A 72,089-nucleotide genomic window follows, 5' to 3' on the forward strand; every position below is an offset into this window, starting at 1 on the left:
TGAGATTGTAGTCATAGCTGTGGCCTGAATTGGCGCTAGCATGATGACTGTAGTGGAGCTGTTGCTGTGGCCTGAGATGGCGCTAGCATGTTAGCTATCTGATGTAACCGATCCATGCTTCGAAGGCGACTGTACCCACCTGTAAAAGAACACTCAATGGCGATTGCATGAGTACCAGTTTTGCTCAGTGTATCACAAGAGTTTACGTAAATGAAAATGTAAAAGATCAGCAATTCTGATTTGGTAACCATTGTTCATCAAGCATTGGCAGGTAGCACCCTGTAATTATAAAAACTAAAATGATTTATAAACAACTAACTGCCGACATGAAACCAGAAACATGGCCTGTAAACATGCGACAAAAATTGCTACCAGAGGGCCATGACTTAATGAGTGATTATGGTCAGATCTCTGAATGCATGAACAGATCTAGAATTGTGTATGACCCGAATACTTTAAACATAAAGTACTACTCAAGACTTCGAACTTCAGGGTGGAAAATTATGCAACTACACACTAGTAAGAAACGAATTTCGTTTTCATTCGAAATATTTTTCAGAGACAATTTTCGCATATGGTCTACAAGCATAACGCAAAAGAGGCGAAATTTAATCCGAGAACTTGATAAAAAAACAAAAACTATACGAAGCTAGGAAACTAAATCAGAGACACAAAACCACGGCGAGACAACCAAATTGCAATACGAACACATATAACGCGATAGCCAACCGACTACAACAAATAAGTTGAGAATATGACAATACAATCGGATTCGAGAAAACATGATGGGCAGCGACGAGAAAAGACAGTGACAAAGGACGGCGACGGCGAGGCTGAAATAGGATTTTGAGGCCGAGAAGCAAAGGACAGCGTGCTAGGGCTTTGAAAGCCTCGACGGCAGATTGTTTCTCGAGAAATTTGCGTTTCGTGTTTCGGTAGGTTTTATGGACGGGATTTATTGAGAGGCGTACTAAAAGAGGCAAACGATTTTAAGCCTCTCTTTTTACGTCATTTGATAGAGCAGTTTAATCTGAAAAGGCATAATAATCTCATGTAATTGTGTCATTATTTAATATATTATTAATCCTTTTTAAGGCATAATAATCTCATGTAATTTTTTATGAAATTATATTTTCTTTATTTATAGTCTACAAGTATCCTACCGGTAGGTCACGCCCAGTACCCTATCTCTATGATACATATTGTATCAGTCCTATCATCACCAAGACGTGACAATGTTGTTTGGTTGAAACCAACATTTATACCCAAAAATAGTATCAATGCTTCACAAAAATGTATATTTAGAGCACGCGTTGTTGTTGGGGGTTTAAATAGCATACCCGAATATATATATATATATATATATATATATATATATATATATACTTTTAGTAGTAAAAATGTTGGTTGATAAATTATCAATTTATTTGAATTTAATTTATTTATTATTTAATTTATCTTAGAAATTTAGTCGTGGAACAACTAAGTATCGTCTAATTACAATATCTTACCGGCATGATACATAAGTATCCTATCGCTTGGATACATACCGTATCCTAGCGGTCGGATACACAAGTATCATATCGCTAGGATTAAATAGCAACGCCGAATATATATATATATATATATATATATATATATATATATATATTAGTAGTACAAATGCTGGTTAATAAATTATCAATTTATTTGAATTTAATTAATTAATTATTTAATTTATCTTAGAAATTCAGTCGTGGAACAACTAAGTATTGTCTAATTACAATATCCTACCGGTCGGATACATAAGTATCATATCGCTAGGATTGATAACGTATCCTACCGGTACGCTACGTTATGTATCCTATCGTTACGATACAACGCTTATCCTACCGGTAGGATAAATTAAGTATCTTATCTCCAATACATATGGTCTCCTACCAGTAGGTTATGAATTTTTAAATATCCTACCGGTAGGTTACGCCCAGTACCCTATGTCTACGATACATATTGTATCCTACCGGTAGGATAGTCCTATCATCACCACGACTTGTCAATGTTCTTTGGTTGAAACCAACATTTATACTCAAAATTAGTATGAATGCTTCACAAGAATGTATATTTTAGAGCACGCGCTGTTGTTGGGGGTTTAAATAGCGACGCCGGATATATATATATATATATATAGTAAAAATGCTGGTTAATAAATTATCAATTTATCTGAATTTAATTAATTTATTATTTAATTTATCTTAGAAATTCAGTGGTGGAACAACTAAGTATCATCTAATTACAATATCTTACCGGTATGATACAAAAGTATCCTATCGCTTGGATACATACCTTATTCTACCGGTCGGATACACAAGTATCATATCGCTAGCATTGATAAAGTATCCTACCGTTAGGCTACATTAAGTATCCTATCGTTGCGATACATACAGTATCCTACCGGTAGGATACATTAAGTATCCTATCTCTATGACACATTGTCTCCTACCGGTAGATTACAAATTTAGAGGTATCCTACCGGTAGGTTACGACCAGTACCCTATCTCTATTATACATATTGTATCCTACCGGTAGGATAGTCCTATCATCACCAAGATGTTGTTTGGTTGAAACCGACATTTATACTCAAAAGTAGTATAAGTGCTTCACAAAAATGTATATTTAGAGCATGCGTTGTTTTTGGGGGTTTAAATAGCAACGCCGAATATATATATATTAGTAGTAAAAATGCTGGTTAATAAATTATCTATTTATTTGAATTTAATTTATTTATTGTTTAATTTAGCTTAGAAGTGAATATCCTTCAAAGGCCGTTCACAGGCGGTAACTTTGGCTTATGAATGATGTTTGAATTTAGTTAAGTTATTAATTAATCCTATCGTTACGATGCATATTGTAGCCTACCGGTGGGATACATGAAGTATCCTATCTCTTTGTAGGTTATGAATTTAGAGGTATCCTACCGGTAGGTTACGCACGGTTCCGTATCTGCATGATACATATTGTATCCTACCGGTAGGATAGGTATGTATGTATATATATATTTAGTAGTAAAAATGCTGGTTAATAAATTATCAATTTATTTGAATTTAATTTAGCTTAGAAGTGAATATCCTTCAAAGGCCGTTCACAGGCGGTAACTTTGGCTTATGAATGATGTTCGCATTTCTTATATGTGAGTTTGTAGTTGCCTAGTTTTTGATAAAGACTGTGTTTTACAAGGTTGACACCGATTTTTAAAAATTAGACATACTTTTCAACGTATCCTACCGGTAGGTTACGCCCAGTTAGGGTGTTCTATTTTTATGTATTGTATGATAACTAAAGTGTTACGGTCATTTGAAGGATATTCATGTTGGAATCACGTACAAATGGTGTGCATCGGTCGGTCGGTTCGGTTATTAACATGTTTTTAACCTAACCAAATTTTTTCGGTTAATTTTAACCATCTAACCAAACCAGTATTTTTTGGAGAGTTAACCATCGGTTCGGTCAACCTAAAATTTCGGTTTGGATTTCGGTCGGTTCGGTTAATTTCAAATATTTTGGGCCAAAGGCAAAACCCAAAGAGAAAGCACAAAAGCCTTATATTTTGGGTCAAAGCCCAGAATTATAGTGCATAAATATATTTTATTAAATAATATGATCTTTTAATCATTTATTATATAATCAATAATAAATAATAGCATCTTTTAATCATTTATTTTATATTTATATTATGTGGAATGTGTTACTAATTTAGCATATAATATGATTTATAATTTTATATAGTTTAATTAGGCATTTTGGGGCATAGTTTTATAGGTTTAGTGTTTTATCGATTAGGATTTAAGTTTATAACATGACTATAGTTATATAGTTAATATGGTTTAGGGTTTACATTCATAAGGCTTTCTAGGGTTTAGGGTTCTATTTCAAAAAAACAAAAGGTTTAAGGTTTTATAGTGTTAGAGTTTAGAGTTAATATTATTAGAGTATAGTTTTATAGGTTTAGTGTTTTATCGGTTAGGATTTAAGTTTATAACATGACTATAGTTATATAGTTAATGGGGTTTAGGGTTTACATTCATAAAGTTTTATAGGGTTTAGGGTTCTATTTCAAAAAAACAAAAGGTTTAAAATTTTATAGTGTTAGAGTTTAGGGTTTATATTATTAGAATATAGTTTTATAGGTTTAATGTTTTATCGGTTAGGATTTAAGTTTATAACATGACTATAGTTATATAGTTAATATGGTTTAGGGTTTACATTCATAAGGTTTTATAGGGTTTAGGGTTCCCATTTCAAAAAAAAACAAAAGGTTTAAGCCTTTAAGGTTTTTTATTGTTGGGACCTTTAACTTGAGGATTTAGGGTTTAATGGTTTATAGTATTTGTTTTGTCATATTATTTCATTATCATATTTAATCTTGATAAATATAAATATATAATATATCGAAGGTGTTACATTACATGGTAAATTACTAAGTTTTTACTTGATAACATGAATTAATACTTGATAATTGATGTATATTATATTTATTTTGAATTTTTTATATAAGTATTAATAGGTTTTTTTTAATTTTTTAGAAGAATATAAGTATTAATAGGTGGAAAATTAATAACATAATTATATATTTATAAGAATAATCATATTATATATCTATACACATATTATTATATATATATATATATTATATATTTATATAATATGCTACATATTCGGTTCGGTTCGGTTAATTTGGTTAATTTTTTTAGTTAACCGAACCATTAACCGAAAACCGAATCTCTCACAAATCTCTAACCGAACCGCGCAATCGGTTAATATTAACCGACAAATTCGGTTAACGGTCGGTCGGTTCGGTTCGGAAATTCGGTTACAACCGAACTTGGCACAGCCCTACAATTATGGCTTTTAAGAAAATATAATTGCCTAGTTTTCGATAAAGATTGTGTTTTACAAGGTTGACACCAGCTTTGAAAAATTAGACATATTTTTCCCTAGGCACCTGTAAAACATAACATATTTGTCACCCTATCCTACCGGTAGGTTACGCCCAGTGAGGGTGTATTATATTTTTATGTATTGTATGATAACTGAAGTGCCACTGTCATTTGAAGGATATTCACGTTCGAATCACATACAATTATGGCTTTTAAGAAAATATAATTGCCTAGTTTTTGATAAAGATTGTGTTTTACAAGGTTGACACCTGTTTTGAAAAATTAGACATATTTTTCAACCTATCCAATCGGTAGGTTATGCTTTTAAATGTATCGAAGAGACCAACCATCTTGTCTGCAGAAAGTCTCAAAAGTCTCAATACTGCAATACAGCCGAGCTCCAACCCACTCTGCCCCAACCAACCCAGGAAGCATTAAAATTTCTTCTTTGAATTGTTTTTCTCGAGACTCCCCAATATATATCTTTTAAGAGATCTCTTCAACGTCGGAAGTACAAGGTATGAAAACTTAGACATATTTTTCAACCTATCTTGTCGGTAGGTTATGATTTTAACTTTATCCTACCGGTAGGAGACATTAAGTATCCTATCTGTTATCATAAATAGTCTCCTACCGCTAGGTTATGAATTTAGAGGTATCCTACCGGTAGGGTACGCCCAGTGATGGTGTATCCTATTTTTATAATACTGTATGATAATAACTAAAGTGTCACGGTCATTTGAAGGATATTCACGTTCGAATCACATACAATTATGGCTTTTAAAAAGGCTCAGGAAAAATCACCCCGACTTACTATGGGTGATGGCCCTGTTGCTAGGTTATCATGCCTTTAGAGAGAAGGATAAAATCGAAAAAAACGTCGTGAAATTCTGATCTTTATTATCTTGTAGTAGAATATCTATGAAAACCCACTTACCTAAATTAGTAGATTCTAAATTTGGAAATTATTTTGCATAGTCTGAGATAAGAAGGTAGTGCTAGTGTTATTTCAAGGCCCTATTAAGAATACTTCTGGAATGTGGAATTTGTTGTTGGTTGAACTTAAATATAGTTTATTTGCGGTGCTGGACATGAAAAGGCTTTATGGTTTTGTAAAGGATTTGGATCTTTTAATATGTAGGATCTTATGTTTTTCTTTTTTCTAAAGTTCTGGATTTTTTTTTTTTTTTTGTGTGTTTGATGTAAATTTGTATTGTTGTCTTGTCCTCTGATGAACTGCATCTGAATAGTGTCTCAATTGGGTCGAAGTCTATGTTCAGTTAAAAACATAATATGATGTACAAAATTTTGATGAGTTTGACTGCATAGCATGGAGATCTTCCATTTCCAACACACATTAAAACAAACAAAATATGACCATTAGAGAGAGATCAAAAGATAAAGATGACATAATACAAAAAATGCTTTCTATTTAAACATTGAATCGATTTTCCAATTATCATATCATATCATATAATATACATAGTATGATTACTGAATAAGAGAATGATTTTGATGCAGCCACATCAGCTTTTGGGAAAACTCTATGATTGCCATGTGGATTAATGGAAAAAATTAATTTTTATTTATTCAAGTTATACACAAACACACAAATAACATGTATTAATTATTGATTTAATTAGAACAAATTAAATCATGCACAACCATTACAAAATGATTCCAATTTAACGTTTTCTTTCCTATTTCAATTTATCAATTGATTTGTGTCATTAAAGTATCATGCATAACCTTTAGAGAATGATTCCAATTTAACAATTTCTTTCCTATTTCAATTTATCAATTGATTTGTGTCATTAAAGTTGATTTTGTTTTCCTTTCACACGTAATTGCTAAATGGCAACCATATAATTTAATCCATTAGTTGGGCAATTATTCCATACACAATCTCACTCATTTCATTAATGTTGATTTTATTTTCCTTTAATACTTAATTGCTAAATGGTTACCATATAATTAAATCCATTAATTGGGTCATTATTCCATTCACATTCTGACTCATGTCTTCCATGTTTTCATAAAATACGTTTATCAAAACATAAAATACGTTTTATTTGATGTCTTCCATGTTTTCGGCTATTTGATTCATGTCTTCTATGTTTGATAGACCAACCCCATTTGTAACTGTTAATTCTCAAAAGTAGTGCAGCTAGGAAGAAATGCAAGAGAAGGTCTCCCATTAAATTCTCAGAGGTTCATTATTTCTATTTGTTTCAATTTATGATGTTTAATACAAAATATTTATTAATTGTGATGATTGTTTAACCTATATAAATTAATAAATCTTTGTGTTCTTTTCAACTTTCAAAACACCTGAACGTATCCTTGATGGTTCAAGGATGAATTGGGAGGTGATTGCCCGCATCAGCGGGCTATGGGATTCTAAGAATGTCAACAATGACATCCTGAGTGTGGATATGCTTCTTTTGGATGTAGAGGTGATGTTAGATTATTCTATTTTTCACTATTTGGTTCGCATGTTTCTTATTGTTTATATGATTTAACTCAATTAATTTTGTAGTAGGTATATTTTCAATTAATATTATATAATTAATATTTTTTTCATATCACATAACCCAGCACATTTGCTCCACTTGTGTCAACAAGAAGTTTCAGTAGGTATTGTTTAACATCTTAATCATAACACTCTTTCTTTCATTGTGCTCTACATAACCATGATTTAGAATATGTTTAAGGAGGAAAAGATTGTCTCTTCAGAGGTAACTAAAAGTTTCGCCAAGAACCAATGTAAGAAAATAGCAGTAGAAAATTCCTTATTGACGGTGTCTCCCATGATGAGGAGAATCGTGCGGCGTATAAAGTTGTTGTAACTCTTAAGCCTTCTATGCTAACCCAATTTTATTTATTGTGTGAAAACCTTCATTCAACTTTCAAGATAAAGCTCCTTATGTAGGGAACACAAAGAAGGGGAAAATGTGATTATAATAAAAATATGGAAGGTTACAATGAGAAACATGTACCTATTGAAATTGAAGCAATCTTTGCAATCATAGATGTTTACTGTGAATTTCTTTTTGGATTACAACTTTTAATTCTTTTAATAATAGTAGGGCATCCATGTGGAAGAGGAAGAATAATCTGATGAGAAGTCCAGTTTTGAAGTGAATCATGATAAGGAATATGAAAGGAAAACTGGAGAGCTTTGTTTATTCAATGACTTGCAATGATTTTTCTTTTCATCACCCATGCCTCTCTTTTTAATAATACGAAATTAAATCATAAACTGAACGTGTTTTCCCCTCATCTGTTTCATATAATCCAAAAAGATACCAAAAAATTGATTATGTTTGCAGAGTTGCATTGCGTTTCATTTCTTGATTTATTTATTAATTTTTTTCCCTCCTTTTCATTGGTTGTAGGTATATTTTGTGGTGGTGTTGTGAGGAGGAGTTGTTGGTAGTTGGTTTAACTCAGTTGTGGCAAAGACGGAAAATAAAGTGGTAGTTCTTCAGCTTTGACACAAGAAAAAGATTTGTATCTGCTATGCAATATTCATTTTGTAAAGGTAAAAGTGTTCCAGAATTGGAAAAAGAGATGATGTGTAAAATGTCCAAGTTTAAAGCTCGAACATAAAACAAGAAAGTGATACCTCTTGCGTTTTAGCTCTTCGATTTGCTTTACAAGGCTCTCTGTATTTTTTCCTTTATAGTTGCTTGGGTCTTTGTTCTTACTGCTTACAAGTGTTGTATTCAATGCATTAAATATCAATTTAAAAGAAAAAGAAAATGATCTCTTATAATTCCAATTGTCGTATTCAATGCATTAAATATCAATTTAAAAAAAAAGGAAAATGATCTCTTATAATTTTACAATTCGAAACGGTGCTTTCAAATCTATGGATTAAATATCAATTAAAAAGATAACAGGAAAAAAAAGAGAGAGAAAGAAATGACCCTTATCATCCTACAATTCCAAATGGTGTTTTTAAATATATGGTTAAATATCAATTAAAAAGAGAAAAGAAAAAAGGAAAAGAAAATGACTCTTACAATCTTGGATTATTTATTGTATTAAATATCAATTAAAAAGAAAAATTTATTCACAATGAGGACCGGAGTTGGAAGACCGCCACCAAAATTTTAAACCAAAACAATCAGTAGAACAATATTTCCTTGTGTGAAAAATGAAATTTGAAATTTCTAACAAAGTAATCTAATTACAATTTAGATGTTTTTCATGGTTACAATTACTAAAAAATGAAACAATTTCTAAAAAAAACAAAATTATCACGATTGCATATGCTTCCATCCACAATCTAAAAATGTCCAAATAAAAAGAAGGAAATTAAAAATAAACACTATATTTATGCAGTAATATAATTACAAAAAAAAAAACCCGCTTCCATCAATAACCTAAATTTGATAAAATTTACAATCAGATATTGAATAACAAACACAACAATTATGCTACATTATAATTAAAAAGTAAAATTATATACCGCGCAAAGCGTGGGCATACCACCTAGTTCATTCGTAAGATCGTTTGTTTCGATTTATGTTGTGTTTAATTTCCCGATTGTTCTTTCATACGAATGAGGGATTGTGATCTTCATTGGTGCCAGTGTTGCAAAAATCGGGCTAGTCGGGACTTACTGCTTCGATTAGAGGGTAATCGAGCCACTTAATCGGTATCGGATTAAATCGGGCATAGTCCGCCTAAGCCTTTTTTGGGCGTGGATCTTTTTTTGACTGGGCCTTTTATTTTGCCCCATTTTTCTTTCTTTTGGCCCAGTTTCTCATTCAAGTCCAAGTCATAACAGCCCAAAAACTCTCTCTTCTAGTCTTCTACGTGACTTCAGCTTTCAATCGCCGATCGCTTGAAACCGTAAAATTCGCATATGTATGTCCTTCGCTTGTTGCTGCAACCGATTGCTTTGGGGAGTACAAAAAGACTGAGGCGCTGGTGATTTCGACTCGGTTCTTTGCTATTCTGAGTATTCTCTGCTATTCGCTTGTTCTATTCTTTGCTGTCGCTTGTTCTACTCTGTGCTGGAGCTATTCTGTATTCTCTTCATTGGTTCTAGAGGTGTTCCTGTTCGTTGCTTGTTCTAGTCTGCTGGTCGACTCAGGTTCTGTATTCTATCTGCTATTCTTGTCAGTTGTACCCTCTCGTGTTCTGTACTCTGTCTGCTAGTCTCTGCTGTTGTGTTCTTCGATTCTTCTGCTAGTGGTGTTCCTTTTCATTTATCTTGTGTTTGACACACACATATATGATATGTATTGCATATATATATATATATTTAATTAAAAAAACTCAAAACGATTAATCCAATTAATCTCTAGTCCCCACGAACCGCCTAGCGGCCGACTAGCGATTTTTGCAACCATGATTGGTGCCTGGTTTGTTTCTTTGTTTGATTTTTGTTTCTGTTGTTACTGAGATATGCATTGCTAGTTGAGGCAAGTCTGTGCTGGGTGACGGTGGGAGGCTTGTCCCTGAGGCAAGTCTTATTTCCTGTGTATTAATTGTGATTACTTTGGAGCTTCCTGCACTCCAGGAATCTGTGGTCAATTTTTCTGTTTGTATTTTCTTAAATGCTGCGGTGATTGATGATGCCTTTTTTTAAGTCTCATTTATTTCTGTCAATTGGCTGTTGGGAGAGTTTCGCGCAGTAGGAACTAGGAATATGTGAATTCCAGTGGTATCAGAATTGAAGTGGCAATCCTAAATACAGAAGTAGTAGAAGTAGAGTTAATTAAAAAAGTAGATTTGGTTAGCAAAAGAAAAATAGCAAACCTCAATATAAGCTTCAAAACTGGCAGCAGAGACATGACTTGCCATTTGTCGAATAAAAATATCAGCAACTCACTCATCTATAGTAATCAAGCATCACTCAATAGGGGCTGGTGTTGGCTTAATTCTTAAGTGATTACTAAATATGTGAAGGCCTGGATTACTCCATGTCTCCAGTCCTTGATGTGTAAGAGTTTACTTCTTATTCTGACAAAGCTACACCTTCACATTTCGACTTGCTCAAGTATGGAGTGCCTCAAATAGTTTTTCTACACTACCAGTTAATGAAAATTTCTTGAGCCTTTTGGTTTCCACCAACTAATTAGAGTTCTCTGGACTAAACTAGTTAAAATATTAATATAATTTCAGCATTAATTTATTCTATTTAGTCAGTTGCTCTGCAATTACCTGAACTTGGGGACTTGCTTGGGCTGCAGCCTCCCTCTTGTTGGCTAAGGGTTTAGGGAGATAAAGATATAGAAGAGTTAGGGGCTTAGGGCAATAATCTTGGTCCTTTATTTAGGCTTTATGAAGTCTTCTATTATCCTTTCTTTGCGTAATGCTTCTTAATATATGCTGTTTTGTTGTGGGAAAAGAGAAATAAAAATAATTATGAAGAGCCTCTTTGCATGCATATCCTTGTGATTGTTTTGTTTTGTTTTTCTTTTTTCCTTTATTTTTTCTTACAAAAAGAATTATGAAGAGCCTCCTCTGCATATCCTTGTGATTGTTTTCTTCTTTTTCTTTTCTAGTTTTTCTTATAGCTGGCTGCATTTCATCATTATTTGTTGCATTGGGAGGTCAGGTGATATATCTATTGCTTCCCTGCAATTAAATTCTGGTCTGTACCTTTCTTATGCACACAAACACAACAATTTACAATTCTTTTTCAATGTTAGATGGATATTGATGAAGAGTGGGATGAAGTCATTGATTTTCACCTGTAGAGGAGATTGAAAAAGAGAGCATAATAACAATGATGTAATATAAAAGCATGGGTAAATTAGAAAATTATACTAATTTCCTTTCCTTTCCTTTCCTTTCCTTTACTTTATAATTGTTATCCAAACAAAGGAAATAACAAATCCACTCCTCTCCTTTTTTATCTATCCAAACATGGGAAAGAGAAAAGTAGTCTCCCTTCCCTTCCTTTCCCCCCAAATCCCTTAATCCAAACACACTCTTAAAGAGTACTTTTACAAAGCTTCCTACTTTGAAAGACCTCCACCCCCGCGTTCGTCCTCACCCCGTCTATTCGGATCAGTGGCTAGTTATAATTTGCATTTCCCTCTCTCCCTTCTTAGATTTTGAGGTAATGCGGTTTTGCTAATCAATTTTCACTTCTTCTCTTTTAGGTCAGTTTGCATTTTAGGGTTTTTTTTTTTTGGGGGGGGGGGGGGGGGCGCGTGGTTCTTAATAATTATTTCTATTTTGTGCCTTTGGTTCTTGAATTTCGATATTTTGTTATGTCGTTTGATTTGGATTATTGATTATGTCAACTGCCCTCATTTAAAACTCTTTTTTGAAAGGGTAACGCCACCAGGAAGAATTCATTATAAATTTGCAATTGCATATTGGCATTGTAATACAGATATTTTGGTGCTTTCGAGTGCGAAATTTTTAGCATTTCTTTTGAAACTCACTCATATGTGTATCGCAAGGCCTTAAAGCAATTTTTCGTAAAATCAACTCTTGGCTACCCTATTATGAAGCTGTCTGGCAACATTTTACAATCACAGCTATATGTTGTGTTTTTATTGAGGCTTTTACTGTCAGTTTACCATACTTTAAAACTCAAGCCGTGTATCTTGTTTGGTGTCGTGGTTGTACTTCTCTTTTTCTGCTCTTTAGCAATCTCTACTTATTATGCTTATGCTCAGTGGTCGCTCTTTTTCACACATGGAATAAGAACTGACCCATTTGTTTGTTTATATGATGGCTTTTGGCGTGGTCGTAAGGTTGAATGGCTCAGTTTAGCGTACAACTTGACTTTCCGTCTGAGAATTTTAATGCCGCTACGAAAGATAAGATTAGGAAACATATATATAACTTGCAACAACACACGGCAAACAGGGTGTTCCATATTCAAAGGTTTACAACAAAGAACGATGCAGATATGATACGCAGTGTGGTGGAAACAAAACTTGGCGAGCTGGCACCGGAGATTCTACCACCTGTAGAAGGGGTTGTAGAAGGGGCTAATATAACTTTTGGAAGTATGAATGTTGAAGCGATCAACTATTGGTATCTTGTTATTGTTGCACCGACATCTTGTAAAAAACTGGATGATTTAGAACTCTTTGAGAAATATCAAGATATGCCTATATTCGTAAGCAGTGGATACCAAGATTGCATAATGTTAGTAAAAATTTAATACTTGTTATTGATTATTGTCTTCAGTCTTTTAAAGTTATAATATAAGTTTTTTTTTCCACTTATTTGCTGAATATAGGGATATAATTACTGCTGTTTCACTGTTGATGAAGACACCAGTACGTTGCCGCCTAAAACGTGAAAAGATTGTTATGTACAGTGAAGATGATTTATTTGCTGCGAAGTTCGTAGCATTCGATTTGCAAGGTGAACTATGTATTTTTTATTTTTTGTATGCAGTTAGTTATCTCCTTGATAGATAATCTTTAAACATAATGGTCGTAGATTTTAAATAATGTTGGTTGATTGTTGCAGATGACGAGAATTGTGAGGACAAAGATGATGTGTGCAGCAATTTGAAGAATCTTTTCAATGATATTAATGTCAACTCCGACATTTCTGGTTCTCTGAGTCGGGAGTTTGCCGCATTTTTTGATTTTCTAGAAGGAAAGAGCTTTAATATGGAGTAAGTTGTTTTTTTTTTAATACATGTGAATTGTATAAAGTAAGTCTTTTTAAAACTCTTTTTGGTTCCTGTGATTGCTAGACTAGGTTTTCTTCTGGAAACTAATTAATTTACTGTATAGTCTAGGATTAGAATAGAATTCAACAAACAAGATTCTAAATTATTCTAACAGAGAATATTCAAATAATGTTCACACAATTTGATCAAACAAGCAAGCATAGGAAGTGCAGAGCAATAACAGATAATAAACACAATCAAACAATGTAAAGACTGTAACAAGTAAGGATAGAGAGAGTGCAAACGATTTTAGAGTGGTTCAGCCAGAAATGGACCTACTCCACTACTCAAGGCTCCTCCTTGAGATTTGAAAATCCACCATGACAGCTTGTTGATGCAGAGACAACAAGCCCACCTCTTTACACAGCTGGTTTTGGCTCAAGTACCAGCCACACTTTTACAAATATGTATTTTTGATATGGGTAGAGGTTTAGAAACTAAATTTTGAGTGTAAAGAACCTCTAACAAAGAGTAGGAAATAGTAGGCTACAGATATGAATAATAAGAATTGGTTGGAAGCTCGTATGAAGTTTTTTGTGTATTTTTAGGCAGCCCTTGAGAAGATTATATAGGACTAGGGTTTATCTCCATTCCCTTCCTATCATTTCTTCTTTCCTTTCTTGTCTTCATGGAATCATTTCTTCGTTTGATAACTGTTTTTTTTTCCTTTGTTTGTGAACTTTCTAATTGCTAAACTAGTTTTCTATTTGTAATAATTTATTTTTAATTTGAATGTAGGAATCTTGGGAATGTAAGGAATAACGTTATATTCTGGTCAAAAGAAAAACGACGCAATTTTATGACTTATCTTTGTGATTACATCACCTGTCTTGATTGTACCACCTCTCAATATGAAAATATATTTTCGAAAGAGACTGAAGATGCTTTTGGATACAATCGGGATTGGAAGGCGCGATTTCTTAATCATCCTGAAATGTGTAAGGTGCACAAGGCACTTGAAGATTCTTATGTTGCTGAGAATTTCTCCTATTCGGGATTGCGAGGGGTTCATGAACATGGTTACGAGAGCGATGATCTTATGATGAAACGATGTCTCATACGGATTAGGGACCTATACGAGCATCGTTTGCAATTGAAACTATTATACTTGCATAATATCCAGGTACTTACTAGTTTTTGTTAAAAAATTTAATGCCACTTCATTTTAGTTGAGTTATTTTTGAGGCTTACACTTCCCGTTCTTTGATGGGAAACTCATGTTGTTTATTTTCTTTGCAGTTGAACAACATTGATCTTTACACGGATGCAGATCTTGTGGGTATAATCCACTTTTTATTTCCACTCCACATTGATTCGTTCGCTAGAGCTATAAGGGCAATGAATTGGCAAACTTGGATGATGCCATTTGAAATTCCATAGAGAATGTCTTTACAACGATGCTAAACAAAGCTTTGCCCATTCATGTTCCCATTTCTTCTCCCTTCCTTCCTGTTAACGTATATTTAAGTAGTTAATAGGAGATTGATGGATTGAGATTCAATGAGCAGCAGGAAAACCTCGGGTAGCAAGAGTAACGTGATGATGGAGATTGAGGCAAGCAAGCCTGCGGGGAATGGGAATGGGATTGTGGTGGGGGGCTTGAGCCCTCTAAGCGAGACTTTATGGAGTGGAAGACCAACACAGAGTTTGTGGGAGATGTCTCTGCCAGGCTTACCTGGAAGGATCTTACTGTGATGGTAACTCTCAGCAATGGAGAGACCCGGAAGGTTTTGGAAGGACTTACTAGGTATGCCGAGCCTGGGACCCTCACAGCCCTTATGGGTCCTTCTGGTTCTGGAAAATCTACCCTTCTTGATGCTCTCTCTGGCCGCCTCGCTGCCAACGCTTTCCTCTCCGGAACCATTCTTCTCAACTGTCTTAAAACCAAGCTCTCTTTTGGAACTGCTGTGAGCCTGTGAGTATACTTAATTGTTTCTTCTTGTCTTTCTTTTACCAGTTCAAAATCTAAGATTATAATTTTTAACTGGAGATCACGATCATCGCTGATCTTGATCCTTTAATTTGAAATTTAGGCTTATGTGACTCAAGATGACAACTTGATCGGAACTCTGACGATACGGGAAATGATTTCATATTCTGCTAGACTGCGTCTCCCTGATAAGATGTCTTGGTCTGAGAAGCAAGCCTTGGTGGAGAGCACCATCATAGAGATGGGTCTCCAAGATTGCGAAGATACCGTTATTGGAAACTGGCATTTGCGTGGTATGAGTGGAGGAGAAAAGAGGAGAGTCAGCATAGCTCTTGAAATTTTGATTAGGCCTAGATTGCTCTTTCTTGAGGAGCCCACCAGTGGCCTTGACAGGTTTGTATTTATTTGTATACATCTATCTAGTCTCTTCTCTACTATGAATCAACTCCAAAAATTTCCACTAGTATATAATAATAGCTTGCCCTCGTTTGGTTTGTAGTGCTTCAGCCTTTTTTTTGACAGAGACACTGTGAGGGCTAGCCAGAGATGGGAGGACTGTCATAGCTTCAATTCATCAGCCTAGCAGTGAAGTTTTTGAGCTCTTTGATAAGCTATACTTGCTTTCAGGGGCAAAACTGTTTATTTTGGCCAAGCAGCAGAGGCATATGGCCATATGGGGCAACAAAACTCTCTCTCAAGTGTTTATTTCATAGAATAATACGTGAAAATACGTCTTAATAGATTGATGCTTACATAATTAATTGCTTTATACATATTGCAGTTCTTTGCACAAGCCGGGTTTCCCTGTCCTGCTTTGAGGAACCCTTCTGAGCATTTTCTTAGATGCATCAATTCCAATTTCGACAAAGTGAAGGCTACTTTAAAAGGGTCCATGAAACTCAGGGTATCTCTATAGCCTATTTTGATGTTTTGCTTAGTTAAACCAGGTCTCTTAAATATTGAATTTGGTTATGAGATTTTGATATAAAATTGTTTTCATTTCTTCTCCTTTTTCCCTGTAAAACAATGTCTTTTGGGAATTTGTAACTCATGTTAGTTTGAGGCAACTGAGGATCCTCTGGAGAAAATGACGACAGCTGAAGCCATACGAACACTTATTGACTTTTATCGGACCTCACAGTACTGTTATTCAGCAAGAGAAACGGTTGAGATCTCCGGAGTTGTAAGTGCCAAATTCTAATTTATCCAATGTAATATGATAAAACTTAGTTACTTGATTATTGATTACTTTGTTCCAGAATTTATAGTTGTAATTTTCTTACTCTGTGTTACAGAAAGGAATTGTACTAGATTCAGGAGGCAGTCAGGCTAGTTTTTTAATGCAGGCTTTCACTCTGACCAAACGTTCATTCATCAACATGTCGAGGGACTTTGGCTATTATTGGCTGAGGCTTGTAATTTATGTTGTGGTCACTATTTGTATTGGTACCATCTATCTGAATGTCGGGACTGGCTACAACTCAATTCTGGTACTTTCTTTTTTTATCATATTTGGATATCCCATTTCATGCAGTTTCTTCTGTCTTTTTCTGTGCTGTAAGTTCAAAAAATAATGAAATTTGGCTAACAATAAGAACTTTCTGTATAATTAATACAGGCAAGAGGATCCTGTGCTTCTTTCGTCTTTGGTTTTGTCACTTTCATGTCAATTGGTGGCTTTCCATCCTTTGTAGAGGATATGTAGGTGAGTGTTCTCTCAGATCCAGCATGAAATGTAAATTATGCTCCATCATTTTCATTTTTTTTTTTCTACCTTTTGAAGGTCTTCCAAAGAGAGAGGCTGAACGGTCACTATGGTGTGACTGCATTTGTGATTAGCAACACGCTCTCTGCAATGCCATTTCTGATAATGATCACCTTCATTGCTGGAACTATTTGCTATTTCATGGTTGGCCTTCACCCTGGTTTTGAGCATTATCTGTTCTTAATGGGGATCATCATAGGAGCTGGAATTCAGGTTTGTATCCAGCGAATTAATTTCAATGGTTAGAGATGGACTGCCAAATTTCCAAATTTCTCTAGACTCTTGACTTTGTGAACCGTCTACATGTGGCAGGGAATTTTCATGCTCGTCTCTGGATACTTTAGGCTTCCAAAGGACATACCAAACCCAGTCTGGCGTTACCCAATGTCATATATCAGTTTTCACTTCTGGGCCCTGCAGGTAAAGATCAGATAACAATATAATCAGGTTGGCGGTGGCGGTGGTGGTGGTAATGGTGGTTAAAGAATAATTTGAACTCATGAAGAAGATATGCATGCTTGCAGGGGCAATACTAGAACGACTTGAAGGGCTTGCTGTTTGACAACCAGTCGCCGGATCTGTCGAAGATCCCTGGTGAGTACATCCTGGAGAACGTGTTCCAAATTGATGTGAACAGATCAAAATGGGTGGATATCAGTGTTATCTTCAGCATGATTGTCATCTATCGCATCCTCTTCTTCATCATGATCAAGATCAGTGAAGATGTGACTCCATGGATCAGAGGTTACATAGCAAGAAGAATAAAACAGCAAAAGAATGGAACAAATAATTTAACTGTTGCTCCTGATGGCCTAACTCAATCCCCTTCCTTGAAAACCTACGCTGCTCAACAGACAACCGAAAACCAACAGGTGGAGAAATGATTTTGCAAATTGAATTTTATCTGTTTCGCACTCAGATTATATGATATTTACTTATATGGATGTGCTCTGACATAAACATGTACCACAAATAGACGCATACTTGATGGAGATTCATTCGAAGTATGTAAGACATTATGGGATGTACACTTTCATATTGAGTTTTCTCGCTTTTGTTGGCGCCATGTGATGAGATGGTCCAGTCTATCATCATCATTGTATTAGTTATTTTTGTGAAAGGGAAATTGCTCAATCGGAGTTAATTCTATGTTGCACCAGGAATTGCACCCACAATGTGTAATGTGCTTAAGCAAAAATAATAGACTCCGCTAAGCAGCCATGCCAACGGTAAGATCAGATTAAAGCACTGTGGTCTTAAAAATCACATGAGAGATGAAAATACTATGATCATCAGTTCTCTTCATCCCAACTCGGGCCCAAGGAAAAAGGAATTCCCGATGGAAGGTTGGGAATCCACGGGTCCTCCCAAACATTGATGGATTCTCCATTCTTAGTCTGCCATCTTACTCCTCTTTTTAAAAGCCCTTTTGCTGTGAGGAGACTAGACCAAACAAATGATGGCTCAGGGCATTTAGAAAGGAATCTTATGGTGAGAGTATATGAGTGACATTTTCCTGGCTTGGAACTTATGGTTTGGTGAGAGTGTCTGTTCCTAATTGTGTTTCTTCTGGTTCCTGATAGCGCTTGTGATTCATGACCTACCCCTCATAGGTTCTGGTTTGGGTTCGCCGTTCGTTGTGCTTTTCTCTGTTATTCATGCCAGGAAAAAGAAAGAAAGAAAGAAAGGAAGAAAGGTCTTGTTGAAGCATAGCCCCAAATCGAAGACATGGGTTTCGGGTAGAACAATCCCTTTATCCTTTTTCTGTCTTGCCACTGAAATTATCTTTGTAATTTCTTTGGTTATCAAGGCCTTTTTGGACATGAGCTTCTCAATGTCGGTTGTATCCAGGCATGAACAAAGGAGCATAAGCTTGTTTCTTCCACTTTCTTGCGAAAAGTCTATTCAGCTATCATCACATGTGCTCTCTCTGTAGTAGCAACTTGTTTCCTACTGCTTATCAAAAAAAAACTTTCTTGTTTCCTACTACTATAAATGGCTGAGCGATGGTAAATGGTTCATTAGATAGAGATGTAAAAGACATCACCACTTGAACAGAAGCACAATGCTTACGCCCTAAAAAATAACAAACTCCCATCGATCATACACAAAATTCTTGGGTGCTCATCGTTTCCAGTTACAAGAGCCAAGCAGCTAATGGTTATTTCGACAAACAGGAAGAACTCTAAATGGTCAAGTCAGAGATATCCTCAAAGGGGTGGAAACATGTTATTCCAAACGTTTTCTTTAGAATTTGCTTGCAATTGGTAAAGATCATACAACTTGCCAATTTTCTTTTCTTTTTTTGTTTTCTAACAGACGACAACATACCATTTCATGCAGTTCTTCTGCAAAGCAAAGATCTCTAAACATTGCCCTGCCTTTCGGGGAACAAAACAAATAACAAATAAAAGGTCATCCCAACGATTCAAAAATCAGACTTTACTTCAGAGAGTCCTAAGGATATTCTCCACTCTAGCATCAAATCCTATCACACAAGGAATAGAGGACCCCCACATTACTCACATAGCACAAAATAAGAGAGGAAAAGGAGCGGAGCGGAGCGGCGGTCAAATTAAAAATCAGATTCACTATTACACATCACAATTAAAACATAATTCAATATTACACTACTAAATCAAACCAGTAACTCCACCAAAGTATGCCAAACTGGCTTAAGTACTTGTGGAACAAAGAAAAATCAAGATCTGAAAGTCAAATTATATAAGATTGAGCTGCCCTCAGGGGCATTATATAAAAGATTGAGCTGCCCTCGGGGGCAGAGATCTAGTGTCTCCCATAGGATTGTCATCAGGATCACTGGTCTGTTGATGAATGTCTCTAACATTTTCGAATGCATCAATCCAATCCTCACATGATTCAAATGACATCCGGAGATTCAACCTCTTTGAACCTCGAGCTAATGCAGCAATGTGCTTCGGAAAGATGCTATGGATTTTCTCCACAAGTTGAGCCTTGTCCAATTCACTTTTCTGTAATAAGAACAATGTGTGGAAATAATAAATATATCCTTGGAAAGCCTCATAAATGGGTGGTTCTAAAACAAAACAATTACCTCTTCAGCATAATGGTACAAGTTTGATATGGTTTGAATGCATCTCCTCATATTGGCTTCATGGGGTTTCATCATAACTTCAAAAGTGCGTTTTTTACTTGGAATGAGGACACGAAGGTCGCCTGTGAACCACTCTTGCGAAAGGTCATCAATTAGATGGTTCAACTGTTCATCGCCATCCTCCCCAAATGCATCTTTAGTGTCGTCACCATAAATCATAATGTCGGGACTATTTTCAAGGAATGCATGTAAGCGCTGGATGAAATCCATGCGCTCAAATTTCGTTGCAAAGAGAATATTGTCAAACAATTTCATTGGATCACTGCAATTCAAATGGCAAATGTCAAGATTTTTACCCAACTCGAACATTTATTGAAAAAAAAGTTCAGGTTTTGTGGGACAAATTTTAAATTGATTGAAATAAAAGCTCAAACTCAAGCAAATAATAACAAAAAATTATAGTAGTAGTGAATTAAAGTAACTTACTCCAAGTCGAAAGTCTCAAAAAAAACATCAAATTCTGCTGTTAGACCACCTTTAATGCCAGATACTTTATTGATCTCCTCAAAAAGTTTCTTTAATTTATCACGCACCTCAGCTTCGTCACCTTGTTGATCCTCACCTGCAACCAACTACATAGTTAAAAACCTAAACCACAAATAAATCAAAAGGCATTAGATGTGTCAGAAATAACAGACCTTGAATATCAAATTTCATGAACTTCGCGAAAGGCTCCGAATGATCAAAGGCCCAACACCTATCTATGTAAATGGAGTTTAGGTCTATACGACAACGTACTTGCGTTTGCATCGAGACCCAAATAGACAGAAGCATAGACCTATATGAAGTTTTTTTAAAGGAAATTTAGAATTGTTTGCAAGTGAGACACTAAAATCAACTAAAAGTAAGGCAATACTACTGACCTTATGATAGCTTTATAAGATTCTGATATGAAAAGAATTTCTGATCCCTCACCATTCTGATATGAACTGGATTCATAGAGTTTGTCGACAGAATCAGATGGATCGAAGGGAATCCCATATGGGAACATAGCAAGGTACCATGAAGGATCCTCTCCAACTTGAAAGGGAGATAATGTCTCTGGTACCAAGTCTCCAAACAAATCTATCAGCGTCTTATATACCACCTCCGCATGCTCATGTTTTTCAAACTTTTGAACAGTACACAAATCATATCCGCGAAAACCATATCCGCGTGGGTTGTTAGCACGTACATAAGTAATAATCCCTTGCGTAATGTCACTAGTAGTGACAAAATCAAAGGTGAATTCCATTTTAATCTGCCTGTCAAAAGGAAACACAATTTGGTAAACCCTGGGCCACACCAAATGCAATGGAATTATAAAGCTAAAAGAATGAATTTATGAAATCTTCAAACAAAGCTAAAGCACACAAGAGAAATTAAAAAATCTCCCTCCAAAGTACCAAGAGGAAAAAAACTAAAATGATTTATAAACAACTAACTGCCGACATGAAACCAGAAACATGGCCTGTAAACATGCGACAAAAATTGCTACCAGAGGGCCATGACTTAATGAGCGATTATGGTCAGATCTCTGAATGCATGAACAGATCTGGAATTGTGTATGACCCGAATACTTTAAACATAAAGTACTACTCAAGACTTCGAACTTCAGGGTGGAAAATTATGCAACTACACACTAGTAAGAAACGAATTTCGTTTTCATTCGAAATCTTTTTCAGAGACAATTTTCGCATATGGTCTACAAGCATAACGCAAAAGAGGCGAAATTTAATCCGAGAACTTGATAAAAAAACAAAAACTATACGATGCTAGGAAACTAAATCAGAGACAAAAACCACGGCGAGACAACCAAATTGCAATACGAACACATATAACGCGATAGCCAACCGACTACAACAAATAAGTTGAGAATATGACAATACAATCGGATTCGAGAAAACATGATGGGCAGCGACGAGAAAAGACAGTGACTGAGGACGGCGACGGCGACGGCGACGGCGACGGCGAGGCTGAAATAGGATTTTGAGGCCGAGAAGCAAAGGACAGCGTGCTAGGGCTTCGAAAGCCTTGACGGCAGATTGTTTCTCGAGAAATAGGATTTTAAGCCTCTCTTTTTACGTCATTTGATAGAGTAGTTTAATCTGAAAAGGCATAATAATCTCATGTAATTGTATCCTACCGGTCGGATACACAAGTATGATATCGCTAGGATTAATAACGTATCATACCGGTAGGCTACGTTAAGTATCCTATCGCTAGGATACATACCGTATCCTACCGGTAGGATACAGAAAGTATCCTATCGCTAGGATACATACCGTATCCTACCGGTAGGATACAGTAAGTATCCTATCTCTATGATACATATTGTATCCTACCGGTAGGATAGGCCTATCGTCACCAAGACATATCAATGTTGTTTGGTTCAAACCAACATTTATACTCTAAAGTAGTATAAATGCTTCACAAAAATGTATATTTTAGAGCACGCGTTGTTGTTGGGGGTTTAAATAGCAACGCCGAATATATATATATATATATATATTTCTTTAATATAAATATATTTTTTAGTAGTAAAAATGCTGATTAATAAATTATGAATTTATTTGAATTTAATTTATTTATTATTTACTTTATCTTAGAAGTGAATATCCTTCAAAGGCCGTTCACAGGCGGTAACTTTGGCTTATGAATGATGTTCGCATTTCTTATATGTGAGCTTGTAGTTGCCTAGTTTTTGATAAAGACTGTGTTTTACAAGGTTGACACCGATTTTTAAAAATTAGACATACCTTTCAACCTATCCTACCGGTAGGTTACGCCCAGTTAGGTTGTTCTATTTTTATATATTGTATGATAACTAAAGTGCTACGGTCATTTGAAGGATATTCATGTTCGAATCACATACAATTATGGCTTTTAAGAAAATATAATTGCCTAGTTTTTGATAAAGATTGTTTTTTACGAGGTTGACACCAGTTTCGAAAAATTAGACATATTTTTCACCCTATCCTACCGGTAGGTTATGTATTTAACAATATCCTACCGGTAGGTTACGCCCAGTATCCTATCTCTATGATACATATTGTATCCTACCGGTAGGATAGGCCTATCGTCACCAAGACATATCAATGTTGTTTGGTTCAAACCAACATTTATACTCAATAGTAGTATAAATGCTTCACAAAAATGTATATTTTAGAGCACGCGTTGTTGTTGGGGGTTTAAATAGCAACGCCGAATATATATATATATATATATATATATATATATATATATATATATATATTTCTTTAATATAAATATATTTTTTAGTAGTAAAAATGCTCGTTGATAAATTATCAATTTATTTGAATTTAATTTCTTTATTATTTAATTTATATTAGAAATTTAGTCGTGGAACAACTAAGTATCGTCTAATTACAATATCTTACCGGCATGATACATAAGTATCCTATCGCTTGGATACATACCGTATCCTACCGGTCGGATACACAAGTATCATATCGCTAGAATTAATAACGTATCATACCGGTAGGCTACGTTAAGTATCCTATTGCTAGGATACATACCGTATCCTACCGGTAGGATACAGTAAGTATCCTATCGCTAGGATACATACCGTATCCTACCGGTACGATAGGCCTATCGTCACCAAGACATATCAATGTTGTTTGGTTCAAACCAACATTTATACTCAAAAGTAGTATAAATGCTTCACAAAAATGTATATTTTAGAGCACGCGTTGTTGTTGGGGGTTTAAATAGCAACGCCGAATATATATATATATATATATTTCTTTAATATAAATATATTTTTTAGTAGTAAAAATGCTGATTAATAATTATGAATTTATTTGAATTTAATTTATTTATTATTTACTTTATCTTAGAAGTGAATATCCTTCAAAGGCCGTTCACAGGCGGTAACTTTGGCTTATGAATGATGTTCGCATTTCTTATATGTGAGCTTGTAGTTGCCTAGTTTTTGATAAAGACTGTGTTTTACAAGGTTGACACCGAGTTTTAAAAATTAGACATACCTTTCAACCTATCCTACCGGTAGGTTACGCCCAGTTAGGGTGTTCTATTTTTATATATTGTATGATAACTAAAGTGCTACGGTCATTTGAAGGATATTCATGTTCGAATCACATACAATTATGCCTTTTAAGAAAATATAATTGCCTAGTTTTTGATAAAGATTGTTTTTTACGAGGTTGACACCAGTTTTGAAAAATTAGACATATTTTTCACCCTATCCTACCGATAGGTTATGTATTTAACAATATCCTACCGGTAGGTTACGCCCAGTATCCTATCTCTATGATACATATTGTATCCTACCGGTAGGATAGGCCTATCGTCACCAAGACATATCAATGTTGTTTGGTTCAAACCAACATTTATACTCAATAGTAGTATAAATGCTTCACAAAAATGTATATTTTAGAGCACGCGTTGTTGTTGGGGTTTAAATAGCAACGCCGAATATATATATATATATATATATATATATATATATATATATATATATATATTTCTTTAATATAAATATATTTTTTAGTAGTAAAAATGCTCGTTGATAAATTATCAATTTATTTGAATTTAATTTATTTATTATTTAATTTATATTAGAAATTTAGTCGTGGAACAACTAAGTATCGTCTAATTACAATATCTTACCGGCATGATACATAAGTATACTATCGCTTGGATACATACCGTATCCTACCGGTCGGATACACAAGTATCATATCGCTAGAATTAATAACGTATCATACCGGTAGGCTACGTTAAGTATCCTATCGCTAGGATACATACCGTATCCTACCGGTAGGATACAGTAAGTATCCTATCGCTAGGATACATACCGTATCCTACCGGTACGATACAGTAAGTATCCTATCTCTATAATACATATTGTATCCTACCGGTAGGATAGGCCTATCGTCACCAAGACATATCAATGTTGTTTGGTTCAAACCAACATTTATACTCAAAAGTAGTATAAATGCTTCACAAAAATGTATATTTTAGAGCACGCGTTGTTGTTGGGGGTTTAAATAGCAACGCCGAATATATATATATATATATATATATATTTCTTTAATATAAATATATTTTTTAGTAGTAAAAATGCTGATTAATAAATTATGAATTTATTTGAATTTAATTTATTTATTATTTACTTTATCTTAGAAGTGAATATCCTTCAAAGGCCGTTCACAGGCGGTAACTTTGGCTTATGAATGATGTTCGCATTTCTTATATGTGAGCTTGTAGTTGCCTAGTTTTTGATAAAGACTGTGTTTTACAAGGTTGACACCGATTTTTAAAAATTAGACATACCTTTCAACCTATCCTACCGGTAGGTTACGCCCAGTTAGGGTGTTCTATTTTTATATATTGTATGATAACTAAAGTGCTACGGTCATTTGAAGGATATTCATGTTCGAATCACATACAATTATGGCTTTTAAGAAAATATAATTGCCTAGTTTTTGATAAAGATTGTTTTTTACGAGGTTGACACCAGTTTTGAAAAATTAGACATATTTTTCACCCTATCCTACCGGTAGGTTATGTATTTAACAATATCCTACCGGTAGGTTACGCCCAGTATCCTATCTCTATGATACATATTGTATCCTACCGGTAGGATAGGCCTATCGTCACCAAGACATATCAATGTTGTTTGGTTCAAACCAACATTTATACTCAATAGTAGTATAAATGCTTCACAAAAAATGTATATTTTAGAGCACGCGTTGTTGTTGGGGGTTTAAATAGCAACGCCGAATATATATATATATATATATATATATTTCTTTAATATAAATATATTTTTTAGTAGTAAAAATGCTGGTTGATAAATTATCAATTTATTTGAATTTAATTTATTTATTATTTAATTTATCTTAGAAATTTAGTCGTGGAACAACTAAGTATCGTCTAATTACAATATCTTACCGGCATGATACATAAGTATCCTATCGCTTGGATACATACCGTATCCTACCGGTCGGATACACAAGTATCAAATCGCTAGGATTAATAACGTATCATACCGGTAGGCTACGTTAAGTATCCTATCGCTAGGATACATACCGTATCCTACCGGTAGGATACAGTAAGTATCCTATCGCTAGGATACATACCGTATCCTACCGGTAGGATACAGTAAGTATCCTATCTCTATGATACATATTGTATCCTACCGGTAGGATAGGCCTATCGTCACCAAGACATATCAATGTTGTTTGGTTCAAACCAACATTTATACTCAAAAGTAGTATAAATGCTTCACAAAAATGTATATTTTAGAGCACGCGTTGTTGTTGGGGGTTTAAATAGCAACGCCGAATATATATATATATATATATATATATATATATATATATTTCTTTAATATAAATATATTTTTTAGTAGTAAAAATGCTGATTAATAAATTATGAATTTATTTGAATTTAATTTATTTATTATTTACTTTATCTTAGAAGTGAATATCCTTCAAAGGCCGTTCACAGGCGGTAACTTTGGCTTATGAATGATGTTCGCATTTCTTATATGTGAGCTTGTAGTTGCCTAGTTTTTGATAAAGACTGTGTTTTACAAGGTTGACACCGATTTTTAAAAATTAGACATACCTTTCAACCTATCCTACCGGTAGGTTTACGCCCAGTTAGGGTGTTCTATTTTTATATATTGTATGATAACTAAAGTGCTACGGTCATTTGAAGGATATTCATGTTCGAATCACATACAATTATGGCTTTTAAGAAAATATAATTGCCTAGTTTTTGATAAAGATTGTTTTTTACGAGGTTGACACCAGTTTTGAAAAATTAGACATATTTTTCACCCTATCCTACCGGTAGGTTATGTATTTAACAATATCCTACCGGTAGGTTACGCCCAGTATCCTATCTCTATGATACATATTGTATCCTACCGGTAGGATAGGCCTATCGTCACCAAGACATATCAATGTTGTTTGGTTCAAACCAACATTTATACTCAATAGTAGTATAAATGCTTCACAAAAATGTATATTTTAGAGCACGCGTTGTTGTTGGGGGTTTAAATAGCAACGCCGAATATATATATATATATATATATATATATATATATATATATATATATTTCTTTAATATAAATATATTTTTTAGTAGTAAAAATGCTCGTTGATAAATTATCAATTTATTTGAATTTAATTTCTTTATTATTTAATTTATATTAGAAATTTAGTCGTGGAACAACTAAGTATCGTCTAATTACAATATCTTACCGGCATGATACATAAGTATCCTATCGCTTGGATACATACCGTATCCTACCGGTCGGATACACAAGTATCATATCGCTAGAATTAATAACGTATCATACCGGTAGGCTACGTTAAGTATCCTATTGCTAGGATACATACCGTATCCTACCGGTAGGATACAGTAAGTATCCTATCGCTAGGATACATACCGTATCCTACCGGTACGATAGGCCTATCGTCACCAAGACATATCAATGTTGTTTGGTTCAAACCAACATTTATACTCAAAAGTAGTATAAATGCTTCACAAAAATGTATATTTTAGAGCACGCGTTGTTGTTGGGGGTTTAAATAGCAACGCCGAATATATATATATATATATATTTCTTTAATATAAATATATTTTTTAGTAGTAAAAATGCTGATTAATAAATTATGAATTTATTTGAATTTAATTTATTTATTATTTACTTTATCTTAGAAGTGAATATCCTTCAAAGGCCGTTCACAGGCGGTAACTTTGGCTTATGAATGATGTTCGCATTTCTTATATGTGAGCTTGTAGTTGCCTAGTTTTTGATAAAGACTGTGTTTTACAAGGTTGACACCGAGTTTTAAAAATTAGACATACCTTTCAACCTATCCTACCGGTAGGTTACGCCCAGTTAGGGTGTTCTATTTTTATATATTGTATGATAACTAAAGTGCTACGGTCATTTGAAGGATATTCATGTTCGAATCACATACAATTATGGCTTTTAAGAAAATATAATTGCCTAGTTTTTGATAAAGATTGTTTTTTACGAGGTTGACACCAGTTTTGAAAAATTAGACATATTTTTCACCCTATCCTACCGATAGGTTATGTATTTAACAATATCCTACCGGTAGGTTACGCCCAGTATCCTATCTCTATGATACATATTGTATCCTACCGGTAGGATAGGCCTATCGTCACCAAGACATATCAATGTTGTTTGGTTCAAACCAACATTTATACTCAATAGTAGTATAAATGCTTCACAAAAATGTATATTTTAGAGCACGCGTTGTTGTTGGGGGTTTAAATAGCAACGCCGAATATATATATATATATATATATTTCTTTAATATAAATATATTTTTTAGTAGTAAAAATGCTGGTTGATAAATTATCAATTTATTTGAATTTAATTTATTTATTATTTAATTTATCTTAGAAATTTAGTCGTGGAACAACTAAGTATCGTCTAATTACAATATCTTACCGGCATGATACATAAGTATCCTATCGCTTGGATACATACCGTATCCTACCGGTCGGATACACAAGTATCAAATCGCTAGGATTAATAACGTATCATACCGGTAGGCTACGTTAAGTATCCTATCGCTAGGATACATACCGTATCCTACCGGTAGGATACAGTAAGTATCCTATCGCTAGGATACATACCGTATCCTACCGGTAGGATACAGTAAGTATCCTATCTCTATGATACATATTGTATCCTACCGGTAGGATAGGCCTATCGTCACCAAGACATATCAATGTTGTTTGGTTCAAACCAACATTTATACTCAAAAGTAGTATAAATGCTTCACAAAAATGTATATTTTAGAGCACGCGTTGTTGTTGGGGGTTTAAATAGCAACGCCGAATATATATATATATATATATATATATATATATATATATTTCTTTAATATAAATATATTTTTTAGTAGTAAAAATGCTGATTAATAAATTATGAATTTATTTGAATTTAATTTATTTATTATTTACTTTATCTTAGAAGTGAATATCCTTCAAAGGCCGTTCACAGGCGGTAACTTTGGCTTATGAATGATGTTCGCATTTCTTATATGTGAGCTTGTAGTTGCCTAGTTTTTGATAAAGACTGTGTTTTACAAGGTTGACACCGATTTTTAAAAATTAGACATACCTTTCAACCTATCCTACCGGTAGGTTACGCCCAGTTAGGGTGTTCTATTTTTATATATTGTATGATAACTAAAGTGCTACGGTCATTTGAAGGATATTCATGTTCGAATCACATACAATTATGGCTTTTAAGAAAATATAATTGCCTAGTTTTTGATAAAGATTGTTTTTTACGAGGTTGACACCAGTTTTGAAAAATTAGACATATTTTTCACCCTATCCTACCGGTAGGTTATGTATTTAACAATATCCTACCGGTAGGTTACGCCCAGTATCCTATCTCTATGATACATATTGTATCCTACCGGTAGGATAGGCCTATCGTCACCAAGACATATCAATGTTGTTTGGTTCAAACCAACATTTATACTCAATAGTAGTATAAATGCTTCACAAAAATGTATATTTTAGAGCACGCGTTGTTGTTGGGGGTTTAAATAGCAACGCCGAATATATATATATATATATTTCTTTAATATAAATATATTTTTTAGTAGTAAAAATGCTGGTTGATAAATTATCAATTTATTTGAATTTAATTTATTTATTATTTAATTTATCTTAGAAATTTAGTCGTGGAACAACTAAGTATCGTCTAATTACAATATCTTACCGGCATGATACATAAGTATCCTATCGCTTGGATACATACCGTATCCTACCGGTCGGATACACAAGTATCAAATCGCTAGGATTAATAACGTATCATACCGGTAGGCTACGTTAAGTATCCTATCGCTAGGATACATACCGTATCCTACCGGTAGGATACAGTAAGTATCCTATCGCTAGGATACATACCGTCTCCTACCGGTAGGATACAGTAAGTATCCTATCTCTATGATACATATTGTATCCTACCGGTAGGATAGGCCTATCGTCACCAAGACATATCAATGTTGTTTGATTCAAACCAACATTTATACTCAAAAGTAGTATAAATGCTTCACAAAAATGTATATTTTAGAGCACGCGTTGTTGTTGGGGGTTTAAATAGCAACGCCGAATATATATATATATATATATATATATTTCTTTAATATAAATATATTTTTTAGTAGTAAAAATGCTGATTAATAAATTATGAATTTATTTGAATTTAATTTATTTATTATTTACTTTATCTTAGAAGTGAATATCCTTCAAAGGCCGTTCACAGGCGGTAACTTTGGCTTATGAATGATGTTCGCATTTCTTATATGTGAGCTTGTAGTTGCCTAGTTTTTGATAAAGACTGTGTTTTACAAGGTTGACACCGATTTTTAAAAATTAGACATACCTTTCAACCTATCCTACCGGTAGGTTACGCCCAGTTAGGGTGTTCTATTTTTATATATTGTATGATAACTAAAGTGCTACGGTCATTTGAAGGATATTCATGTTCGAATCACATACAATTATGGCTTTTAAGAAAATATAATTGCCTAGTTTTTGATAAAGATTGTTTTTTACGAGGTTGACACCAGTTTTGAAAAATTAGACATATTTTTCACCCTATCCTACCGGTAGGTTATGTATTTAACAATATCCTACCGGTAGGTTACGCCCAGTATCCTATCTCTATGATACATATTGTATCCTACCGGTAGGATAGGCCTATCGTCACCAAGACATATCAATGTTGTTTGGTTCAAACCAACATTTATACTCAATAGTAGTATAAATGCTTCACAAAAATGTATATTTTAGAGCACGCGTTGTTGTTGGGGGTTTAAATAGCAACGCCGAATATATATATATATATATATATTTCTTTAATATAAATATATTTTTTAGTAGTAAAAATGCTGGTTGATAAATTATCAATTTATTTGAATTTAATTTATTTATTATTTAATTTATATTAGAAATTTAGTCGTGGAACAACTAAGTATCGTCTAATTACAATATCTTACCGGCATGATACATAAGTATCATATCGCTAGAATTAATAACGTATCATACCGGTAGGCTACGTTAAGTATCCTATCGCTAGGATACATACCGTATCCTACCGGTAGGATACAGTAAGTATCCTATCTCTATGATACATATTGTATCCTACCGGTAGGATAGGCCTATCGTCACCAAGACATATCAATGTTGTTTGGTTCAAACCAACATTTATACTCAAAAGTAGTATAAATGCTTCACAAAAATGTATATTTTAGAGCACGCGTTGTTGTTGGGGGTTTAAATAGCAACGCCGAATATATATATATATATATATATATATATATATATTTCTTTAATATAAATATATTTTTTAGTAGTAAAAATGCTGATTAATAAATTATGAATTTATTTGAATTTAATTTATTTATTATTTACTTTATCTTAGAAGTGAATATCCTTCAAAGGCCGTTCACAGGCAGTAACTTTGGCTTATGAATGATGTTCGCATTTCTTATATGTGAGCTTGTAGTTGCCTAGTTTTTGATAAAGACTGTGTTTTACAAGGTTGACACCGATTTTTAAAAATTAGACATACCTTTCAACCTATCCTACCGGTAGGTTACGCCCAGTTAGGGTGTTCTATTTTTATATATTGTATGATAACTAAAGTGCTACGGTCATTTGAAGGATATTCATGTTCGAATCACATACAATTATGGCTTTTAAGAAAATATAATTGCCTAGTTTTTGATAAAGATTGTTTTTTACGAGGTTGACACCAGTTTTGAAAAATTAGACATATTTTTCACCCTATCCTACCGGTAGGTTATGTATTTAACAATATCCTACCGGTAGGTTACGCCCAGTATCCTATCTCTATGATACATATTGTATCCTACCGGTAGGATAGGCCTATCGTCACCAAGACATATCAATGTTGTTTGGTTCAAACCAACATTTATACTCAATAGTAGTATAAATGCTTCACAAAAATGTATATTTTAGAGCACGCGTTGTTGTTGGGGGTTTAAATAGCAACGCCGAATATATATATATATATATATTTCTTTAATATAAATATATTTTTTAGTAGTAAAAATGCTGGTTGATAAATTATCAATTTATTTGAATTTAATTTATTTATTATTTAATTTATCTTAGAAATTTAGTCGTGGAACAAATAAGTATCGTCTAATTACAATATCTTACCGGCATGATACATAAGTATCCTATCGCTTGGATACATACCGTATCCTACCGGTCGGATACACAAGTATCAAATCGCTAGGATTAATAACGTATCATACCGGTAGGCTACGTTAAGTATCCTATCGCTAGGATACATACCGTATCCTACCGGTAGGATACAGTAAGTATCCTATCGCTAGGATACATACCGTATCCTACCGGTAGGATACAGTAAGTATCCTATCTCTATGATACATATTGTATCCTACCGGTAGGATAGGCCTATCGTCACCAAGACATATCAATGTTGTTTGATTCAAACCAACATTTATACTCAAAAGTAGTATAAATGCTTCACAAAAATGTATATTTTAGAGCACGCGTTGTTGTTGGGGGTTTAAATAGCAACGCCGAATATATATATATATATATATATATATATATATTTCTTTAATATAAATATATTTTTTAGTAGTAAAAATGCTGATTAATAAATTATGAATTTATTTGAATTTAATTTATTTATTATTTACTTTATCTTAGAAGTGAATATCCTTCAAAGGCCGTTCACAGGCGGTAACTTTGGCTTATGAATGATGTTCGCATTTCTTATATGTGAGCTTGTAGTTGCCTAGTTTTTGATAAAGACTGTGTTTTACAAGGTTGACACCGATTTTTAAAAATTAGACATACCTTTCAACCTATCCTACCGGTAGGTTACGCCCAGTTAGGGTGTTCTATTTTTATATATTGTATGATAACTAAAGTGCTACGGTCATTTGAAGGATATTCATGTTCGAATCACATACAATTATGGCTTTTAAGAAAATATAATTGCCTAGTTTTTGATAAAGATTGTTTTTTACGAGGTTGACACCAGTTTTGAAAAATTAGACATATTTTTCACCCTATCCTACCGGTAGGTTATGTATTTAACAATATCCTACCGGTAGGTTACGCCCAGTATCCTATCTCTATGATACATATTGTATCCTACCGGTAGGATAGGCCTATCGTCACCAAGACATATCAATGTTGTTTGGTTCAAACCAACATTTATACTCAATAGTAGTATAAATGCTTCACAAAAATGTATATTTTAGAGCACGCGTTGTTGTTGGGGGTTTAAATAGCAACGCCGAATATATATATATATATATTTCTTTAATATAAATATATTTTTTAGTAGTAAAAATGCTGGTTGATAAATTATCAATTTATTTGAATTTAATTTATTTATTATTTAATTTATCTTAGAAATTTAGTCGTGGAACAACTAAGTATCGTCTAATTACAATATCTTACCGGCATGATACATAAGTATCCTATCGCTTGGATACATACCGTATCCTACCGGTCGGATACACAAGTATCAAATCGCTAGGATTAATAACGTATCATACCGGTAGGCTACGTTAAGTATCCTATCGCTAGGATACATACCGTATCCTACCGGTAGGATACAGTAAGTATCCTATCGCTAGGATACATACCGTATCCTACCGGTAGGATACAGTAAGTATCCTATCTCTATGATACATATTGTATCCTACCGGTAGGATAGGCCTATCGTCACCAAGACATATCAATGTTGTTTGATTCAAACCAACATTTATACTCAAAAGTAGTATAAATGCTTCACAAAAATGTATATTTTAGAGCACGCGTTGTTGTTGGGGGTTTAAATAGCAACGCCGAATATATATATATATATATATATATTTCTTTAATATAAATATATTTTTTAGTAGTAAAAATGCTGATTAATAAATTATGAATTTATTTGAATTTAATTTATTTATTATTTACTTTATCTTAGAAGTGAATATCCTTCAAAGGCCGTTCACAGGCGGTAACTTTGGCTTATGAATGATGTTCGCATTTCTTATATGTGAGCTTGTAGTTGCCTAGTTTTTGATAAAGACTGTGTTTTACAAGGTTGGCACCGATTTTTAAAAATTTGACATACCTTTCAACCTATCCTACCGGTAGGTTACGCCCAGTTAGGGTGTTCTATTTTTATATATTGTATGATAACTAAAGTGCTACGGTCATTTGAAGGATATTCATGTTCGAATCACATACAATTATGGCTTTTAAGAAAATATAATTGCCTAGTTTTTGATAAAGATTGTTTTTTACGAGGTTGACACCAGTTTTGAAAAATTAGACATATTTTTCACCCTATCCTACCGGTAGGTTATGTATTTAACAATATCCTACCGGTAGGTTACGCCCAGTATCCTATCTCTATGATACATATTGTATCCTACCGGTAGGATAGGCCTATCGTCACCAAGACATATCAATGTTGTTTGGTTCAAACCAACATTTATACTCAATAGTAGTATAAATGCTTCACAAAAATGTATATTTTAGAGCACGCGTTGTTGTTGGGGGTTTAAATAGCAACGCCGAATATATATATATATATATTTCTTTAATATAAATATATTTTTTAGTAGTAAAAATGCTGGTTGATAAATTATCAATTTATTTGAATTTAATTTATTTATTATTTAATTTATCTTAGAAATTTAGTCGTGGAACAACTAAGTATCGTCTAATTACAATATCTTACCGGCATGATACATAAGTATCCTATCGCTTGGATACATACCGTATCCTACCGGTCGGATACACAAGTATCATATCGCTAGAATTAATAACGTATCATACCGGTAGGCTACGTTAAGTATCCTATCGCTAGGATACATACCGTATCCTACCGGTAGGATACAGTAAGTATCCTATCTCTATGATACATATTGTATCCTACCGGTAGGATAGGCCTATCGTCACCAAGACATATCAATGTTGTTTGGTTCAAACCAACATTTATACTCAAAAGTAGTATAAATGCTTCACAAAAATGTATATTTTAGAGCACGCGTTGTTGTTGGGGGTATAAATAGCAACGCCGAATATATATATATATATATTTCTTTAATATAAATATATTTTTTAGTAGTAAAAATGTTGATTAATAAATTATGAATTTATTTGAATTTAATTTATTTATTATTTACTTTATCTTAGAAGTGAATATCCTTCAAAGGCCGTTCACAGGCGGTAACTTTGGCTTATGAATGATGTTCGCATTTCTTATATGTGAGCTTGTAGTTGCCTAGTTTTTGATAAAGATTGTGTTTTACAAGGTTGACACCGATTTTTAAAAATTAGACATACCTTTCAACCTATCCTACCGGTAGGTTACGCCCAGTTAGGGTGTTCTATTTTTATATATTGTATGATAACTAAAGTGCTACGGTCATTTGAAGGATATTCATGTTCGAATCACATACAATTATGGCTTTTAAGAAAATATAATTGCCTAGTTTTTGATAAAGATTGTTTTTTACGAGGTTGACACCAGTTTTGAAAAATTAGACATATTTTTCACCCTATCCTACCGGTAGGTTATGTATTTAACAATATCCTACCGGTAGGTTACGCCCAGTATCCTATCTCTATGATACATATTGTATCCTACCGGTAGGATAGGCCTATCGTCACCAAGACATATCAATGTTGTTTGGTTCAAACCAACATTTATACTCAATAGTAGTATAAATGCTTCACAAAAATGTATATTTTAGAGCACGCGTTGTTGTTGGGGGTTTAAATAGCAACGCCGAATATATATATATATATATTTCTTTAATATAAATATATTTTTTAGTAGTAAAAATGCTGGTTGATAAATTATCAATTTATTTGAATTTAATTTATTTATTATTTAATTTATCTTAGAAGTGAATATCCTTCAAAGGCCGTTCACAGGCGGTAACTTTGGCTTATGAATGATGTTCGCATTTCTTATATGTGAGCTTGTAGTTGCCTAGTTTTTGATAAAGATTGTGTTTTACAAGGTTGACACCGATTTTTAAAAATTAGACATACCTTTCAACCTATCCTACCGGTAGGTTACGCCCAGTTAGGGTGTTCTATTTTTATATATTGTATGATAACTAAAGTGCTACGGTCATTTGAAGGATATTCATGTTCGAATCACATACAATTATGGCTTTTAAGAAAATATAATTGCCTAGTTTTTGATAAAGATTGTTTTTTACGAGGTTGACACCAGTTTTGAAAAATTAGACATATTTTTCACCCTATCCTACCGGTAGGTTATGTATTTAACAATATCCTACCGGTAGGTTACGCCCAGTATCCTATCTCTATGATACATATTGTATCCTACCGGTAGGATAGGCCTATCGTCACCAAGACATATCAATGTTGTTTGGTTCAAACCAACATTTATACTCAATAGTAGTATAAATGCTTCACAAAAATGTATATTTTAGAGCACGCGTTGTTGTTGGGGGTTTAAATAGCAACGCCGAATATATATATATATATATTTCTTTAATATAAATATATTTTTTAGTAGTAAAAATGCTGGTTGATAAATTATCAATTTATTTGAATTTAATTTATTTATTATTTAATTTATCTTAGAAATTTAGTCGTGGAACAACTAAGTATCGTCTAATTACAATATCTTACCGGCATGATACATAAGTATCCTATCGCTTGGATACATACCGTATCCTACCGGTCGGATACACAAGTATCATATCGCTAGAATTAATAACGTATCATACCGGTAGGCTACGTTAAGTATCCTATCGCTAGGATACATACCGTATCCTACCGGTAGGATACAGTAAGTATCCTATCTCTATGATACATATTGTATCCTACCGGTAGGATAGGCCTATCGTCACCAAGACATATCAATGTTGTTTGGTTCAAACCAACATTTATACTCAAAAGTAGTATAAATGCTTCACAAAAATGTATATTTTAGAGCACGCGTTGTTGTTGGGGGTATAAATAGCAACGCCGAATATATATATATATATTTCTTTAATATAAATATATTTTTTAGTAGTAAAAATGTTGATTAATAAATTATGAATTTATTTGAATTTAATTTATTTATTATTTACTTTATCTTAGAAGTGAATATCCTTCAAAGGCCGTTCACAGGCGGTAACTTTGGCTTATGAATGATGTTCGCATTTCTTATATGTGAGCTTGTAGTTGCCTAGTTTTTGATAAAGATTGTGTTTTACAAGGTTGACACCGATTTTTAAAAATTAGACATACCTTTCAACCTATCCTACCGGTAGGTTACGCCCAGTTAGGGTGTTCTATTTTTATATATTGTATGATAACTAAAGTGCTACGGTCATTTGAAGGATATTCATGTTCGAATCACATACAATTATGGCTTTTAAGAAAATATAATTGCCTAGTTTTTGATAAAGATTGTTTTTTACGAGGTTGACACCAGTTTTGAAAAATTAGACATATTTTTCACCCTATCCTACCGGTAGGTTATGTATTTAACAATATCCTACCGGTAGGTTACGCCCAGTATCCTATCTCTATGATACATATTGTATCCTACCGGTAGGATAGGCCTATCGTCACCAAGACATATCAATGTTGTTTGGTTCAAACCAACATTTATACTCAATAGTAGTATAAATGCTTCACAAAAATGTATATTTTAGAGCACGCGTTGTTGTTGGGGGTTTAAATAGCAACGCCGAATATATATATATATATATTTCTTTAATATAAATATATTTTTTAGTAGTAAAAATGCTGATTAATAAATTATGAATTTATTTGAATTTAATTTATTTATTATTTACTTTATCTTAGAAGTGAATATCCTTCAAAGGCCGTTCACAGGCGGTAACTTTGGCTTATGAATGATGTTCGCATTTCTTATATGTGAGCTTGTAGTTGCCTAGTTTTTGATAAAGACTGTGTTTTACAAGGTTGACACCGATTTTTAAAAATTGGACATACCTTTCAACCTATCCTACCGGTAGGTTATGCCCAGTTAGGGTGTTCTATTTTTATATATTGTATGATAACTAAAGTGCTACGGTCATTTGAAGGATATTCATGTTCGAATCACATTCAATTATGGCTTTTAAGAAAATATAATTGCCTAGTTTTTGATAAAGATTGTTTTTTACGAGGTTGACACCAGTTTTGAAAAATTAGACATATTTTTCACCCTATCCTACCGGTAGGTTATGTATTTAACAATATCCTACCGGTAGGTTACGCCCAGTATCCTATCTCTATGATACATATTGTATCCTACCGATAGGATAGGCCTATCGTCACCAAGACATATCAATGTTGTTTGGTTCAAACCAACATTTATACTCAATAGTAGTATAAATGCTTCACAAAAATGTATATTTTAGAGCACGCGTTGTTGTTGGGGGTTTAAATAGCAACGCCGAATATATATATATATATATATTTCTTTAATATAAATATATTTTTTAGTAGTAAAAATGCTGATTAATAAATTATGAATTTATTTGAATTTAATTTATTTATTATTTACTTTATCTTAGAAGTGAATATCCTTCAAAGGCCGTTCACAGGCGGTAACTTTGGCTTATGAATGATGTTCGCATTTCTTATATGTGAGCTTGTAGTTGCCTAGTTTTTGATAAAGATTGTGTTTTACAAGGTTGACACCGATTTTTAAAAATTAGACATACCTTTCAACCTATCCTACCGGTAGGTTACGCCCAGTTAGGGTGTTCTATTTTTATATATTGTATGATAACTAAAGTGCTACGGTCATTTGAAGGATATTCATGTTCGAATCACATACAATTATGGCTTTTAAGAAAATATAATTGCCTAGTTTTTGATAAAGATTGTTTTTTACGAGGTTGACACCAGTTTTGAAAAATTAGACATATTTTTCACCCTATCCTACCGGTAGGTTATGTATTTAACAATATCCTACCGGTAGGTTACGCCCAGTATCCTATCTCTATGATACATATTGTATCCTACCGGTAGGATAGGCCTATCGTCACCAAGACATATCAATGTTGTTTGGTTCAAACCAACATTTATACTCAATAGTAGTATAAATGCTTCACAAAAATGTATATTTTAGAGCACGCGTTGTTGTTGGGGGTTTAAATAGCAACGCCGAATATATATATATATATATATTTCTTTAATATAAATATATTTTTTAGTAGTAAAAATGCTGGTTGATAAATTATCAATTTATTTGAATTTAATTTATTTATTATTTAATTTATCTTAGAAATTTAGTCGTGGAACAACTAAGTATCGTCTAATTACAATATCTTACCGGCATGACACATAAGTATCCTATCGCTTGGATACATACCGTATCCTACCGGTCGGATACACAAGTATCATATCGCTAGAATTAATAACGTATCATACCGGTAGGCTACGTTAAGTATCCTATCGCTAGGATACATACCGTATCCTACCGGTAGGATACAGTAAGTATCCTATCTCTATGATACATATTGTATCCTACCGGTAGGATAGGCCTATCGTCACCAAGACATATCAATGTTGTTTGGTTCAAACCAACATTTATACTCAAAAGTAGTATAAATGCTTCACAAAAATGTATATTTTAGAGCACGCGTTGTTGTTGGGGGTATAAATAGCAACGCCGAATATATATATATATATATTTCTTTAATATAAATATATTTTTTAGTAGTAAAAATGCTGATTAATAAATTATGAATTTATTTGAATTTAATTTATTTATTATTTACTTTATCTTAGAAGTGAATATCCTTCAAAGGCCGTTCACAGGCGGTAACTTTGGCTTATGAATGATGTTCGCATTTCTTATATGTGAGCTTGTAGTTGCCTAGTTTTTGATAAAGATTGTGTTTTACAAGGTTGACACCGATTTTTAAAAATTAGACATACCTTTCAACCTATCCTACCGGTAGGTTACGCCCAGTTAGGGTGTTCTATTTTTATATATTGTATGATAACTAAAGTGCTACGGTCATTTGAAGGATATTCATGTTCGAATCACATACAATTATGGCTTTTAAGAAAATATAATTGCCTAGTTTTTGATAAAGATTGTTTTTTACGAGGTTGACACCAGTTTTGAAAAATTAGACATATTTTTCACCCTATCCTACCGGTAGGTTATGTATTTAACAATATCCTACCGGTAGGTTACGCCCAGTATCCTATCTCTATGATACATATTGTATCCTACCGGTAGGATAGGCCTATCGTCACCAAGACATATCAATGTTGTTTGGTTCAAACCAACATTTATACTCAATAGTAGTATAAATGCTTCACAAAAATGTATATTTTAGAGCACGCGTTGTTGTTGGGGGTTTAAATAGCAACGCCGAATATATATATATATATATATATTTCTTTAATATAAATATATTTTTTAGTAGTAAAAATGCTGGTTGATAAATTATCAATTTATTTGAATTTAATTTATTTATTATTTAATTTATCTTAGAAATTTAGTCGTGGAACAACTAAGTATCGTCTAATTACAATATCTTACCGGCATGATACATAAGTATCCTATCGCTTGGATACATACCGTATCCTACCGGTCGGATACACAAGTATCATATCGCTAGAATTAATAACGTATCATACCGGTAGGCTACGTTAAGTATCCTATCGCTAGGATACATACCGTATCCTACCGGTAGGATACAGTAAGTATCCTATCTCTATGATACATATTGTATCCTACCGGTAGGATAGGCCTATCGTCACCAAGACATATCAATGTTGTTTGGTTCAAACCAACATTTATACTCAAAAGTAGTATAAATGCTTCACAAAAATGTATATTTTAGAGCACGCGTTGTTGTTGGGGGTTTAAATAGCAACGCCGAATATATATATATATATATTTCTTTAATATAAATATATTTTTTAGTAGTAAAAATGCTGATTAATAAATTATGAATTTATTTGAATTTAATTTATTTATTATTTACTTTATCTTAGAAGTGAATATCCTTCAAAGGCCGTTCACAGGCGGTAACTTTGGCTTATGAATGATGTTCGCATTTCTTATATGTGAGCTTGTAGTTGCCTAGTTTTTGATAAAGATTGTGTTTTACAAGGTTGACACCGATTTTTAAAAATTAGACATACCTTTCAACCTATCCTACCGGTAGGTTACGCCCAGTTAGGGTGTTCTATTTTTATATATTGTATGATAACTAAAGTGCTACGGTCATTTGAAGGATATTCATGTTCGGATCACATACAATTATGGCTTTTAAGAAAATATAATTGCCTAGTTTTTGATAAAGATTGTTTTTTACGAGGTTGACACCAGTTTTGAAAAATTAGACATATTTTTCACCCTATCCTACCGGTAGGTTATGTATTTAACAATATCCTACCGGTAGGTTACGCCCAGTATCCTATCTCTATGATACATATTGTATCCTACCGGTAGGATAGGCCTATCGTCACCAAGACATATCAATGTTGTTTGGTTCAAACCAACATTTATACTCAATAGTAGTATAAATGCTTCACAAAAATGTATATTTTAGAGCACGCGTTGTTGTTGGGGGTTTAAATAGCAACGCCGAATATATATATATATATATTTCTTTAATATAAATATATTTTTTAGTAGTAAAAATGCTGGTTGATAAATTATCAATTTATTTGAATTTAATTTATTTATTATTTAATTTATCTTAGAAATTTAGTCGTGGAACAACTAAGTATCGTCTAATTACAATATCTTACCGGCATGATACATAAGTATCCTATCGCTTGGATACATACCGTATCCTACCGGTCGGATACACAAGTATCATAGGATTAATAACGTATCATACCGGTAGGCTACGTTAAGTATCCTATCGCTAGGATACATACCGTATCCTACCGGTAGGATACAGTAAGTATCCTATCGCTAGGATACATACCGTATCCTACCGGTAGGATACAGTAAGTATCCTATCTCTATGATACATATTGTATCCTACCGGTAGGATAGGCCTATCGTCACCAAGACATATCAATGTTGTTTGATTCAAACCAACATTTATACTCAAAAGTAGTATAAATGCTTCACAAAAATGTATATTTTAGAGCACGCGTTGTTGTTGGGGGTTTAAATAGCAACGCCGAATATATATATATATATATATATTTCTTTAATATAAATATATTTTTTAGTAGTAAAAATGCTGATTAATAAATTATGAATTTATTTGAATTTAATTTATTTATTATTTACTTTATCTTAGAAGTGAATATCCTTCAAAGGCCGTTCACAGGCGGTAACTTTGGCTTATGAATGATGTTCGCATTTCTTATATGTGAGCTTGTAGTTGCCTAGTTTTTGATAAAGACTGTGTTTTACAAGGTTGACACCGATTTTTAAAAATTAGACATACCTTTCAACCTATCCTACCGGTAGGTTATGCCCAGTTAGGGTGTTCTATTTTTATATATTGTATGATAACTAAAGTGCTACGGTCATTTGAAGGATATTCATGTTCGAATCACATTCAATTATGGCTTTTAAGAAAATATAATTGCCTAGTTTTTGATAAAGATTGTTTTTTACGAGGTTGACACCAGTTTTGAAAAATTAGACATATTTTTCACCCTATCCTACCGGTAGGTTATGTATTTAACAATATCCTACCGGTAGGTTACGCCCAGTATCCTATCTCTATGATACATATTGTATCCTACCGGTAGGATAGGCCTATCGTCACCAAGACATATCAATGTTGTTTGGTTCAAACCAACATTTATACTCAATAGTAGTATAAATGCTTCACAAAAATGTATATTTTAGAGCACGCGTTGTTGTTGGGGGTTTAAATAGCAACGCCGAATATATATATATATATATTTCTTTAATATAAATATATTTTTTAGTAGTAAAAATGCTGATTAATAAATTATGAATTTATTTGAATTTAATTTATTTATTATTTACTTTATCTTAGAAGTGAATATCCTTCAAAGGCCGTTCACAGGCGGTAACTTTGGCTTATGAATGATGTTCGCATTTCTTATATGTGAGCTTGTAGTTGCCTAGTTTTTGATAAAGATTGTGTTTTACAAGGTTGACACCGATTTTTAAAAATTAGACATACCTTTCAACCTATCCTACCGGTAGGTTACGCCCAGTTAGGGTGTTCTATTTTTATATATTGTATGATAACTAAAGTGCTACGGTCATTTGAAGGATATTCATGTTCGAATCACATACAATTATGGCTTTTAAGAAAATATAATTGCCTAGTTTTTGATAAAGATTGTTTTTTACGAGGTTGACACCAGTTTTGAAAAATTAGACATATTTTTTACCCTATCCTACCGGTAGGTTATGTATTTAACAATATCCTACCGGTAGGTTACGCCCAGTATCCTATCTTTATGATACATATTGTATCCTACCGGTAGGATAGGCCTATCGTCACCAAGACATATCAATGTTGTTTGGTTCAAACCAACATTTATACTCAATAGTAGTATAAATGCTTCACAAAAATGTATATTTTAGAGCACGCGTTGTTGTTGGGGGTTTAAATAGCAACGCCGAATATATATATATATATATATATTTCTTTAATATAAATATATTTTTTAGTAGTAAAAATGCTGGTTGATAAATTATCAATTTATTTGAATTTAATTTATTTATTATTTAATTTATCTTAGAAATTTAGTCGTGGAACAACTAAGTATCGTCTAATTACAATATCTTACCGGCATGATACATAAGTATCCTATCGCTTGGATACATACCGTATCCTACCGGTCGGATACACAAGTATCATAGGATTAATAACGTATCATACCGGTAGGCTACGTTAAGTATCCTATCGCTAGGATACATACCGTATCCTACCGGTAGGATACAGTAAGTATCCTATCGCTAGGATACATACCGTATCCTACCGGTAGGATACAGTAAGTATCCTATCTCTATGATACATATTGTATCCTACCGGTAGGATAGGCCTATCGTCACCAAGACATATCAATGTTGTTTGATTCAAACCAACATTTATACTCAAAAGTAGTATAAATGCTTCACAAAAATGTATATTTTAGAGCACGCGTTGTTGTTGGGGGTTTAAATAGCAACGCCGAATATATATATATATATATATATTTCTTTAATATAAATATATTTTTTAGTAGTAAAAATGCTGATTAATAAATTATGAATTTATTTGAATTTAATTTATTTATTATTTACTTTATCTTAGAAGTGAATATCCTTCAAAGGCCGTTCACAGGCGGTAACTTTGGCTTATGAATGATGTTCGCATTTCTTATATGTGAGCTTGTAGTTGCCTAGTTTTTGATAAAGACTGTGTTTTACAAGGTTGACACCGATTTTTAAAAATTAGACATACCTTTCAACCTATCCTACCGGTAGGTTATGCCCAGTTAGGGTGTTCTATTTTTATATATTGTATGATAACTAAAGTGCTACGGTCATTTGAAGGATATTCATGTTCGAATCACATTCAATTATGGCTTTTAAGAAAATATAATTGCCTAGTTTTTGATAAAGATTGTTTTTTACGAGGTTGACACCAGTTTTGAAAAATTAGACATATTTTTCACCCTATCCTACCGGTAGGTTATGTATTTAACAATATCCTACCGGTAGGTTACGCCCAGTATCCTATCTCTATGATACATATTGTATCCTACCGGTAGGATAGGCCTATCGTCACCAAGACATATCAATGTTGTTTGGTTCAAACCAACATTTATACTCAATAGTAGTATAAATGCTTCACAAAAATGTATATTTTAGAGCACGCGTTGTTGTTGGGGGTTTAAATAGCAACGCCGAATATATATATATATATATTTCTTTAATATAAATATATTTTTTAGTAGTAAAAATGCTGATTAATAAATTATGAATTTATTTGAATTTAATTTATTTATTATTTACTTTATCTTAGAAGTGAATATCCTTCAAAGGCCGTTCACAGGCGGTAACTTTGGCTTATGAATGATGTTCGCATTTCTTATATGTGAGCTTGTAGTTGCCTAGTTTTTGATAAAGATTGTGTTTTACAAGGTTGACACCGATTTTTAAAAATTAGACATACCTTTCAACCTATCCTACCGGTAGGTTACGCCCAGTTAGGGTGTTCTATTTTTATATATTGTATGATAACTAAAGTGCTACGGTCATTTGAAGGATATTCATGTTCGAATCACATACAATTATGGCTTTTAAGAAAATATAATTGCCTAGTTTTTGATAAAGATTGTTTTTTACGAGGTTGACACCAGTTTTGAAAAATTAGACATATTTTTCACCCTATCCTACCGGTAGGTTATGTATTTAACAATATCCTACCGGTAGGTTACGCCCAGTATCCTATCTTTATGATACATATTGTATCCTACCGGTAGGATAGGCCTATCGTCACCAAGACATATCAATGTTGTTTGGTTCAAACCAACATTTATACTCAATAGTAGTATAAATGCTTCACAAAAATGTATATTTTAGAGCACGCGTTGTTGTTGGGGGTTTAAATAGCAACGCCGAATATATATATATATATATATATTTCTTTAATATAAATATATTTTTTAGTAGTAAAAATGCTGGTTGATAAATTATCAATTTATTTGAATTTAATTTATTTATTATTTAATTTATCTTAGAAATTTAGTCGTGGAACAACTAAGTATCGTCTAATTACAATATCTTACCGGCATGATACATAAGTATCCTATCGCTTGGATACATACCGTATCCTACCGGTCGGATACACAAGTATCATAGGATTAATAACGTATCATACCGGTAGGCTACGTTAAGTATCCTATCGCTAGGATACATACCGTATCCTACCGGTAGGATACAGTAAGTATCCTATCTCTATGATACATATTGTATCCTACCGGTAGGATAGGCCTATCGTCACCAAGACATATCAATGTTGTTTGATTCAAACCAACATTTATACTCAAAAGTAGTATAAATGCTTCACAAAAATGTATATTTTAGAGCACGCGTTGTTGTTGGGGGTTTAAATAGCAACGCCGAATATATATATATATATATATTTCTTTAATATAAATATATTTTTTAGTAGTAAAAATGCTGATTAATAAATTATGAATTTATTTGAATTTAATTTATTTATTATTTACTTTATCTTAGAAGTGAATATCCTTCAAAGGCCGTTCACAGGCGGTAACTTTGGCTTATGAATGATGTTCGCATTTCTTATATGTGAGCTTGTAGTTGCCTAGTTTTTGATAAAGGCTGTGTTTTACAAGGTTGACACCGATTTTTAAAAATTAGACATACCTTTCAACCTATCCTACCGGTAGGTTACGCCCAGTTAGGGTGTTCTATTTTTATATATTGTATGATAACTAAAGTGCTACGGTCATTTGAAGGATATTCATGTTCGAATCACATTCAATTATGGCTTTTAAGAAAATATAATTGCCTAGTTTTTGATAAAGATTGTTTTTTACGAGGTTGACACCAGTTTTGAAAAATTAGACATATTTTTCACCCTATCCTACCGGTAGGTTATGTATTTAACAATATCCTACCGGTAGGTTACGCCCAGTATCCTATCTCTATGATACATATTGTATCCTACCGGTAGGATAGGCCTATATCGTCACCAAGACATATCAATGTTGTTTGGTTCAAACCAACATTTATACTCAATAGTAGTATAAATGCTTCACAAAAATGTATATTTTAGAGCACGCGTTGTTGTTGGGGGTTTAAATAGCAACGCCGAATATATATATATATATATATATATATATATTTCTTTAATATAAATATATTTTTTAGTAGTAAAAATGCTGGTTGATAAATTATCAATTTATTTGAATTTAATTTATTTATTATTTAATTTATATTAGAAATTTAGTCGTGGAACAACTAAGTATCGTCTAATTACAATATCTTACCGGCATGATACATAAGTATGATACATAAGTATCATATCGCTAGAATTAATAACGTATCATACCGGTAGGCTACGTTAAGTATCCTATCGCTAGGATACATACCGTATCCTACCGGTAGGATACAGTAAGTATCCTATCGCTAGGATACATACCTTATCCTACCGGTAGGATACAGTAAGTATCCTATCTCTATGATACATATTGTATCCTACCGGTAGGATAGGCCTATCGTCACCAAGACATATCAATGTTGTTTGGTTCAAACCAACATTTATACTCAAAAGTAGTATAAATGCTTCACAAAAATGTATATTTTAGAGCACGCGTTGTTGTTGGGGGTTTAAATAGCAACGCCGAATATATATATATATATATTTCTTTAATATAAATATATTTTTTAGTAGTAAAAATGCTGATTAATAAATTATGAATTTATTTGAATTTAATTTATTTATTATTTACTTTATCTTAGAAGTGAATATCCTTCAAAGGCCGTTCACAGGCGGTAACTTTGGCTTATGAATGATGTTCGCATTTCTTATATGTGAGCTTGTAGTTGCCTAGTTTTTGATAAAGACTGTGTTTTACAAGGTTGACACCGATTTTTAAAAATTAGACATACCTTTCAACCTATCCTACCGGTAGGTTACGCCCAGTTAGGGTGTTCTATTTTTATATATTGTATGATAACTAAAGTGCTACGGTCATTTGAAGGATATTCATGTTCGAATCACATACAATTATGGCTTTTAAGAAAATATAATTGCCTAGTTTTTGATAAAGATTGTTTTTTACGAGGTTGACACCAGTTTTGAAAAATTAGACATATTTTTCACCCTATCCTACCGGTAGGTTATGTATTTAACAATATCCTACCGGTAGGTTACGCCCAGTATCCTATCTCTATGATACATATTGTATCCTACCGGTAGGATAGGCCTATCGTCACCAAGACATATCAATGTTGTTTGGTTCAAACCAACATTTATACTCAATAGTAGTATAAATGCTTCACAAAAATGTATATTTTAGAGCACGCGTTGTTGTTGGGGGTTTAAATAGCAACGCCGAATATATATATATATATATTTCTTTAATATAAATATATTTTTTAGTAGTAAAAATGCTGGTTGATAAATTATCAATTTATTTGAATTTAATTTATTTATTATTTAATTTATCTTAGAAATTTAGTCGTGGAACAACTAAGTATCGTCTAATTACAATATCTTACCGGCATGATACATAAGTATCCTATCGCTTGGATACATACCGTATCCTACCGGTCGGATACACAAGTATCATATCGCTAGGATTAATAACGTATCATACCGGTAGGCTACGTTAAGTATCCTATCGCTAGGATACATACCGTATCCTACCGGTAGGATACAGTAAGTATCCTATCTCTATGATACATATTGTATCCTAGCGGTAGGATAGGCCTATCGTCACCAAGACATATCAATGTTGTTTGGTTCAAACCAACATTTATACTCAAAAGTAGTATAAATGCTTCACAAAAATGTATATTTTAGAGCACGCGTTGTTGTTGGGGGTTTAAATAGCAACGCCGAATATATATATATATATATATTTCTTTAATATAAATATATTTTTTAGTAGTAAAAATGCTGATTAATAAATTATGAATTTATTTGAATTTAATTTATTTATTATTTACTTTATCTTAGAAGTGAATATCCTTCAAAGGCCGTTCACAGGCGGTAACTTTGGCTTATGAATGACGTTCGCATTTCTTATATGTGAGCTTGTAGTTGCCTAGTTTTTGATAAAGACTGTGTTTTACAAGGTTGACACCGATTTTTAAAAATTAGACATACCTTTCAACCTATCCTACCGGTAGGTTTCGCCCAGTTAGGGTGTTCTATTTTTATATATTGTATGATAACTAAAGTGCTACGGTCATTTGAAGGATATTCATGTTCGAATCACATACAATTATGGCTTTTAAGAAAATATAATTGCCTAGTTTTTGATAAAGATTGTTTTTTACGAGGTTGACACCAGTTTTGAAAAATTAGACATATTTTTCACCCTATCCTACCGGTAGGTTATGTATTTAACAATATCCTACCGGTAGGTTACGCCCAGTATCCTATCTCTATGATACATATTGTATCCTACCGGGGTTATGAATTTATAAGTATCCTACCGGTACTTTATGAGTTTACTAGTATCCCATCGCTTGGATACATACCGTATCCTACCGGACGGATACATAAGTATCATATCGCTAGGATTGATAGTGTATCCTACCGGTAGGCTACGTTAAGTATCCTATCGCTAGGACACATACCGTATGCTACCGGACGGATACATTAAGTATCCTATCTCTATGATACATATGGTATCCTACCTTGTCATGGTGACACAGTCTGGAGAGCTCAAGAGTGCTTGGAGCTCATTCATACTGATGTCTGTGGGCCCATGCACACTCCTACAGCTGAGGGTAATAAGTACTTCCTGTTGTTTATTGATGATTTTTCTCGAATGTCTTGGGTATATTTTTTGAAAGAGAAGTCTGAAGTTTTTAGTGTGTTCCAAACTTTTAAGGCCCTTGTTGAAAAACAATCAGGCAAAGTGATTAAAACTCTTAGGAGTGATAGAGGTGGGGAATTTAACTCCAGAGAATTTGATAGATTCTGTGAATCAAATGGTATTCATCATCAACTGACTGTTGGTTTTGCTCCAGAACAAAATGGAGTCTCAGAACGGAAGAACAGAACTGTCATGGAAATGGCAAGAACTTTGCTAGCAGGGAAGAAACTTCCCAAATGGCTATGGGGAGAAGCCGTGAGTACTGGTGTTTACCTGTTGAACAGGTGCCCTACTACTGCTGTAAAGAGTAGGACACCTTTGGAAGCTTGGTCAGGTATGAAACCCTCTGCAAAATACCTGAAAGTTTTTGGTAGTCCATGTTACATACATGTGCCCGATGCTAAAAGGAGAAAACTTGACAAAAAATGTGAGACAGGTATATTGCTTGGGTATAGTACCAGATCAAAGGGCTACAGGATATATAATTTGGAGTCCAAAAGACTTGTTGTTGCCAGGGATGTAGAAATTGATGAAGAAGCCATTTGGGATTGGGATAAGTAAGAAGTCATACATGTCTCCTTTTCTGTTTATTCTGATGATATGCAGGACACCGAGTCATTTGAAGCAAATGATCAAAAACCATCTGATGATATTGCTGAGAATGATATTGATAGCACATATGAGGATTCTGAGGTTGACAAATACCATATCGGCTGAAGTGTAACTGAAAGGTCTATCATATCGGCTGTGTCAGAGTTGACAAATACCAAAAAGTAGAATAAAGTAGTAGTACGAAATGATCACAACAGGTGTTGATAAAGGAGAGGGTAGAATTGTGGGCGACATTCTATAAAGAGAAATATGTACGAGAGAATGTCTTACCTGGAGATATAGGTCTGTTACACCTATAGATATTTGCTGTAGACTAGACTGACAGGAACTGCTTTGCAAGAAAGGTAGCTCATGCAATGGCGCTCACACGAGCTAGCGCCATCACAATGCCTTGGGGCTTACACACGGTCGCCAACGCATCCAGACGTCTCGAAACCTGATACCATATTGCTTAAGGAAAAGTCATTGTACAAATGATAAAGTAAACAGGCTGTAAAGCTATAAAGCTCCTGCAAATACATGTCAGAGAGGGTGACAGCTTTATTGTAAGACTACTGTTATGTTTACTTAGTAATGATGTAAAGATTGTATATGGGCCTCTCAGATGGGCTTTCAAATTTGGGCCTAATCGTGGTAGTCTAAGTGGGAAGACCCAAATAGTTCTACTAGTTTTGTCATTATGTGATGACGTGGTGCCACACCATTTTTGGCACCTACAATTGTCCCCCACTCTCTAAGCATGAAAACAAATTCGTCTTGGAGAGTAGCGCTAGAAGAATCCCTACAATAAACAGGAAAACGAAGGAATAAGTACTACTGAAGGCGACATGCAGAGCACCGACAATCCGAGGTGTTGGGTATCCAAAAAGGACACAGTGTAACGCATTCGCAGGGAAGCGGTGTAACGCACTGATACTTGTTGATGCTGGTGGGATACAACTCCTTTTGTTCGAAGTTGTATAGGAGACAACCTCGTTTGTTTGAGGTTGACAAAGCTTAGAACCTCGTTTGTTTGAGGTTGTATGTAGCCAGCATGGGCGTAAGCGTGATAATGAGATTGTAGTCATAGCTGTGGCCTGAATTGGCGCAAGCATGATGACTGTAGTGGAGCTGTTGCTGTGGCCTGAGATGGCGCTAGCATGTTAGCTATCTGATGTAACCGATCCATGCTTCGAAGGCGACTGTACCCACCTGTAAAAGAACACTCAATGGCGATTGCATGAGTACCAGTTTTGCTCAGTGTATCACAAGAGTTTACGTAAATGAAAATGTAAAAGATCAGCAATTCTGATTTGGTAACAATTGTTCATCAAGCATTGGCAGGTAGCACCCTGTAATTATAAAAACTAAAATGATTTATAAACAACTAACTGCCGACATGAAACCAGAAACATGGCCTGTAAACATGCGACAAAAATTGCTACCAGAGGGCCATGACTTAATGAGTGATTATGGTCAGATCTCTGAATGCATGAACAGATCTGGAATTGTGTATGACCCGAATACTTTAAACATAAAGTACTACTCAAGACTTCGAACTTCAGGGTGGAAAATTATGCAACTACACACTAGTAAGAAACGAATTTCGTTTTCATTCGAAATCTTTTTCAGAGACAATTTTCGCATATGGTCTACAAGCATAACGCAAAAGAGGCGAAATTTAATCCGAGAACTTGATAAAAAAACAAAAACTATACGAAGCTAGGAAACTAAATCAGAGACACAAAACCACGGCGAGACAACCAAATTGCAATACGAACACATATAACGCGATAGCCAACCGACTACAACAAATATGTTGAGAATATGACAATACAATCGGATTCGAGAAAACGTGATGGGCAGCGATGAGAAAAGACAGTGACTGAGGACGGCGACGGCGAGGCTGAAATAGGATTTTGAGGCCGAGAAGCAAAGGACAGCGTGCTAGGGCTTTGAAAGCCTCGACGGCAGATTGTTTCTCGAGAAATTTGCGTTTCGTGTTTCGGTAGGTTTTATGGACGGGATTTATTGAGAGGCGTACTAAAAGAGGCAAACGATTTTAAGCCTCTCTTTTTACGTCATTTGATAGAGCAGTTTAATCTGAAAAGGCATAATAATCTCATGTAATTGTGTCATTATTTAATATATTATTAATCCTTTTTAAGGCATAATAATCTCATGTAATTTTTTATGAAATTATATTTTCTTTATTTATAGTCTACAAGTATCCTACCGGTAGGTCACGCCCATTACCCTATCTCTATGATACATATTGTATCAGTCCTATCATCACCAAGACGTGACAATGTTGTTTGGTTGAAACCAACATTTATACCCAAAAATAGTATCAATGCTTCACAAAAATGTATATTTAGAGCACGCGTTGTTGTTGGGGGTTTAAATAGCATACCCGAATATATATATATATATATATATACTTTTAGTAGTAAAAATGCTGGTTGATAAATTATCAATTTATTTGAATTTAATTTATTTATTATTTAATTTATCTTAGAAATTTAGTCGTGGAACAACTAAGTATCGTCTAATTACAATATCTTACCGGCATGATACATAAGTATCCTATCGCTTGGATACATACCGTATCCTACCGGTCGGATACACAAGTATCATATCGCTAGGATTAATAACGTATCATACCGGTAGGCTACGTTAAGTATCCTATCGCTAGGATACATACCGTATCCTACCGGTAGGATACATACCGTATCCTACCGGTAGGATACAGTAAGTATCCTATCTCTATGATACATATTGTATCCTACCGGTAGGATAGGCCTATCGTCACCAAGACATATCAATGTTGTTTGATTCAAACCAACATTTATACTCAAAAGTAGTATAAATGCTTCACAAAAATGTATATTTTAGAGCACGCGTTGTTGTTGGGGGTTTAAATAGCAACGCCGAATATATATATATATATATATTTCTTTAATATAAATATATTTTTTAGTAGTAAAAATGCTGATTAATAAATTATGAATTTATTTGAATTTAATTTATTTATTATTTACTTTATCTTAGAAGTGAATATCCTTCAAAGGCCGTTCACAGGCGGTAACTTTGGCTTATGAATGATGTTCGCATTTCTTATATGTGAGCTTGTAGTTGCCTAGTTTTTGATAAAGACTGTGTTTTACAAGGTTGACACCGATTTTTAAAAATTAGACATACCTTTCAACCTATCCTACCGGTAGGTTACGCCCAGTTAGGGTGTTCTATTTTTATATATTGTATGATAACTAAAGTGCTACGGTCATTTGAAGGATATTCATGTTCGAATCACATACAATTATGGCTTTTAAGAAAATATAATTGCCTAGTTTTTGATAAAGATTGTTTTTTACGAGGTTGACACCAGTTTTGAAAAATTAGACATATTTTTCACCCTATCCTACCGGTAGGTTATGTATTTAACAATATCCTACCGGTAGGTTACGCCCAGTATCCTATCTCTATGATACATATTGTATCCTACCGGGGTTATGAATTTATAAGTATCCTACCGGTACTTTATGAGTTTACTAGTATCCCATCGCTTGGATACATACCGTATCCTACCGGACGGATACATAAGTATCATATCGCTAGGATTGATAGTGTATCCTACCGGTAGGCTACGTTAAGTATCCTATCGCTAGGACACATACCGTATGCTACCGGACGGATACATTAAGTATCCTATCTCTATGATACATATTGTATCCTACCTTGTCATGGTGACACAGTCTGGAGAGCTCAAGAGTGCTTGGAGCTCATTCATACTGATGTCTGTGGGCCCATGCACACTCCTACAGCTGAGGGTAATAAGTACTTCCTGTTGTTTATTGATGATTTTTCTCGAATGTCTTGGGTATATTTTTTGAAAGAGAAGTCTGAAGTTTTTAGTGTGTTCCAAACTTTTAAGGCCCTTGTTGAAAAACAATCAGGCAAAGTGATTAAAACTCTTAGGAGTGATAGAGGTGGGGAATTTAACTCCAGAGAATTTGATAGATTCTGTGAATCAAATGGTATTCATCATCAACTGACTGTTGGTTTTGCTCCAGAACAAAATGGAGTCTCAGAACGGAAGAACAGAACTGTCATGGAAATGGCAAGAACTTTGCTAGCAGGGAAGAAACTTCCCAAATGGCTATGGGGAGAAGCCGTGAGTACTGGTGTTTACCTGTTGAACAGGTGCCCTACTACTGCTGTAAAGAGTAGGACACCTTTGGAAGCTTGGTCAGGTATGAAACCCTCTGCAAAATACCTGAAAGTTTTTGGTAGTCCATGTTACATACATGTGCCCGATGCTAAAAGGAGAAAACTTGACAAAAAATGTGAGACAGGTATATTGCTTGGGTATAGTACCAGATCAAAGGGCTACAGGATATATAATTTGGAGTCCAAAAGACTTGTTGTTGCCAGGGATGTAGAAATTGATGAAGAAGCCATTTGGGATTGGGATAAGTAAGAAGTCATACATGTCTCCTTTTCTGTTTATTCTGATGATATGCAGGACACCGAGTCATTTGAAGCAAATGATCAAAAACCATCTGATGATATTGCTGAGAATGATATTGATAGCACATATGAGGATTCTGAGGTTGACAAATACCATATCGGCTGAAGTGTAACTGAAAGGTCTATCATATCGGCTGTGTCAGAGTTGACAAATACCAAAAAGTAGAATAAAGTAGTAGTACGAAATAATCACAACAGGTGTCGATAAAGGAGAGGGTAGAATTGTGGGCCACATTCTATAAAGAGAAATATGTACGAGAGAATGTCTTACCTGGAGATATAGGTCTGTTACACCTATAGATATTTGCTGTAGACTAGACTGACAGGAACTGCTTTGCAAGAAAGGTAGCTCATGCAATGGCGCTCACACGAGCTAGCGCCATCACAATGCCTTGGGGCTTACACACGGTCGCGAACGCATCCAGACGTCTCGAAACCTGATACCATATTGCTTAAGGAAAAGTCATTGTACAAATGATAAAGTAAACAGGCTGTAAAGCTATAAAGCTCCTGCAAATACATGTCAGAGAGGGTGACAGCTTTATTGTAAGACTACTGTTATGTTTACTTAGTAATGATGTAAAGATTGTATATGGGCCTCTCAGATGGGCTTTCGGATTTGGGCCTAATCGTGGTAGTCTAAGTGGGAAGACCCAAATAGTTCTACTAGTTTTGTCATTATGTGATGACGTGGTGCCACACCATTTTTGGCTCCTACAATTGTCCCCCACTCTCTAAGCATGAAAACAAATTCATCTTGGAGAGTAGCGCTAGAAGAATCCCTACAATGAACAGGAAAACGAAGGAATAAGTACTACTGAAGGCGACATGCAGAGCACCGACAATCCGAGGTGTTGGGTATCCAAAAAGGACACAGTGTAACGCATTCGCAGGGAAGCGGTGTAACGCACTGCTACTTGTTGATGCTGGTGGGATACAACTCCTTTTGTTCGAAGTTGTATAGGAGACAACCTCGTTTGTTTGAGGTTGACAAAGCTTAGAACCTCGTTTGTTTGAGGTTGTATGTAGCCAGCATGGGCGTAAGCGTGATAATGAGATTGTAGTCATAGCTGTGGCCTGAATTGGCGCTAGCATGATGACTGTAGTGGAGCTGTTGCTGTGGCCTGAGATGGCGCTAGCATGTTAGCTATCTGATGTAACCGATCCATGCTTCGAAGGCGACTGTACCCACCTGTAAAAGAACACTCAATGGCGATTGCATGAGTACCAGTTTTGCTCAGTGTATCACAAGAGTTTACGTAAATGAAAATGTAAAAGATCAGCAATTCTGATTTGGTAACCATTGTTCATCAAGCATTGGCAGGTAGCACCCTGTAATTATAAAAACTAAAATGATTTATAAACAACTAACTGCCGACATGAAACCAGAAACATGGCCTGTAAACATGCGACAAAAATTGCTACCAGAGGGCCATGACTTAATGAGTGATTATGGTCAGATCTCTGAATGCATGAACAGATCTGGAATTGTGTATGACCCGAATACTTTAAACATAAAGTACTACTCAAGACTTCGAACTTCAGGGTGGAAAATTATGCAACTACACACTAGTAAGAAACGAATTTCGTTTTCATTCGAAATCTTTTTCAGAGACAATTTTCGCATATGGTCTACAAGCATAACGCAAAAGAGGCGAAATTTAATCCGAGAACTTGATAAAAAAACAAAAACTATACGAAGCTAGGAAACTAAATCAGAGACACAAAACCACGGCGAGACAACCAAATTGCAATACGAACACATATAACGCGATAGCCAACCGACTACAACAAATAAGTTGAGAATATGACAATACAATCGGATTCGAGAAAACATGATGGGCAGCGACGAGAAAAGACAGTGACTGAGGACGGCGACGGCGAGGCTGAAATAGGATTTTGAGGCCGAGAAGCAAAGGACAGCGTGCTAGGGCTTCGAAAGCCTCGACGGCAGATTGTTTCTCGACAAATTTGCGTTTCGTGTTTCGGTAGGTTTTATGGACGGGATTTATTGAGAGGCGTACTAAAAGAGGCAAACGATTTTAAGCCACTCTTTTTACGTCATTTGATAGAGCAGTTTAATCTGAAAAGGCATAATAATCTCATGTAATTGTGTCATTATTTAATATATTATTAATCCTTTTTAAGGCATAATAATCTCATGTAATTTTTTATGAAATTATATTTTCTTTATTTATAGTCTACAAGTATCCTACCGGTAGGTCACGCCCAGTACCCTATCTCTATGATACATATTGTATCAGTCCTATCATCACCAAGACGTGACAATGTTGTTTGGTTGAAACCAACATTTATACCCAAAAATAGTATCAATGCTTCACAAAAATGTATATTTAGAGCACGCGTTGTTGTTGGGGGTTTAAATAGCATACCCGAATATATATATATATATATATACTTTTAGTAGTAAAAATGCTGGTTGATAAATTATCAATTTATTTGAATTTAATTTATTTATTATTTAATTTATCTTAGAAATTTAGTCGTGGAACAACTAAGTATCGTCTAATTACAATATCTTACCGGCATGATACATAAGTATCCTATCGCTTGGATACATACCGTATCCTACCGGTCGGATACACAAGTATCATATCGCTAGGATTAATAACGTATCATACCGGTAGGCTACGTTAAGTATCCTATCGCTAGGATACATACCGTATCCTACCGGTAGGATACATTAAGTATCCTATCTCTATGATACATATTGTATCCTACCGGTAGGATAGGCCTATCGTCACCAAGACATATCAATGTTGTTTGGCTCAAACCAACATTTATACTCAAAAGTAGTATAAATGCTTCACAAAAATGTATATTTTAGAGCACGCGTTGTTGTTGGGGGTTTAAATAGCAACGCCGAATATATATATATATATATATTTCTTTAATATAAATATATTTTTTAGTAGTAAAAATGCTGATTAATAAATTATGAATTTATTTGAATTTAATTTATTTATTATTTACTTTATCTTAGAAGTGAATATCCTTCAAAGGCCGTTCACAGGCGGTAACTTTGGCTTATGAATGATGTTCGCATTTCTTATATGTGAGCTTGTAGTTGCCTAGTTTTTGAAAAAGACTGTGTTTTACAAGGTTGACACCGATTTTTAAAAATTAGACATACCTTTCAACTTATCCTACCGGTAGGTTACGCCCAGTTAGGGTGTTCTATTTTTATATATTGTATGATAACTAAAGTGCTACGGTCATTTGAAGGATATTCATGTTCGAATCACATACAATTATGGCTTTTAAGAAAATATAATTGCCTAGTTTTTGATAAAGATTGTTTTTTACGAGGTTGACACCAGTTTTGAAAAATTAGACATATTTTTCACCCTATCCTACCGGTAGGTTATGTATTTAACAATATCCTACCGGTAGGTTACGCCCAGTATCCTATCTATATGATACATATTGTATCCTACCGGGGTTATGAATTTATAAGTATCCTACCGGTACTTTATGAGTTTACTAGTATCCCATCGCTTGGATACATACCGTATCCTACCGGACGGATACATAAGTATCATATCGCTAGGATTGATAGTGTATCCTACCGGTAGGCTACGTTAAGTATCCTATCGCTAGGACACATACCGTATGCTACCGGACGGATACATTAAGTATCCTATCTCTATGATACATATTGTATCCTACCTTGTCATGGTGACACAGTCTGGAGAGCTCAAGAGTGCTTGGAGCTCATTCATACTGATGTCTGTGGGCCCATGCACACTCCTACAGCTGAGGGTAATAAGTACTTCCTGTTGTTTATTGATGATTTTTCTCGAATGTCTTGGGTATATTTTTTGAAAGAGAAGTCTGAAGTTTTTAGTGTGTTCCAAACTTTTAAGGCCCTTGTTGAAAAACAATCAGGCAAAGTGATTAAAACTCTTAGGAGTGATAGAGGTGGGGAATTTAACTCCAGAGAATTTGATAGATTCTGTGAATCAAATGGTATTCATCATCAACTGACTGTTGGTTTTGCTCCAGAACAAAATGGAGTCTCAGAACGGAAGAACAAAACTGTCATGGAAATGGCAAGAACTTTGCTAGCAGGGAAGAAACTTCCCAAATGGCTATGGGGAGAAGCTGTGAGTACTGGTGTTTACCTGTTGAACAGGTGCCCTACTACTGCTGTAAAGAGTAGGACACCTTTGGAAGCTTGGTCAGGTATGAAACCCTCTGCAAAATACCTCAAAGTTTTTGGTAGTCCATGTTACATACATGTGCCCGATGCTAAAAGGAGAAAACTTGACAAAAAATGTGAGACAGGTATATTGCTTGGGTATAGTACCAGATCAAAGGGCTACAGGATATATAATTTGGAGTCCAAAAGACTTGTTGTTGCCAGGGATGTAGAAATTGATGAAGAAGCCATTTGGGATTGGGATAAGTAAGAAGTCATACATGTCTCCTTTTCTGTTTATTCTGATGATATGCAGGACACCGAGTCATTTGAAGCAAATGATCAAAAACCATCTGATGATATTGCTGAGAATGATATTGATAGCACATATGAGGATTCTGAGGTTGACAAATACCATATCGGCTGAAGTGTAACTGAAAGGTCTATCATATCGGCTGTGTCAGAGTTGACAAATACCAAAACGTAGAATAAAGTAGTAGTACGAAATGATCACAACAGGTGTCGATAAAGGAGAGGGTAGAATTGTGGGCCACATTCTATAAAGAGAAATATGTACGAGAGAATGTCTTACCTGGAGATATAGGTCTGTTACACCTATAGATATTTGCTGTAGACTAGACTGACAGGAACTGCTTTGCAAGAAAGGTAGCTCATGCAATGGCGCTCACACGAGCTAGCGCCATCACAATGCCTTGGGGCTTACACACGGTCGCCAACGCATCCAGACGTCTCGAAACCTGATACCATATTGCTTAAGGAAAAGTCATTGTACAAATGATAAAGTAAACAGGCTGTAAAGCTATAAAGCTCCTGCAAATACATGTCAGAGAGGGTGACAGCTTTATTGTAAGACTACTGTTATGTTTACTTAGTAATGATGTAAAGATTGTATATGGGCCTCTCAGATGGGCTTTCGGATTTGGGCCTAATCGTGGTATTCTAAGTGGGAAGACCCAAATAGTTCTACTAGTTTTGTCATTATGTGATGACGTGGTGCCACACCATTTTTGGCACCTACAATTGTCCCCCACTCTCTAAGCATGAAAACAAATTCATCTTGGAGAGTAGCGCTAGAAGAATCCCTACAATGAACAGGAAAACGAAGGAATAAGTACTACTGAAGGCGACATGCAGAGCACCGACAATCCGAGGTGTTGGGTATCCAAAAAGGACACAGTGTAACGCATTCGCAGGGAAGCGGTGTAACGCACTGATACTTGTTGATGCTGGTGGGATACAACTCCTTTTGTTCGAAGTTGTATAGGAGACAACCTCGTTTGTTTGAGGTTGACAAAGCTTAGAACCTCGTTTGTTTGAGGTTGTATGTAGCCAGCATGGGCGTAAGCGTGATAATGAGATTGTAGTCATAGCTGTGGCCTGAATTGGCGCTAGCATGATGACTGTAGTGGAGCTGTTGCTGTGGCCTGAGATGGCGCTAGCATGTTAGCTATCTGATGTAACCGATCCATGCTTCGAAGGCGACTGTACCCACCTGTAAAAGAACACTCAATGGCGATTGCATGAGTACCAGTTTTGCTCAGTGTATCACAAGAGTTTACGTAAATGAAAATGTAAAAGATCAGCAATTCTGATTTGGTAACCATTGTTCATCAAGCATTGGCAGGTAGCACCCTGTAATTATAAAAACTAAAATGATTTATAAACAACTAACTGCCGACATGAAACCAGAAACATGGCCTGTAAACATGCGACAAAAATTGCTACCAGAGGGCCATGACTTAATGAGTGATTATGGTCAGATCTCTGAATGCATGAACAGATCTGGAATTGTGTATGACCCGAATACTTTAAACATAAAGTACTACTCAAGACTTCGAACTTCAGGGTGGAAAATTATGCAACTACACACTAGTAAGAAACGAATTTCGTTTTCATTCGAAATCTTTTTCAGAGACAATTTTCGCATATGGTCTACAAGCATAACGCAAAAGAGGCGAAATTTAATCCGAGAACTTGATAAAAAAACAAAAACTATACGAAGCTAGGAAACTAAATCAGAGACACAAAACCACGGCGAGACAACCAAATTGCAATACGAACACATATAACGCGATAGCCAACCGACTACAACAAATAAGTTGAGAATATGACAATACAATCGGATTCGAGAAAACATGATGGGCAGCGACGAGAAAAGACAGTGACTGAGGACGGCGACGGCGAGGCTGAAATAGGATTTTGAGGCCGAGAAGCAAAGCACAGCGTGCTAGGGCTTCGAAAGCCTCGACGGCAGATTGTTTCTCGACAAATTTGCGTTTCGTGTTTCGGTAGGTTTTATGGACGGGATTTATTGAGAGGCGTACTAAAAGAGGCAAACGATTTTAAGCCTCTCTTTTTACGTCATTTGATAGAGTAGTTTAATCTGAAAAGGCATAATAATCTCATGTAATTGTGTCATTATTTAATATATTATTAATCCTTTTTAAGGCATAATAATCTCATGTAATTTTTTATGAAATTATATTTTCTTTATTTATAGTCTACAAGTATCCTACCGGTAGGTCACGCCCAGTACCCTATCTCTATGATACATATTGTATCAGTCCTATCAGCACCAAGACGTGACAATGTTGTTTGGTTGAAACCAACATTTATACCCAAAAATAGTATCAATGCTTCACAAAAATGTATATTTAGAGCACGCGCTGTTGTTGGGGGTTTAAATAGCATACCCGAATATATATATACTTTTAGTAGTAAAAATGCTGGTTGATAAATTATCAATTTATTTGAATTTAATTTATTTATTATTTAATTTATCTTAGAAATTTAGTCGTGGAACAACTAAGTATCGTCTAATTACAATATCTTACCGGCATGATACATAAGTATCCTATCGCTTGGATACATACCGTATCCTACCGGTCGGATACACAAGTATCATATCGCTAGGATTAATAACGTATCATACCGGTAGGCTACGTTAAGTATCCTATCGCTAGGATACATACCGTATCCTACCGGTAGGATACATTAAGTATCCTATCTCTATGATACATATTGTATCCTACCGGTAGGATAGGCCTATTGTCACCAAGACATATCAATGTTGTTTGGTTCAAACCAACATTTATACTCAAAAGTAGTATAAATGCTTCACAAAAATGTATATTGGTTCAAACCAACATTTATACTCAAAAGTAGTATAAATGCTTCACAAAAATGTATATTTTAGAGCACGCGTTGTTGTTGGGGGTTTAAATAGCAATGCCGAATATATATATTTCTTTAATATAAATATATTTTTTAGTAGTAAAAATGCTGATTAATAAATTATGAATTTATTTGAATTTAATTTATTTATTATTTACTTTATCTTAGAAGTGAATATCCTTCAAAGGCCGTTCACAGGCGGTAACTTTGGCTTATGAATGATGTTCGCATTTCTTATATGTGAGCTTGTAGTTGCCTAGTTTTTGATAAAGACTGTGTTTTACAAGGTTGACACCGATTTTTAAAAATTAGACATACCTTTCAACCTATCCTACCGGTAGGTTACGCCCAGTTAGGGTGTTCTATTTTTATATATTGTATGATAACTAAAGTGCTACGGTCATTTGAAGGATATTCATGTTCGAATCACATACAATTATGGCTTTTAAGAAAATATAATTGCCTAGTTTTTGATAAAGATTGTTTTTTACGAGGTTGACACCAGTTTTGAAAAATTAGACATATTTTTCACCCTATCCTACCGGTAGGTTATGTATTTAACAATATCCTACCGGTAGGTTACGCCCAGTATCCTATCTCTATGATACATATTGTATCCTACCGGGGTTATGAATTTATAAGTATCCTACCGGTACTTTATGAGTTTACTAGTATCCCATCGCTTGGATACATACCGTATCCTACCGGACGGATACATAAGTATCATATCGCTAGGATTGATAGTGTATCCTACCGGTAGGCTACGTTAAGTATCCTATCGCTAGGACACATACCGTATGCTACCGGACGGATACATTAAGTATCCTATCTCTATGATACATATTGTATCCTACCTTGTCATGGTGACACAGTCTGGAGAGCTCAAGAGTGCTTGGGGCTCATTCATACTGATGTCTGTGGGCCCATGCACACTCCTACAGCTGAGGGTAATAAGTACTTCCTGTTGTTTATTGATGATTTTTCTCGAATGTCTTGGGTATATTTTTTGAAAGAGAAGTCTGAAGTTTTTAGTGTGTTCCAAACTTTTAAGGCCCTTGTTGAAAAACAATCAGGCAAAGTGATTAAAACTCTTAGGAGTGATAGAGGTGGGGAATTTAACTCCAGAGAATTTGATAGATTCTGTGAATCAAATGGTATTCATCATCAACTGACTGTTGGTTTTGCTCCAGAACAAAATGGAGTCTCAGAACGGAAGAACAGAACTGTCATGGAAATGGCAAGAACTTTGCTAGCAGGGAAGAAATTTCCCAAATGGCTATGGGGAGAAGCCGTGAGTACTGGTGTTTACCTGTTGAACAGGTGCCCTACTACTGCTGTAAAGAGTAGGACACCTTTGGAAGCTTGGTCAGGTATGAAACCCTCTGCAAAATACCTCAAAGTTTTTGGTAGTCCATGTTACATACATGTGCCCGATGCTAAAAGGAGAAAACTTGACAAAAAATGTGAGACATGTATATTGCTTGGGTATAGTACCAGATCAAAGGGCTACAGGATATATAATTTGGAGTCCAAAAGACTTGTTGTTGCCAGGGATGTAGAAATTGATGAAGAAGCCATTTGGGATTGGGATAAGTAAGATGTCATACATGTCTCTTTTTCTGTTTATTCTGATGATATGCAGGACACCGAGTCATTTGAAGCAAATGATCAAAAACCATCTGATGATATTGCTGAGAATGATATTGATAGCACATATGAGGATTCTGAGGTTGACAAATACCATATCGGCTGAAGTGTAACTGAAAGGTCTATCATATCGGCTGTGTCAGAGTTGACAAATACCAAAAAGTAGAATAAAGTAGTAGTAAGAAATGATCACAACAGGTGTTGATAAAGGAGAGGGTAGAATTGTGGGCGACATTCTATAAAGAGAAATATGTACGAGAGAATGTCTTACCTGGAGATATAGGTCTGTTACACCTATAGATATTTGCTGTAGACTAGACTGACAGGAACTGCTTTGCAAGAAAGGTAGCTCATGCAATGGCGCTCACACGAGCTAGCGCCATCACAATGCCTTGGGGCTTACACACGGTCGCCAACGCATCCAGACGTCTCAAAACCTGATACCATATTGCTTAAGGAAAAGTCATTGTACAAATGATAAAGTAAACAGGCTGTAAAGCTATAAAGCTCCTGCAAATACATGTCAGAGAGGGTGACAGCTTTATTGTAAGACTACTGTTATGTTTACTTAGTAATGATGTAAAGATTGTATATGGGCCTCTCAGATGGGCTTTCGGATTTGGGCCTAATCGTGGTAGTCTAAGTGGGAAGACCCAAATAGTTCTACTAGTTTTGTCATTATGTGATGACGTGGTGCCACACCATTTTTGGCACCTACAATTGTCCCCCACTCTCTAAGCATGAAAACAAATTCATCTTGGAGAGTAGCGCTAGAAGAATCCCTACAATAAACAGGAAAACGAAGGAATAAGTACTACTGAAGGCGACATGCAGAGCACCGACAATCCGAGGTGTTGGGTATCCAAAAAGGACACAGTGTAACGCATTCGCAGGGAAGCAGTGTAACGCACTGATACTTGTTGATGCTGGTGGGATACAACTCCTTTTGTTCGAAGTTGTATAGGAGACAACCTCGTTTGTTTGAGGTTGACAAAGCTTAGAACCTCGTTTGTTTGAGGTTGTATGTAGCCAGCATGGGCGTAAGCGTGATAATGAGATTGTAGTCATAGCTGTGGCCTGAATTGGCGCTAGCATGATGACTGTAGTGGAGCTGTTGCTGTGGCCTGAGATGGCGCTAGCATGTTAGCTATCTGATGTAACCGATCCATGCTTCGAAGGCGACTGTACCCACCTGTAAAAGAACACTCAATGGCGATTGCATGAGTACCAGTTTTGCTCAGTGTATCACAAGAGTTTACATAAATGAAAATGTAAAAGATCAGCAATTCTGATTTGGTAACCATTGTTCATCAAGCATTGGCAGGTAGCACCCTATAATTATAAAAACTAAAATGATTTATAAACAACTAACTGCCGACATGAAACCAGAAACATGGCCTGTAAACATGCGACAAAAATTGCTACCAGAGGGCCATGACTTAATGAGTGATTATGGTCAGATCTCTGAATGCATGAACAGATCTGGAATTGTGTATGACCCGAATACTTTAAACATAAAGTACTACTCAAGACTTCGAACTTCAGGGTGGAAAATTATGCAACTACACACTAGTAAGAAACGAATTTCGTTTTCATTCGAAATCTTTTTCAGAGACAATTTTCGCATATAGTCTACAAGCATAACGCAAAAGAGGCGAAATTTAATCCGAGAACTTGATAAAAAAACAAAAACTATACGAAGCTAGGAAACTAAATCAGAGACACAAAACCACGGCGAGACAACCAAATTGCAATACGAACACATATAACGCGATAGCCAACCGACTACAACAAATAAGTTGAGAATATGACAATACAATCGGATTCGAGAAAACATGATGGGCAGCGACGAGAAAAGACAGTGACTGAGGACGGCGACGGTGAGGCTGAAATAGGATTTTGAGGCCGAGAAGCAAAGGACAGCGTGCTAGGGCTTCGAAAGCCTCGACGGCAGATTGTTTCTCGACAAATTTGCGTTTCGTGTTTCGGTAGGTTTTATGGACGGGATTTATTGAGAGGCGTACTAAAAGAGGCAAACGATTTTAAGCCTCTCTTTTTACGTCATTTGATAGAGTAGTTTAATCTGAAAAGGCATAATAATCTCATGTAATTGTGTCATTATTTAATATATTATTAATCCTTTTTAAGGCATAATAATCTCATGTAATTTTTTATGAAATTATATTTTCTTTATTTATAGTCTACAAGTATCCTACCGGTAGGTCACGCCCAGTACCCTATCTCTATGATACATATTGTATCAGTCCTATCATCACCAAGACGTGACAATGTTGTTTGGTTGAAACCAACATTTATACCCAAAAATAGTATCAATGCTTCACAAAAATGTATATTTAGAGCACGCGTTGTTGTTGGGGGTTTAAATAGCATACCCGAATATATATATATATATATACTTTTAGTAGTAAAAATGCTGGTTGATAAATTATCAATTTATTTGAATTTAATTTATTTATTATTTAATTTATCTTAGAAATTTAGTCGTGGAACAACTAAGTATCGTCTAATTATAATATCTTACCGGCATGATACATAAGTATCCTATCGCTTGGATACATACCGTATCCTACCGGTCGGATACACAAGTATCATATCGCTAGGATTAATAACGTATCATACCGGTAGGCTACGTTAAGTATCCTATCGCTAGGATACATACCGTATCCTACCGGTAGGATACATTAAGTATCCTATCTCTATGATACATATTGTATCCTACCGGTAGGATAGGCCTATCGTCACCAAGACATATCAATGTTGTTTGGTTCAAACCAACATTTATACTCAAAAGTAGTATAAATGCTTCACAAAAATGTATATTTTAGAGCACGCGTTGTTGTTGGGGGTTTAAATAGCAACGCCGAATATATATATATATATATTTCTTTAATATAAATATATTTTTTAGTAGTAAAAATGCTGATTAATAAATTATGAATTTATTTGAATTTAATTTATTTATTATTTACTTTATCTTAGAAGTGAATATCCTTCAAAGGCCGTTCACAGGCGGTAACTTTGGCTTATGAATGATGTTCGCATTTCTTATATGTGAGCTTGTAGTTGCCTAGTTTTTGATAAAGACTGTGTTTTACAAGGTTGACACCGATTTTTAAAAATTAGACATACCTTTCAACCTATCCTACCGGTAGGTTACGCCCAGTTAGGGTGTTCTATTTTTATATATTGTATGATAACTAAAGTGCTACGGTCATTTGAAGGATATTCATGTTCGAATCACATACAATTATGGCTTTTAAGAAAATATAATTGCCTAGTTTTTGATAAAGATTGTTTTTTACGAGGTTGACACCAGTTTTGAAAAATTAGACATATTTTTCACCCTATCCTACCGGTAGGTTATGTATTTAACAATATCCTACCGGTAGGTTACGCCCAGTATCCTATCTATATGATACATATTGTATCCTACCGGGGTTATGAATTTATAAGTATCCTACCGGTACTTTATGAGTTTACTAGTATCCCATCGCTTGGATACATACCGTATCCTACCGGACGGATACATAAGTATCATATCGCTAGGATTGATAGTGTATCCTACCGGTAGGCTACGTTAAGTATCCTATCGCTAGGACGCATACCGTATGCTACCGGACGGATACATTAAGTATCCTATCTCTATGATACATATTGTATCCTACCTTGTCATGGTGACACAGTCTGGAGAGCTCAAGAGTGCTTGGAGCTCATTCATACTGATGTCTGTGGGCCCATGCACACTCCTACAGCTGAGGGTAATAAGTACTTCCTGTTGTTTATTGATGATTTTTCTCGAATGTCTTGGGTATATTTTTTGAAAGAGAAGTCTGAAGTTTTTAGTGTGTTCCAAACTTTTAAGGCCCTTGTTGAAAAACAATCAGGCAAAGTGATTAAAACTCTTAGGAGTGATAGAGGTGGGGAATTTAACTCCAGAGAATTTGATAGATTCTGTGAATCAAATGGTATTCATCATCAACTGACTGTTGGTTTTGCTCCAGAACAAAATGGAGTCTCAGAACGGAAGAACAGAACTGTCATGGAAATGGCAAGAACTTTGCTTGCAGGGAAGAAACTTCCCAAATGGCTATGGGGAGAAGCCGTGAGTACTGGTGTTTACCTGTTGAACAGGTGCCCTACTACTGCTGTAAAGAGTAGGACACCTTTGGAAGCTTGGTCAGGTATGAAACCCTCTGCAAAATACCTCAAAGTTTTTGGTAGTCCATGTTACATACATGTGCCCGATGCTAAAAGGAGAAAACTTGACAAAAAATGTGAGACAGGTATATTGCTTGGGTATAGTACCAGATCAAAGGGCTACAGGATATATAATTTGGAGTCCAAAAGACTTGTTGTTGCCAGGGATGTAGAAATTGATGAAGAAGCCATTTGGGATTGGGATAAGTAAGAAGTCATACATGTCTCCTTTTCTGTTTATTCTGATGATATGCAGGACACCGAGTCATTTGAAGCAAATGATCAAAAACCATCTGATGATATTGCTGAGAATGATATTGATAGCACATATGAGGATTCTGAGGTTGACAAATACCATATCGGCTGAAGTGTAACTGAAAGGTCTATCATATCGGCTGTGTCAGAGTTGACAAATACCAAAAAGTAGAATAAAGTAGTAGTACGAAATGATCACAACAGGTGTCGATAAAGGAGAGGGTAGAATTGTGGGCCACATTCTATAAAGAGAAATATGTACGAGAGAATGTCTTACCTGGAGATATAGGTCTGTTACACCTATAGATATTTGCTGTAGACTAGACTGACAGGAACTGCTTTGCAAGAAAGGTAGCTCATGCAATGGCGCTCACACGAGCTAGCGCCATCACAATGCCTTGGGGCTTACACACGGTCGCCAACGCATCCAGACGTCTCGAAACCTGATACCATATTGCTTAAGGAAAAGTCATTGTACAAATGATAAAGTAAACAGGCTGTAAAGCTATAAAGCTCCTGCAAATACATGTCAGAGAGGGTGACAGCTTTATTGTAAGACTACTGTTATGTTTACTTAGTAATGATGTAAAGATTGTATATGGGCCTCTCAGATGGGCTTTCGGATTTGGGCCTAATCGTGGTAGTCTAAGTGGGAAGACCCAAATAGTTCTACTAGTTTTGTCATTATGTGATGACGTGGTGCCACACCATTTTTGGCTCCTACAATTGTCCCCCACTCTCTAAGCATGAAAACAAATTCATCTTGGAGAGTAGCGCTAGAAGAATCCCTACAATGAACAGGAAAACGAAGGAATAAGTACTACTGAAGGCGACATGCAGAGCACCGACAATCCGAGGTGTTGGGTATCCAAAAAGGACACAGTGTAACGCATTCGCAGGGAAGCGGTGTAACGCACTGCTACTTGTTGATGCTGGTGGGATACAACTCCTTTTGTTCGAAGTTGTATAGGAGACAACCTCGTTTGTTTGAGGTTGACAAAGCTTAGAACCTCGTTTGTTTGAGGTTGTATGTAGCCAGCATGGGCGTAAGCGTGATAATGAGATTGTAGTCATAGCTGTGGCCTGAATTGGCGCTAGCATGATGACTGTAGTGGAGCTGTTGCTGTGGCCTGAGATGGCGCTAGCATGTCAGCTATCTGATGTAACCGATCCATGCTTCGAAGGCGACTGTACCCACCTGTAAAAGAACACTCAATGGCGATTGCATGAGTACCAGTTTTGCTCAGTGTATCACAAGAGTTTACGTAAATGAAAATGTAAAAGATCAGCAATTCTGATTTGGTAACCATTATTCATCAAGCATTGGCAGGTAGCACCCTGTAATTATAAAAACTAAAATGATTTATAAACAACTAACTGCCGACATGAAACCAGAAACATGGCCTGTAAACATGCGACAAAAATTGCTACCAGAGGGCCATGACTTAATGAGTGATTATGGTCAGATCTCTGAATGCATGAACAGATCTGGAATTGTGTATGACCCGAATACTTTAAACATAAAGTACTACTCAAGACTTCGAACTTCAGGGTGGAAAATTATGCAACTACACACTAGTAAGAAACGAATTTCGTTTTCATTCGAAATCTTTTTCAGAGACAATTTTCGCATATGGTCTACAAGCATAACGCAAAAGAGGCGAAATTTAATCCGAGAACTTGATAAAAAAACAAAAACTATACGAAGCTAGGAAACTAAATCAGAGACACAAAACCACGGCGAGACAACCAAATTGCAATACGAACACATATAACGCGATAGCCAACCGACTACAACAAATAAGTTGAGAATATGACAATACAATCGGATTCGAGAAAACATGATGGGCAGCGACGAGAAAAGACAGTGACTGAGGACGGCGACGGCGAGGCTGAAATAGGATTTTGAGGCCGAGAAGCAAAGGACAGCGTGCTAGGGCTTCGAAAGCCTCGACGGCAGATTGTTTCTCGACAAATTTGCGTTTCGTGTTTCGGTAGGTTTTATGGACGGGATTTATTGAGAGGCGTACTAAAAGAGGCAAACGATTTTAAGCCTCTCTTTTTACGTCATTTGATAGAGTAGTTTAATCTGAAAAGGCATAATAATCTCATGTAATTGTGTCATTATTTAATATATTATTAATCCTTTTTAAGGCATAATAATCTCATGTAATTTTTTATGAAATTATATTTTCTTTATTTATAGTCTACAAGTATCCTACCGGTAGGTCACGCCCAGTACCCTATCTCTATGATACATATTGTATCAGTCCTATCAGCACCATGACGTGACAATGTTGTTTGGTTGAAACCAACATTTATACCCAAAAATAGTATCAATGCTTCACAAAAATGTATATTTAGAGCACGCGTTGTTGTTGGGGGTTTAAATAGCATACCCGAATATATATATATATACTTTTAGTAGTAAAAATGCTGGTTGATAAATTATCAATTTATTTGAATTTAATTTATTTATTATTTAATTTATCTTAGAAATTTAGTCGTGGAACAACTAAGTATCGTCTAATTACAATATCTTACCGGCATGATACATAAGTATCCTATCGCTTGGATACATACCGTATCCTACCGGTCGGATACACAAGTATCATATCGCTAGGATTAATAACGTATCATACCGGTAGGCTACGTTAAGTATCCTATCGCTAGGATACATACCGTATCCTACCGGTAGGATACATTAAGTATCCTATCTCTATGATACATATTGTATCCTACCGGTAGGATAGGCCTATCGTCACCAAGACATATCAATGTTGTTTGGTTCAAACCAACATTTATACTCAAAAGTAGTATAAATGCTTCACAAAAATGTATATTTTAGAGCACGCGTTGTTGTTGGGGGTTTAAATAGCAATGCCGAATATATATATTTCTTTAATATAAATATATTTTTTAGTAGTAAAAATGCTGATTAATAAATTATGAATTTAATTTATTTATTATTTACTTTATCTTAGAAATTTAGTCGTGGAACAACTAAGTATCGTCTAATTACAATATCTTACCGGCATGATACATAAGTATCCTATCGCTTGGATACATACCGTATCCTACCGGTCGGATACACAAGTATCATATCGCTAGGATTAATAACGTATCATACCGGTAGGCTACGTTAAGTATCCTATCGCTAGGATACATACCGTATCCTACCGGTAGGATACATTAAGTATCCTATCTCTATGATACATATTGTATCCTACCGGTAGGATAGGCCTATCGTCACCAAGACATATCAATGTTGTTTGGTTCAAACCAACATTTATACTCAAAAGTAGTATAAATGCTTCACAAAAATGTATATTTTAGAGCACGCGTTGTTGTTGGGGGTTTAAATAGCAATGCCGAATATATATATTTCTTTAATATAAATATATTTTTTAGTAGTAAAAATGCTGATTAATAAATTATGAATTTATTTGAATTTAATTTATTTATTATTTACTTTATCTTAGAAGTGAATATCCTTCAAAGG

General features: G+C 34.7%; 2 protein-coding genes and 1 pseudogene across 3 annotated transcripts; 2 read left to right on the forward strand and 1 right to left on the reverse strand.

Moving 5' to 3' along the window:
• Nucleotides 1-9,724: 9,724 nt before the first annotated feature.
• On the forward strand, nucleotides 9,725-14,992 carry LOC120002170. The gene is made up of 6 exons (XM_038850781.1): nucleotides 9,725-10,020; nucleotides 12,644-13,043; nucleotides 13,138-13,265; nucleotides 13,374-13,524; nucleotides 14,320-14,704; nucleotides 14,821-14,992. Exons 2-6 carry the CDS (start codon nucleotides 12,649-12,651, stop codon nucleotides 14,959-14,961), a joined length of 1,200 nt encoding a protein of 399 aa, XP_038706709.1. The 5' UTR covers nucleotides 9,725-10,020; nucleotides 12,644-12,648; the 3' UTR covers nucleotides 14,962-14,992.
• A 55-nt stretch (nucleotides 14,993-15,047) lies between these two features.
• On the forward strand, nucleotides 15,048-18,420 carry LOC120002171 (annotated as a pseudogene).
• Nucleotides 18,421-19,815: 1,395 nt separating this feature from the next.
• LOC120003105 lies at nucleotides 19,816-22,453 on the reverse strand. 2 transcript variants are annotated; one of them, XM_038852023.1, is made up of 7 exons: nucleotides 22,281-22,453; nucleotides 21,276-21,656; nucleotides 21,051-21,190; nucleotides 20,839-20,974; nucleotides 20,353-20,674; nucleotides 20,049-20,269; nucleotides 19,816-20,016 (listed from the first exon to the last, which is right to left on the reverse strand). In XM_038852023.1, exons 1-7 carry the CDS (start codon nucleotides 22,298-22,300, stop codon nucleotides 19,992-19,994), a joined length of 1,245 nt encoding a protein of 414 aa, XP_038707951.1. In that variant the 5' UTR covers nucleotides 22,301-22,453; the 3' UTR covers nucleotides 19,816-19,991. The 2 variants fall into 2 exon arrangements, with proteins under 2 accessions (XP_038707951.1, XP_038707950.1); XM_038852022.1 differs by having other exon boundaries at nucleotides 19,816-20,005; nucleotides 20,038-20,269.
• Between the last annotated feature and the right edge of the window lie 49,636 nt (nucleotides 22,454-72,089).

The sequence above is a fragment of the Tripterygium wilfordii genome, chromosome 7 (assembly GCF_013401445.1).
Source record: "Tripterygium wilfordii isolate XIE 37 chromosome 7, ASM1340144v1, whole genome shotgun sequence".
In the NCBI taxonomy this organism is placed as follows: domain Eukaryota; kingdom Viridiplantae; phylum Streptophyta; class Magnoliopsida; order Celastrales; family Celastraceae; genus Tripterygium; species Tripterygium wilfordii.

Coding starts and splice junctions, on each gene's coding strand:
- LOC120002170 (XM_038850781.1), top strand. CDS start 12,649: ATGGCTCAGTTTAGCGTACAACTTGACTTTCCGTCTGAGAATTTTAAT. Junction 13,266..13,373: donor CGTAGCATTCGATTTGCAAG/GTGAACTATGTA, acceptor TGATTGTTGCAG/ATGACGAGAATTGTGAGGAC. Junction 13,525..14,319: donor GGAAAGAGCTTTAATATGGA/GTAAGTTGTTTT, acceptor ATTTGAATGTAG/GAATCTTGGGAATGTAAGGA.
- LOC120003105 (XM_038852023.1), bottom strand. CDS start 22,300: ATGTTTTCTCGAATCCGATT. Junction 21,657..22,280: donor ATGTTTTCTCGAATCCGATT/GTATTGTCATAT, acceptor TCCTTTTGACAG/GCAGATTAAAATGGAATTCA. Junction 20,270..20,352: donor TGTACCATTATGCTGAAGAG/GTAATTGTTTTG, acceptor TTCTTATTACAG/AAAAGTGAATTGGACAAGGC.